Source organism: Ovis aries, chromosome 3 (assembly GCF_016772045.2).
Source record: "Ovis aries strain OAR_USU_Benz2616 breed Rambouillet chromosome 3, ARS-UI_Ramb_v3.0, whole genome shotgun sequence".
Taxonomy (NCBI): domain Eukaryota; kingdom Metazoa; phylum Chordata; class Mammalia; order Artiodactyla; family Bovidae; genus Ovis; species Ovis aries.
Window position 1 is genome coordinate 132,253,310 of NC_056056.1, and position 69,591 is coordinate 132,322,900.

A 69,591-nucleotide genomic window follows, 5' to 3' on the forward strand; every position below is an offset into this window, starting at 1 on the left:
ACTGGGATGCTAGACATCTGGTCCTTTTCTCCAGCTGCTCTCCCCCTTGCCAGGACTCAGTTTCCCTGACCTGAAGAGGGTCAAAGGGGCAAAGGGCAGGGGTTACAACTTGTATGAAGTTTAGAGGTCGCTCTGCCGCTTAGATCATCAGGTTGGAATTCATCATACGCATGGGAGAAACGCAGAGCTGGCTGGACTCCTGGGCTCACACGGAGGGCTGGGAGCCATGTGTGCCCCACGCTGGCCGGGAGCAAGCTGGGGGCGGGGTGTGGGCAGAAACCACACCGGGCTCAAGTTTCCTCTCTTGGCCAGAAGGGGCAGGAGGAGAGGAGGGCCACGGGGAAAGGGGAGGGTTGGAGGAAGGACGGAGAACTCAGGCCGAGGGCTTCAGAGAAGAGGCTGGTGCGCCGGCCCGGAGCTCCCCGCACTCCACACTGGGCGCTCAGCGATGGCCGGGGGGCGGGGCACGGCGCTCCGCGGCTCTCAGAGGTAGCAGGGATCCTCACCCAGGAGGTGTCAGCCCAGGCCGGCCTCATCTCTCTCATCGCTCTCCTCACCTCGCTGGGACCCTGCCACAGGTGCTTGCGGGGCGGGCGGGGAGGAGGACTGCAGTGGGTCTGGGGACAGCCTGGGGAGGTGGAGGAGGCAAAGGGAGAGAAGAAGCAACTCGCAGGGCGATCCTAGGAGGTCGCAGGGCGATCCTAGGAGGTCGCAGACCTTACCAGGCTGCCCCTGGTTGAGGAATGTGACAGATGCGGGAATTTCCCTGGGAGACCTACATGGCTTCTTGAGCCCTTTGGGATTCTTAGGGCAAAATGCTATGGATGGGGACCAGACAGTGGTCCCCCAAGGGACGCCTCAGGGGCTGGGGAGTGACCCTGAGTAACCCTTGGGCAGACTGGCTGTCGCTGGACTCAGGTATACAGTACCATCCTTTCCCCTACTCCATCCCATCACGCTGCCCTGTCCAGCCATCTGGGGAGGTCTAGGGGAAGTTGAGGAATCTGAGACAGTGGACACCTGGGTGGCTGAGAAGTGTTGCGCCAGGATGGGCTGCTAGAGCTTGGAGGTGCTGAGTTCTCTCCTCCCTGTGCGCCTTCTCTTCTCCGGGCCTCGGGCAGTAGGGATCAGCTGGAACTGGGAGGGAGAGGAAGGGATCCCACCGCAGCATAGTTGCTTCTGACTGGAAATCTTGGCAGCTGAGGAGACAGACGGCTGGGGACAGTGGCAGAGAGGTCACCTGCCACAGCTGCTGGAGCTGAGATTCTCTATCATTGGGCTTCCTAGGGACTGAAGTTGGGGTCTAGTGACTGGGTGACGGGACAGCAGAAACTCGTCCCTCTTTCTCTTGTTCCCGTGCACCTGTTTGAGTCATGTGTGACCCCACATATCTTACTGTGCTCATATCTCTCTCCACACCTTCAACCCCCTCTCCCTCGCCATGGCTCCCTCCACCCGCCCCCTTTCCCCTCCGTTCTGTTGCTTTCTCTCAATTCTGTGTGCCTCCCTCTCTTTGGAGATTCTTTCTCATCTTTCTAAGCTGCAGGCTGCTCATCCATCACTCCACACCCCAGGCTTTACTGATCCCTCCCCATCCTTTCCCTGCTTCTGTTGACACCTGGAGAGGGAAGGGAAGTCTAATAAGCCTCAGAACAGAGTCCCAGAGGCGAGCCCTCTCTCTGGCTCTCCCCCTTGTCAAGGTGTTAGAGACCTGGGGCAGCAGATGGGGCCGAATACCTTCCTCTCCACAGCATCCCTCCCCAGACTGTCCTCAGTCTGTATCCTGAAATATAAAGCTCCATATCATTCTGTGTGTACTCAGGGATTGTGATAAAATCTCTTTGGGTAAGCCAGAATGGTTTAGGATGAGAGTAAAGAGGGTGGATTAGAGTCCCTGGAGATGGTGTCCATCCTACTTGATATGCAGTGTTGGGGAGCAAGATGGGTGTGTGACCTCAAAGTGTGGACTAAACTGGAAAGTGAGGACCATTTGCTGTGAAAGAAAAGGGACACAGGGAGGCAGGCTGCACTTTCCCAGGACCTCTTCAGTTTCTGTACCCTCTGTGATGTTCTATTTGATCTGATTCCTTCTCCCTGAGCTTTATCACTGGCTGCCAGCTCCCTGGCCTGTCTTCAGGAAGGTAGGCTCCTAAGACCCAGAGGGGCCTACAGCTGGTGTATAGACCACCACCCATCTCTGAGTGTCTAGGGACACTCACACTGCTCCCTTTTGGCCTGGCACAGACTTGTACCAGAGAGCGGGTTGGAGTTGATCCTGAGGTTCTCCTTAACTGCCTCTTTCCTAACTTCCTGTCTCCCCTAGTGACCCTTCTGGATTCTCATTTCCCTGTCCTAGGGTAAGGGGAGGATTAAATTCCTGGTCTTTATGAGAAGGGGCTGATATCTAGTTTCAGAGACCAGGGCAGCCTAGAACCCAGCCTTGCCTGGATCAAGGTTGTGAAACGAGAAGTCTGGAGATTACTTGCCAGACTTTCTGGCTTTGTGTTCTTTCAAGTAAATCCATATGGTTGGACTGGTTAATAGTTTTCAAAGTACGGTGGGCCTCTGGCACAGAAACACCCACCAGGCCACTTGTTAAAGTGCTGATTGCCAGGTACCTGTACCTATGAACTCAATTTTGATGGATCTGGGGCAGCTTTCAGAATTCTGTGGTTTCACAAGCACCCCAGGTGAATGCAACCCACAATAAAGTCTGTGATTGCTTGAGCCAGATACAATCTACTGTAAGGAGGTTCTCCACGTCTGTCTCCATTTAATGGCAGAGAATGAATAGGAAGCAATTTGCCCCAGATCATGCATGTGGAATGCCAGAGAACCTGGTCTCCTGCCTCCTAGGGCAAGATCTTTGTATTGCACCTAAGAGTCAGATCCGGGAAATTATACGGAGGGACAAAACGGGATGTGTGTGTGTGTGTGAGAAGGACTATGAGGCAAGAGTCATCGTCCCTGCCCCCTAAACCCCTTCTCCATTCACTTTGCCTTTGGGCAATTTCCGCCAGAACCTGGGTGGAGAAGGTGGGGTTCCGGTGTTGAAATGGCATCCTGGACAGACATAAACACCCTACCCTCTGCCCACTGGCCAAGGGCCTGTGCCAACTCCCAGCTCTAGGGATGGCCATGTAACAAGGAGGGGCCAAGCAGGAACTTGGGGTGATCCTCCTTCGAAAGGACAGTTTGCAGCTCTCGTGAATTTTGTGGTGAGTCAGAGTGGATTCCACATTAAATACCTGTGATGGGCCATCCTTGTGGTGATCTAAGGTCCTCCAACCCTATGCTCTGCCTGTCCTTCTCTAAGTCTCCCCCACTCACCCAGTCTGCCTGCCTTTACTTCTGCAGCAGATATAGGGTACAGTGCGTGGCCCTAAGAGAGCAGGGGGCCCCTGCCAAATCTGCTTGGAGTGTCTTGCCAAAGGCAGGGAGAACAGATGAGGGTGAGATGGGTGTCAGGGAATAGGGAGGTGGAGTGAGGAGAAAGGGTGACAGAAAGGAGAAGATGAAGGCAGGGCTGAGGGATTGCTGAGAATGTTGAACTGTCCAAGCAGAGAGGGAGGGACCTCCAAATTCAACTTGTCTCACTCCCTGGTTTTACAAATGAGGAAACAGAAGCTCAGAGAAAGGCGACGGCTTGCCCGACATCTTGCTGCTGCGCAGGTCTGCAACTCCAGCCCAGATCCAAAGCAAAGGGGCTGAAGGGGAGTGAGTATTCAAGTCTCTAAAGAAATATTCCCTAGAAGAGAAAAGAGGCCGAGATTCCACAGAAGGAGCTGACTGATGCTGACTACCAGTAGAGTCTCGGCGTAGCAAGACGTGGGAGCAGGACTGGGAAGGCACCTGGAAGATGGGACGGCAGGAGAGTCAGCAACTCTAAGCACCAGACCTGACTCTGCTATTTAGCAGCTTGAGTCTCAGATTCAGAATGGACCTTATAGGATCTTTGTGAAAATCAATCTCATAAATGAGTGCCTATAGACCCCCAGGCTCAGTTCTCAACAAATGCCAAGCAAGTCTTTGCTGTGGTTATTATATGACCTGGTTTGTGGGGTAGGGTATAGCCAAGAGGACCCTGCAGGACACAGGGCAGAGGTCCAGTGTCTCCAGAGACCATTCCTCCTCTGCTGCCTGCTGCTGATAAACCTCTTATCTGGCCCAGGCAGGGGAGCCCAGGACCAGGATAGGAGGCGAGGGCAGGGCTGCTATCAGCCAGCAGGCCCAGGGCCTATCTTAGAGAAAGGGAGGGGCTGTCTGCTTGGCTCTTCCCACAACACGCTCCTTGGGGATCCCCAAGCACTCACTCTCAACTTGGAAGGAAAAGACTGAGATCCTAAAACTGAGGGCAGAGGAGGAGAGCAGGAGTGATCCCTGAGGCTGCTGCAGGAGACAGGAAAAACAGAACCACCACCCTAGATGATGTGGCTTCTGTCCTGGCCTGTGATGCAGTCCTGAGGAGTTCAGCAGTAGGGGAAAGAGAAGGCATCTTATCTGAAAAGTAGAGCTCCCAGAGGAACTGCCTACAGCCATAGCAGGTGAGGTAGAGATAACACAGCAGAAAGAGGCTTTCTAGCTTAAGGAGTTGTTGATGAGTGCAGCATGGATGGGGGGATGAAGCGTCTCCTTCCCTCAGGGGAAGCTGGAGGGAGCTGCTCTGTGCATGCGTGCGTGTTCAGTCGCTCAGTCATGTCAGACTCTTGGTGACCCCATGGACTGTAGCCCGCCAGGCTCCTCTGTCCATGGGATTTTCCAGGCAAGAATACTGGAGTGGGTTGCCATTTATTCCTCCAGGGGATCTTCCCCACCCAGGGATCAAACCCAAGTCTCCTGCATTGGCGGGTGGATTCCTTACCACTGCGCCACCTGGGAAGCCCAGCTGCTCAATGAAGAAGGATAAAACTGCTGACCCGTGGCAGGAGAGGTCCTAACCTTTGTTTCTCTTTGATATAGGTTGCTGGGACCATCTGGGCTCTCGGGACCTTGGACCAGGCCCTGGCCCAGTAGGATGTCCCCGTGTCCTCCACAGCAGAGCAGGAACAGGGTAACACAGCTACCCATTCCGGAGCCAGGTGAGATGGAACTGACTTGGCAGGAGATCATGTCCATCACTGAGCTGCAGGTAAGCCAGGCAGTGGGGAACAAGGTGGTGGGGGGAGGGAAAAGCAGCGAAACAGGGAGTCTGGCTGGGATCGAGGCCCTGGGTGTGTGTGGCAGGGGGTGGCACTGGAGCAAGCAGAGCCCAGGGTCTCAAGATGGGAGATTTTCTGGACACTGTAAAAAGAAGGGCTGGAGTCGAAGAGATCTGGAGGGAAGGCCAGAGCGTTGAGGGGGAGGGGTGCGGATGAGCAAGAGATAGCAGTGGTGGGAAGGAAGGATCTGATTGGGGGTGCAAGCTCTCTGAGCAGCCACTCTGCTCACGGCTCTCTACCTCACCTCCTGCCCCGCCTTCCCTTCTTCCCTTCTTCACCTTCCTCTGTTCTGCCCTCTTCCAGTCCTGCCCGTCTTCATCCCTCATTTCCTTCCCCTGTCCTCAGCAGCTGGGCCCCTTTCCCTCAGGTAGCAGAGCTGTAGTTCAGGGGCCTCAGGAAGGTGGGGGTGGGGGTGGGGGGTCGGGCTATGCCGGGGTCCTTTCCTCCTGCTACCTGGACAAAGGGGTGTCTGTTGGCCTAACAATGATGCCTTTGTCCCCAGCTGGGCTGGAGCAGGATGGCTCCCCGATGTGGGTTGGGGGCCCTGTTCTCCTCAGCATGTTCTCTCCTCCTCTCTGCACCTGGGCAGGGACAGAGGGACTGGAGGGGAAAGGGCAGAGCTCACGGTGGCTCCCCGAAGTAACTCTCTGCCCCAGACCTGGCACTGTGCCCATGCCAGCCTGGGTCCTCAGGATCTGCCCTAAGCTCTCTTCCCACACAGCAGCTCCCTCTGCTGGGCACCCAGGGCATGGCCAGGGTCTGAACTTGACCCTTTGACCCTAGATAATGGCAGCAGGAAAAGGGTTCCAAGGGTCATCGTGGAGTGACTCCTTGTCTTCCTGAAGGAAATAAAGGGACAAGAGACATCTCAAGCCAGTAAGAACTTCTCCTGAAGAGGAGGGGATTCCACAACTGTTGTGGCGTTAGTCCTTTCTGAAGTCTGACTTCAGCGAGTGCCCTTCCTGTTTAAGCCGCTTTCTTCATGAACTTGCTCTGTCACAACTTTGCCAGAAGCTTTTAATGATTATTAGCAACTTTCTGTTCCCTTGTGATTATCTCACTAGTTCTTTCAGTGGGACTTAGATTGGTTCTGAGAGAGAGATGGTTTCTTCTCTTCCTCAGCCCGTCTACAAACCTCTTGGTGTCTTTTCTTGCAGGGTCTGAATGCTCCAAGTGAGCCATCATTCGAGCCCCCAGCCCCTGTCCCATACCCAGGGCCCCCGCCGCCTCCAAGTTACTGCCCCTGCTCTATCCACTCGGAGCCTGGCTTTCCCCTTCCTACACCACCTTATGAGCTCCCGGCACCCACGTCTCATGTCCCAGACCCTCCGTACTCCTATGGTAGCAACATGACTGTACCAGTCTCCAAGCCACTGACCCTCTCGGGCCTGCTCAGTGACCCCCTCCCAGACCCCTTGGCCCTCCTGGACATTGGGTTGTCAGCGGGGCCATCCAAGCCCCAAGAAGACCCAGAATCTGACTCAGGATTATCCCTCAACTATAGTGACGCTGAATCTCTTGAGTTGGAGGGGACGGAGGCTGGCCGGCGTCGCAGCGAGTATGTAGAGATGTACCCAGTGGAGTACCCCTACTCACTAATGCCCAACTCCTTGACCCACCCCAACTATGCCTTGCCACCTGCCGAGACCCCCTTAGCCTTAGAACCCTCCTCGGGCCCTGTGCGGGCCAAGCCCACTGCACGGGGGGAGGCGGGGAGTCGGGATGAGCGGCGGGCCCTGGCCATGAAGATCCCCTTCCCTACGGACAAGATTGTCAACCTGCCAGTAGACGACTTCAACGAGCTGCTGGCGCGGTACCCGCTGACAGAGAGCCAGCTGGCCCTGGTCCGGGACATCCGAAGGCGGGGCAAGAACAAGGTGGCCGCCCAGAACTGTCGCAAGAGAAAGCTGGAGACCATCGTGCAGCTGGAGCGGGAACTGGAGCGGCTGGGCAGCGAGCGGGAGCGGCTTCTCCGGGCCCGAGGCGAGGCCGACCGGACCCTGGAGGTCATGCGCCAACAGCTGACGGACCTGTACCGTGACATTTTCCAGCACTTGCGGGATGAAGCAGGCAACAGCTACTCCCCTGAAGAGTATGCGCTACACCAGGCTGCTGATGGGGCCATCTTCCTGGTGCCCCGGGGGACCAAGATGGAGGCCACAGACTGACCTGGCCGGAGGGGGTGGGACTGGTGATGGGGGTTTCCTTCATTCTCTTCTGATAAAGGTCCTCCCCATCCATGAGGCCCAGGGGGAGCTGAGTTCTGTAGACCAGGAGGGGACCACAGTGGGAAACCTGGCATTTGGAAGGTCCGAGGTGTGTTCAGTGAGGCTTGCCTGGAGGCAAGGATGTTGAGGGGAGGGCTGGAATCTCTCTTCAGTGGTTCAGTTTTCTAGGTCTCCAGTCTGGGTTGAGCTTTGGTATATAAAGCACTCTACGGAAATAGCCTTGTGCTGTGTCTTCTCTCTTGAGGGAGGGTGATGAACTGGGGAGCTCCTCAGAGCTCACTGCCTGGTGGTGTTGGGGAGGGTGTTCTGCTGAGCTTGCTTCTCTCTCTCCCGACTGTAGGAAGACGGGACAGGCAACAGTTGGGCCTGAGCAGTGTCATCTACCACTTTCAACCCCCTTCTCAGAGCCAGAGGCCATGATTTGAGGAACCCCATCTTGGGTGACCCCCTATTTATAAAGCTAGGATTGCTGCTGGAGCTGGCTAGACCCTCTGTAACAGGTTCCTGAGTGTTAGCACTGAAAAGCCTGGAATGCCCACAGGACAGGCCTTTCTTGGTTGCAACAAAGAATTGGATTGGAACCCAACTTTCAACCTGACACTGGGAAAGAGTGTTAAGAGAAGGTGGCGACAGAGGATGAGGTGGTTAGATGGCATCACTGGCTCAAAGGACATGAGTTTGAACAAATTCCAGGGGTGGACAGGGAAGCCTGGGGTGCTACAGTTCATAGGGTCTGAGTTGAACACCACTGAGTGAACAAGTTTTAGAGGATTTCACACCCAGGACTGCTTCTGGGTAAAACTTGCTCCACAGCCACACACCATGTGCATTGTGGTTAAATCATCCATCTCCCTGGTTACGTTAGATGTTACCCAATTCCTGTTTTCGTGTGCTGCCCTTCCCCCACCCCCTACTTCCCCTTCTAGATCCTTGAAGATCTAGGGCCTTTTGCTAGTATGTTTTTTAGAACACAATGAAGTGGGGCAGTTCCCAATCTTCCTGATCACTAGATTATATAAATTACCTCTTTGGAGTATTTTGCTTCTATTTAACCCTTCTATTCCATTTCACTAGAGAAACCTCACTTCCAAGTTCTTGATACTCACTCCAGTTTTAAGACAAAAAATCAAAAGTGATTGAAATAAAAACTTAATGCCTACAGATTCAAAAAAAGGTTGGTCTCCAGGGAACGAAAACTTCCTGATAGATCTAAAGATAGTCCAACTTGTCAACTTTCTTAAAAACTTAAAATGTGGGGTAAGGTAGTTTGAGATAGCAGACTGTAGTTTTTTCATTCAAATCAAACCCACAAAAATGGTAATTCAGAGACTAATCTAGACATTTATTCAACAAAGTATTTAATAGGCACATAATAAGCTCAAGGTATTGTTCTAGGCACTGGAGGTACAGTCAACAGGACACACCTCTCGTGGAGGTACACTGTGGTGGGAAAGATTCTCAGACACATGTACTCATCAGTACTTCAGGTGAAAGATGGAAGGGTGGGTCACAAGAATTGGTTACTTCATGTAAGAGAATGGGAAATTTCCTTACTCATAATTTTGGTTAATAATGGACCCGATGGATTCACAAGCTTTCTTTTACCAAGGATGGAAACAGGCTAGAGAAAAATACAAACACTTGCTGAAAGAGTTAAACTACTGCTTTCAAACACATTTTTCGGCTTATTACCTTTGCAAAGGTGAGGTACCTCCTTGGCTTTTTTTGAAGCTGGAAATAATTGACCAGTAAAAGCTCGTTCACTCCTAGATGAGGCCCACTATGCTCAAGAACACAACAAGGAACGAGGGTACAATTCTGGTGTACCAGACACCTGGCTATCATTAACTCCTGTTTCCCATTCTCAAGCTTCATCTGGTAAAGAAAAACCAGCAGCATCAAGTTATTTACCATAAATATCATGAAGGGAGACAAAGAAAATAAGGCACAAAACCAAGTTAAATGCATTTTATTTTTTTAAAGTTCATTCACAAAACTGAATGATTGATTCAAGCTGCACAGCAGGTAGTAAATAACTGCATGGCAGTAACAAGCACCAAGAGGCTCGGATAAAGGTCCTCATAAGGATGTTTCTGCAAAAAGGAAAAAGAAAAGTACATTAAGCAGATCAGAGTCTACAATCCTAACCGTTCTCTTGACTGAGAATCCAATTTTTTAATAGTGCTTGCTGGCTAGCCTATTATGTAAGTAACAGATCAAGCTATGAGACCTCTCTAGTCTATGAGAGACAGCTTGTCATTTTTCTTTGGGAACACTAAGCATTGTTACTTTATAAAAGCTTACCTTTTTATCCATGAGCTTGGACTGAAGTTTCTGGATTTTTTTTAAGAGTTGATATGCCTGTGGTAGCAGAGTCCTCCCTAGAAAAGTAAACAGCCTTTAGAACTAGCTTTTTTTCAGAGACAAGTTCCATCTCAGGCTAACCCCCCACCTCCCACTAACGGCCCACCCAACCTCCCACAAGCATTTGGGGGAAGATTCTAATATTACTTTGAGCCATTGTTTTATGGAAATAGGTCAAAGGAAGGTAAGAAATATAGAAATTAAAGGGTAAGTACATATCACAGTAGAGGTAATTTACAAAAGTGCTCACTTCCTTCATTCGGGAGCCACCAAGAGTAGGGTGTCAATTTAAAGCAACTCAGTTCCAGAAAAACCAAGTTCAGCTTAACTGGACTAGTTTTGGCTCAATATATTAAGGAAAATGAGAAGGCTGGATTTTAGAGAGCTATATGGATGTAAGTAAAATCTGTTCTTACCTATCAGCATAGCAATAAAACCTTTTCTCCTGGTTCTGACTGCTAGTCCTAAGAGCCAGGTGTGCCTTACTCTTGTCTGCCTCCTTCCTTGCGATGGTCACTGAAACTTCACTCTCCTAGCTTTCATGGAGTGCCGTGGCCTGCCCCTGGCTTATCTGTACTCCACATACCACAAGTGTCTACTCTCAGCTGTAGAGTGTCTGGGCTCGGAGCCATTCGCGCTATGCTTGCTAGCAGTTCCTAGTAGCTGAACATCTCTCCTGGATCTTTAAAGGCATTGTCACGAATCCTGAGGTATCTGCAAACTCCCTCAATAGTTAAGGTTCCACCTGCCATTGCAAACTCAGCCAATATCAAGCCCATGGAACTATTACCCATGCTTTCCCACCCACCTCCACCTCCCACCCAACCCCACCCCAACCCTCCCCAAACTTCCAGTTAACACACCCATGGGATGGAGTACACAATCCTAGTGGTAAACAAATATCTATACTACTAGGTACAATGGCACTGAAATTGAGGGCTCAAAGGAAGCTACGTACAAATAACAATGATTGGATAATAACGTTATAAAGGTTTTAAGTCATTTTCTATACAAGCAACATTTTAGGATGGTTGTGTGATCTTGTGCTGTATTTAAAGGAAAGCTGCAGTTAGCACATATTTAAGTAAACAATAGTTTCTCACATGAAATTTTAATCTCCATATAATAAGTGGTCAATCCATAAACCTCTAAAGACCCACCCAACCAGGACAGAAACTGCAGTTTTCCTTTAATGTAAGCCTGTTTTTGTGTTGAATAAAATTCTTAATGGCACTAGTCAGTTTTAAAAAAGGTCTTCCCCCAAACTTCTGATTTGTGGATTTATGAGGTGGCCATTAGCCAGCAGCTGGTTTCTATTCTCTGGCAGAGTTTTGAACTTGAATTGATAGAAGCATTCAACATCAGGGGTAGAGGGTAGGGAAGGTCCAAAACTCTGCCAGTCCCGAATCCATACAGTTGTCATTCCATTCAAGAGGGTATTAAATCTTTTATTGATTACACATGATAATGGATGATACACAAGCTTCATTCCCATCTATAACTTTATCTGGTACCATAATTCAATTTAGATATATTGCATAGGATGTGCCAACAATCATTAATAACCAAAAAAAAATAAAAAAAACTCCATGACTTTGCATGGGTGACCCTTTTAATGGTGAACTCCAGGTCACAACACAGTAACTGTCAGTTCAACTACACCAAGGTTCTGAAGACAACAGCTTCTCCACCAAGCAGGTTTGTAAATAAATTTCAAATGAACCTGGCATCACCCTGAAGGAATTCTAACTTCACACTGTTGGGGTAGTTTACCAAAATGGCTTCAGAGTAGACTAACTTTACACAGCACATTAAAAAAAAAAAAAAGACATTTATTCAGCGTCATGATCAGACTATTACATTTAGCAATCAACAGCATGGGTGCAAAAAAAAAATCTACATTAAAACCCTTTGTTGGAATGCTTTACACTTTCCACAGAACAGAAACTAAAATAACCTGTTATACAATTAGTCACAAGTACAGTCCTCGAGTTTTTTGCCCATACACATGAGTATTGTCTAAAACATGTCTTCTTTGTAGCAGCTAGGCCCTGCCACCACTGTGCTTGGCTGAGTTCACAAATCTGTTGTAACCTGTAGCTTCCCTGTCACTTCTCTGGCTCTCCTCTCCTGCTAAGCTTTGTTTCCTGTTGAACAATATGGAATAAAGTTGTTAATCTAAACATATTAAGACTCAAGGCTACAATCCAATAGCAAGTTGTTTCCCACAAATTTTGCTGATCTGAATATTAACTTAATATCCACAATTTTACTGTAATTATAATGTTAACTATGTTGCACTGCTCAGCTATATTAGGGTTACTGGGTTCATTATAAATTACAATTAAGTGAGAACAACAAAAAAAGGTGTTCACTTACCTGGCAGTAATTAAAACCTTCTGCCACTGCCATAGCTACTGCTGCTGCTGGAGCCACCATAGCCACCTAGAAACAAAATTTATTCTCTTAAGCTTTAGAAGTACAAACAGTAACAATGTTTTTTATAGTTGGGGCTTAACCTATTTATATTGCATAAGTTGAAAATCACAGGTTGGGGCTCATGTGATTTTCCCAACTCAAACTATTTTAACTCAGTCATTTTCCTCAACGTTTTAATTTGTCAGCGTTTTGGTTTCTACATTTCCTAAACAGTATTAGTTTAGCCCTCCAATACCACATATATACCATACCTTGGTTTCGTGGTTTGGCAAAGTATTGGCCTCCACCACCATAGGGGCCAGAACTTCTTCCTCCAAAGTTTCCTCCTTTCATGGGTCCAAAATTTGAAGATTGATTGTTGTAATTGCCAAAATCATTGTAGCTTCCGCCACCTCCAAAATTGCTTCCTAAGAATGGAAAAGAGGACCTTTATATGTTACTCAGGGAAAATGAGAAATCCTAGTGTTCAGAGTAAAAAAGTTGCTTGATCTGCCTTGCTCCCAAACTTCTGTGGCTCCAATTTCAATTATCTTTGTATTTCATGTGCAAGGCATTCAGTTGAATAATCCAGTAATTAAAACTTCACCCAACTCACCATGGCAAAAGGTATACATTCTCTTGCCTTTTAAGGCCTTTACCCAGCCAGGGGCACAGCAAACACATGCTGGACACATCAACTAAGCACCTAAGATCCCAAGAGTTAACACTAAATCCGGCTAGAAGCTAATCTAATTCCAGTTGAAGACACCACTATCCACTTAACCACCTATCTATTTGGGAGTGAGGCGGCCCCAGCTTAAAGCTAGGAGGAGGTAGCATTGCAAGCCCATTAAAAAAAAGTACCATGCAGCACAACACACAATGCTTTAAGACCATCAAATCCTCCTAAGGATAAAGTCTAAAAGGCTAATCTAGCTATTGCACCAAGTACTTGGATCACTGGATACCTACCACTACCACCGCCAAAGCCGCCTCCGCCTCCACCGTTGTTATAGCTGTCATAGCTGCCACTCCCGCCATAGCCACTGCCCTGGTTTCCATAACCCTGTCCACCACTTCCATAGCCTCTGCTTCCTCCAGAGTAACCAGGGCCGCCTCCTCCATAACCACCTACAAGAATACAAGTCTTCTCAATAAGACAAAAGTATTCAGCAGTCAAATTCTGTGCAAGCATGGCTAAAGGCCTGCTCACAACATGCTATTAGATCATAGTTGAGCTTATCATGCACTAGGGTTTTAGTCTCTACTAACCTATTCTAAAGGTTGCCAAAATTTTTTACCTGTGGTTCTTTAACAAAACTTACCGTCATTACCAAATCCATTATATCCATCCCCACTGCCACCATATCCGCCACCACCGCGGCTGCCACCAAAGCCACCTAGAAGAAAGTGGAATTTAAAAACCAGGTCTAAAGTACGTGGATTGCATACAAGTTACCTTATATTAAGTATAAATTTAAGGAAGCATTCCATTAGAACTATTCCCATATCTAACAGTTACTGGTTAGAGAGAAGCCAGAACTACATTTGGGTTAAAATGTAACTTTGAAGAAGTCATCAGGGGGTCATTACAATTTTACCATTAACTCTATTAGTAAATTACAGCCAAACATACCTCGACCACTGAAGTTTCCTCCACGACCAAAGTTGTCATTCCCACCAAAACCACCTCCACGACCGCCACCAAAGTTTCCAGAACCACTTCGACCTGAAGAATCAAGATGAAGTGTTGGGCTGTCCAGACTATAATTATGCAAAACTATGTTTACGGTTTAGTTAAGTAGCAAACTTACCTCTCTGGCTGGATGAAGCACTAGCCATCTCTTGCTTAGACAGGGCTTTTCTCACTTCACAGTTGTGGCCATTCACAGTGTGGTATTTCTGAACTAAACGATTTTGAAAATAAACAGATCATCTCAGAATTCAGTATACAGCATAGATTTCAGAACCCTTAACAAATGCCAGCCACCTGATACTTACTGACAATCTTGTCTACGGAGTCATGGTCATCAAAGGTTACAAAAGCAAAGCCTCTCTTTTTGCCACTGCCTCGGTCAGTCATGATTTCAATTACTTCAATTTTCCCATACTGTTCAAAATAATCTCTCAGGTGATGTTCTTCAGTGTCTTCTTTAATGCCACCAACAAAAATCTTTTTCACAGTTAAGTGGGCACCAGGTCTTTGAGAATCCTAATGTAGGAAAAATTAACGTGTATTATCGAAACCTATTTAAGTGAGGAATATTAAATCTATTATACCCCCACATGTAAAGTCTCCCTAGTGGAAATCCTCCAAATGACTAATTCAAGGAGGAAAAAGGTACTTACTTCTCTTGAGACGGCCCTCTTTGGTTCCACAACTCTTCCGTCCACCTTGTGTGGCCTTGCATTCATGGCTGCATCCACCTCCTCCACCGTGGCGTATGTGACAAACCCGAAGCCTCTGGATCGCTTGGTGTTTGGATCCCTCATTACCTTAAAATGTTTAATACGTGTTAAGACCCCCGAAATGGGTGATTTTCTACCTTGACTAAGGTTAACAAGAAACTTTATTACCAACCTTTTATCTCAAGTCCTTCCATTTCCCACTAACCATCTGCAGTGAATTAGCTGGGTGCTTTTTTACTTAAAGGCACTCCATACTTAAAGCTACCATCCTATTAGCATTCAAACAATAACCGCAGCAACTTACGCCAAGGAAACCAACTAGTTCTACAGCCCTTTGTCTCTTTCGAGTCTTACCACACAGTCTGTGAGCGTTCCCCATTGCTCAAAATGGCTCCTCAGACTCTCATCGGTTGTTTCAAAGCTCAATCCTCCGATGAAGAGCTTCCGCAGCTGTTCGGGCTCTTTGGGAGACTAGGAGTGGAGGAGGGAAAAAAATAAGTAGGGCTATAACGCAAATCATCTTTCTGTTGCAAAAAAAAATAAGATAGCAACGTACGAAGCACTTATTGTTCCTTTGGGGCGCAACAAACCACGTGCTTCTCCCCTCTGGGGGAGGCAGTATGTTGGGGGCTGGGTGGGCTCGGAGGCCCTGAGCGCATGCGTCCCTTACTCTCCCTCCGACGCACGCGCAACAAAAGAACTAGGAAAGAGAACTACATGGCCCACATCCGTCTGTAGGTACTCTCTTAAATAGCAGCCCATTGGGACAAGGTAAAAAAACAGACTAAATGTGCCTAAGAGTTTTGCAAGGGGCACCGAGCAGGAGTAATTGCTAAGGGTCGCAAGACAGCAGCCTCATGGCGACGAGGACAAAATGGCGACCTCAACTCAGGGAGGGGGAGGCCCGGGCAGCGATCGAAGAACCGTCGACAGGACTGGGGCAAGCAGCCAAACAAACTGCACCCTACTAAACTCAGGAAAGGAAGAGGAAAGGCTATTCAGCTGGAGAGAGCGTCTTACCCACCTCTGATTTAGACATGACGGCAGTGGAGGCGGGGAAGACTTCAACGATGCTTTCTCGGCGGCGTCCACGGGCAGAAAGGAGTAACCTCACGAACGTATCTGCCAGCCTACCTTCGGCCTCCCTTTTTTATCCCGCCTCCGCGCTTTCGGCATTGGTAGACTCCGCCCCCGAATAGCTCTGATTGGATATTTGAAACAGCTTTCCCCTACCATTGGTCTCTGGTGCTGCATTGCTGCGTAACGTCATCCATTTGGGCGTTCTACGCAGTCTCCACCCCTCGGGGGTCTATTGGCTCTCGAGTAATATTATTCTTAACTAGAGTGATTGGCTAGTAATTCAGTCATTCATGTTTGAATGTACTTAAGTTATTTAAAGAAACTTTTTAATCCTCTACGGCCTTAATTTTATATTCAGTTTACCTGGCAAACCATGATTAATACTATGCCTCAGAAAAGCAGTTAGCAAGTTACAAATTTTCGTTTTTTGACAAGGACTGCCTGCTGAGCGCATGTGTAGGAAAATGGCGAGTTTACGCAGGCGCGTAAGAAGTTCCGTTTGGCGCTAGGAACACGTGAAATGGCGGGCAGAAGACGGCGGCTAACCTAAGGCGCCTGCGTAGTGGCGGGAGTTGGGCCTCTTTTGCGCAGGCGTAATGGGCGGGGAAAGGGTCCGGTCTCAGGATTGGTCGCGCAGGCGCAGGGAAGGATCCGTTTTGGCGGGCGGTTGGCGTTGCGCAGAAGGCGGCAGCGGCGGTGGCTTGTGGTCTCACCACAGAAGAACAGGGGAGACGTTAGCGTGAGTGATCGGTCTCGATCCCGGGTAAGTGGCGGACAGTCTTGCCTACGCATACGAGGTCTTGAACCGACTCCAATCGGTCCCGTTATTGTGTGTAATGAATGGACCGCGGGGTGGGGGATCGTGAAGGGGGAGCGGTGGGTCCACCCAACCAATGGAAGAACAGGGGCGGGATGTTTTATCCCCGTAGGTTCTGTGGAGCTTTGCAGCCGAAGAGTTTGACTGGCGAGTGTATAGGCCAATTGGGTCTGCCTTTAGCTGCCGACTGACCGGTCCTTGGGCCATCGGTATGTAGGAGGAGGGCTTGCTCCTCCTGAGCAGCGGCTCACTGAGCCAATGAGCACGAAGCGCGCGGTAGGTTGGGCTCCTCCGAGAGGCAGCGGTTTGACTCCAATGGGGGATGCGGGAGTCGAGCGCTTAAATGGATAGACCAAATCTGGAGCCAGTAGACACACAGCCTATTGAAAGCGCTCGGGCTGACTGCCCAATCAGCGCTCCAGCAGAGGGAGGCCTTAGATTTGGGGATGCGAGGATGAGGAGTCACTGCCTGCGATGGCGCGTGGGGGTGGGTATTTTATCCACAATGATTTGAACGAAGCCTTTGGGCTTCCAGGCCACACACTTACCTGGTAGGAAAGCTGTAAGTTTGGTCCTGAATGCCTGAATTTTGGCCCCACATCGCTACATCCCACAATCTCACACTTTTAGGTTGGGGGGTGGGGTGGGGACAAGAAATGTTTTTTGAGTTTGAGAACTTCTTTACGAAGACTGACTTGAAATATTAGAAAGTGTAGGATAAATCTCTTTGTACTGTTGCGGAAAGGTACCCAGGAAAAGTAAACATAATAGTAATAATGCATATTTCCACGGACAAAGAGATTTGTAAATCCATAGAAAAAGTTTTGGCAAGCTAACATAACAAAGGGTGTTAACCTCCAGGGTTACAGTGGGATGGAGACAGGTTGGCTCTCCAGTGTTTAAATCTTTGCAGGAGTAATAATTTGTGATTAAAGTTACATTTGAAAGCCAATTGTTTTTGTGTTTTTTAGTTACAAGCAAGTACTTCTCACCACCTCCTTACACCTCAAAAAAGTGCTGTTTTTCTGTTAAGAACTAAGGTGACCCTCGGTTTTAAAATGCAAATTTTGAAAAGGTGACTCTGAGTACTTGCTAGGCATCCTGCTAAATATTTTGCAAGCATTGCCCGTGTCCCCAGAGTCTTTTAAGTTCTTCTCTGAGAATCTTTTCTCTGCATCTGTATCTCCCTCTTTAAGCCATTACAGATCTCCTAAGCCCTTTCTGCTGTTCCTTTGAGGATATCTAGATTTAGATAAAAAAAAAACTAGTTACTTAAGGAGGTTAATACTTAGGATGTTGGAGATAGGACTCATTCATCACCTGGGTGGTTTTTTTTGCCTTTTGATTTTATTTCCTTCAAAGTATTTTATAAGTAGTCCATATCATGTTGGTAATGGCCATTCTACTCTCCCCAGTATATTTTAGTAAAACATTTTAATTACATATTGACTGTATCAGAGTCTATACTGCTCTATTATTTACTGATTTATTGTCAAAGAGAAAATCTTTAAATATTGTAATAAATTCAGATACACATGAGGTACTGCTATGAGTAGAGACTTTTGTGATATACAAAAGGAAGATGATTTTAACTGAGCTTATTGTGAACAGAGGAAAGATTTTCCTGTTTGGCACTTGCAAAAGGAAAACCTATTTTGTACTGGCTTGTAAGCTGTTTGTAGGTATTCTAATAATGTAACTACTTCATTTATAACATTTATAAGAACTAAAGTGATACAGATTAAGGGTGAAAAAAAAGTGAAAGCTTTGGTTGGTCAGTCCTATCTGACTCTTGCGACCCCATAGACTGTAGCCTGCCAGCCTCCTCTGTCCATGGAATTGTCCAGGCAAGAATACTGAGAGTGGGTAGCTATTCCTTTCTCCAGGGGATCTTCCCAAACCAGGGATCGAACTCGGGTCTCCTGCATTGCAGGCAGACTACCATCTGAGCCACCAGGGAAGCCCCGTCTGTCCCTGATTTAATACAGTCTTGATCTACAGAGTTTTTCAGTCGTAGCGATATTGACATTTTGAGCCTGATAAATACATCTCACTTCCCCCACACCTCTTCTTGTGACAATCAGAATGTCACCAAATGTCCTTTGAGGGAAGGGTGCAAAGTCTCCACTTGAAAACTATTGATCTTGAAATGACAGATGGTAGAATCGATCATCTTGTCAAAATCTTTTATTTGACCAGTTAGAATTTAGAAGATGGGTGAAGTGTTCACGAGGTGTTCTTTGGTGAATGGATCACTAAGTCCTTATGATCATCTCTTCACATGTAGAGTGATCACTGTTTGATTGGATAAAAGGAGAGCTACATTAACATTTTCACCGTTTGCATTTAAACACTGATTGCATCTTGTGTCTGGCTTCCTAAAATAATGGCAAGTAAGTGTTTGGAGAGGTAGACTTTGCTTCAGATGCTTCTTACATTCTCATCTGACTTAATCCTCTTTCCTTTAAAGTTTCACTATACAAATACATACGCAAAGCATTCTGACATTTTCTCATTTATAGTACTCTATTTCATTTTTTTTAAAAACACAGGTTGATTTCTGCTGAACTGATTTTTCAGCTGTTTAGAGACCCATACTTTGGGGGAAAAGAAATACTGACTTGAAGAACAGGTAATCCAAAACACGCCTCCCTAGGTTACTCTGAGTAGATTCCTTTCATCTTCAGCCCTGCCTACTTTGGTCTATAAACAAATTAATCAGTGATCCCTTATTTGATGTTTTTTTAATAGTATATTTTTATTTGAAAATTTTCAGGAATTGTACCTAGACTTTTTGGCTTCCTGTGATGTGTGAATAAAAGTTGCTTGTTCTATTGTAAGTTCTCTTACACTGTCATAGTTAATAGGTCTGATAAACATTTCTCTCTGGTGGGGAAATTTTGGTGAGTAGTTTTTAATTGAAATCTGAGACTGTCATATTGAAAATCCTAAGTTTAGACTTTTATTTCTTGCTTTTGGAGAACTTGGTTTGATTGTTAACTTGTACACTCTGTTAACAATACAAAATGCTGAGTCTATATTACAAAAATTTCAGACACTTGTGCTTAGAACTTAGAGGCATACCCTGTTGCATCCAAACATAAAATGACTGTTATCTAAAAGGAAAATGAAATCCAGTAGGTAGAAAGTTTCTCTCAGGATGATAACTGAAGAAAGACAAAGATAGAGCATACCTTTGAATTGACTGGATTTTTATATATCTAGGAAAGTTCTGGTGATTTTCAGAGCCCTTGACAATATTTCTGGAAAAGAGAGAACGGTATCCAGGATACAGAGGTTTCTGAGGAAGACTAGTATTTTTTGCTTTTACCATTTATTTAACCACATAGCATAAGTTTTATATCTTATTGAAATAGCTCATATCACATCTCCTGGTAAAGCATTTTTTTCTTGTCCTTTTACTTGGTCTGTTTTTATTTCCATTCACCTAACATGAAATTGGGCCTAAATGCTCTGGATGTTGACTTTAAAAGCAATAAATTAATAGTGTTAGATATCATTTATAACTGACTCAGTGTGGCTGATATTTACACATTGTTATTGATGACCTTAGACTCTGGGCAATTGTCTTTTTTTACTCTGACATAAATTGATTTCCCTTCCCTCCTTGTAGAGGATGGCTTTAACTGATCATTGTACTAATGGGAAGGAGTCCAGGTCATCCTGAAAAGAGTTGGCTTGTGCAGAGTCCAGGACGCAGATTTGTTGGATTTCTGTAAGCCACTCGAAGCCACATATTCATTTCTGATGACAACTTTGCACTTGTGTTGGCAGAACACCCACAGTGGCAACTGTTGCCTGTGTTTAGTCTGCCCGGGAGCTCTACCAGCTAGCATGTTTGGGGGAAAACCTGCACTGTTCTTGTTAGCAGCTATGTAAATATTAGACCTTTCTGAGTTTGTCTTCTCAGATCTGCCATCCTTTTAGGTAAATTGCATCCTCTGATTGCCTCAACTTACCTTTAAAATGAAAGATTAAAGGATTTAGGCATTCTTTGGGTCATTTAAAGCACAGTTCTTTTTGCATCAGTAATTAGTTTTATAAATGTTTGGTTTATTATTTTTAAAATTTTATTTCCCCTGTGTCTTAGTTTCTTGTGGCTGCAATTACCACAAACCTGGTGGCTTCAAACAACAAGAGTTTATTCTTTCACAATTCTGAAGGCCAGAAGTCTGCAATCAAGGTGTTGAGCCGGTTCTGGAGGCCCTAGGGGAGAATCCCTTCCTTGCCTTTCTAGCTTCTGGTGGTTGTCAGTTTTCCTTGCCGCCTCACTCCCTGCTCAGTCTTCACTTTGCTTTCTCTATATGTCTCTCTCAGAACTCCTGCCTCTCTTAAAATGTGTGATTGCATTTAAGGCTCACCTCATAATCTGGGATAAATTTCTCCTTTCGCTTCTTTAAAGCACATCTTTTGCCATAGAAAGTAATAGTCACAACTTTGAGGGGGGTGTATCATTCAGACTACTGTACCCTGGTTCTTTAATCCCTATCCAAATAAATATTACCTAATTCAAAAAAGAAAAGGTTATTTTTTAAAATGAGGAGCAAGTGGTGAGAGTAGGCAAAGGCTCAGGAAACTCAAAGTGAGCCATTTGTCTTCTTTGGTCCTTAGTTTCTTATGGAAGGAATTGGCTAGGTGATAACTAATAGTTCTCTAGCCCTAAAATTTTTTATGGAGTGACTCCTACATTGTCTTGGGAGTTTATTTTTGAAGTCAATTTTAAATGGAAATCAAGAAGTTGTTCTTATATTTGGGGCTAATATAGTCCAACTGGTTTTCTCTAGAACTTGAGGGACAGAAAACTGAGTTGTCGACTGGTTGTCAATTTCTTGGGGTATTAACACGTGATAACAAACCTGTACTTGTGTGTGATTTTCTAAAACGAGTGTAATAGACTAGCTGAACCACTTTTCAGTCATTCTAATGAGGCTGAGGACTGGTGTAGTCTGGATTTCCTATCCAGTAAGAATAGTTAATCAAACTTAAACACTTAGAATCAATTTTACCTCAGTTAAGATAATTTTTTTTTTAAAAGAGAGGGGAGTAAGCAGAATTTTAAGGAAAAAAAAAAAAAAGGACAGATTTTTCTACCTGAAACTAGGTCATGGACCTAGATTTAAAATTTTTCACTTGCAGTCTTTTTTTCTTTTGGCTGTGCGGCATGCTGGATCTTAGTTCCCTGCAGTGGAAGCTGTTAACCATTGGACCTTCAGGGAAATTCTGATGTGCAGTCTTACTCTTCAGACTTACCGAGTGCCTGTTCGATCATGTTTCACTGCTAGGAAGCACACCAGAAAGCATGGGATTGAGATGGTGTCATTGAAAGGACTGCTTCAAGATCAAGTTTTATAACACACTCATTATTTATTTCTTCCATGGAGTGGAGGAACCAAATTGAATTCAAGTGTTTCTCTGATTGTAATCTACAATTCTTAGAATAAAACAAGTTCATATCTGAGCCAACGGGCATAATTATGTCGGAATAAAATGCCCTCTACAAAGAGGTCAACCCAACAGGCTGGGAAATCTATCTTTGGTTTCTGAGGCACATCCTTGAACTCCATGTGCCTTGTTTCGCATCCCTAAATCAGTAAGACTCACTTACCTCACAGGGAGTTGTGGAGGGTAATATACTGCTAATTTGTTCAGTATTTCACAACAATAAATTATATCTAGTAATCTGATAAACATAGGCAAGCCTCATTTATACGTGTAGTTGGAGACAAGGATAGATAAAACTTACAGATAGTTCAGAAAATTCATTAAAGTTAATTTTAACTACTTCTGTTATCAAACATTTTATCCTCTGTTTACTGTGTACTTTCCAAAGTGTTTTCTTGTTCTTTTTCCATAACAGACATGAGGTAAGTAGGGCAAAGAGTTAACACTAATGTAGATGATGAAGGGATCAATTCATCAAGAGGATACAATAATTCTAAAATTTACACAACTAATAATAAGCATCAAAATACAAGAAAGAAAACAACAGAACTAAATAATACAGTCTTGCGATTGTATTGGCAACTTCAGCACCTTCTTTTAGTTGAAAAACAAAACTGAAATAATGTGTGCTCTGGGGTCAGTCATGTCTGGCTCTGCAACCCCATGGACTTAGCCTGCTAGGCTTCTCTGCCCATGGCATTTTCCAGGCAAGAATGCTGGAATGGGTTGCCATTTCTTACTCCAGGGGATCTTCCCAACCCAGGGATCAAACAGAGTCTCCTGCATTGGCAGGCAGTTTCTTTACCACTGTGCCACCTGAGAAGCCCATTAATAGAACAGGTAGCAAAGCAGTAAAGACGTGGACAGCACTGTCAATGAGCCTGATACATAGACATTTATAGGATATTCCATCCAACAGTAGCAGCATATACATTTTTTTCAAGTGCATAGCAATATTTAACAAGTCAGACCATCTGTCATAAATCTCAAAAGGATTTGGTTATACAAAGTGTGTTTTCTGGCTGTAATGGAATTAGAAATCAGTGACTGTAAGACACCTGGAAAACACCCCAAATAATTGAAACTAAACAATATACTTCTGAGTAACCCATGGATCAAAGACAAGATCACACACAAAACTGGAAAATATTTTGAACTGAATAAAAATGATGATATAACAAAATGTGTGGGATATAGCCAAGGCAGTGCTTAGAGGGAAATTTATAGTATTAAATGCTTTAATTAAAAAGAAAGTTTGAGAGCGACATGGACACACTGCTATGTTTAAAGTGGATAAACAAGGTCCTACCATATACCACAGGGAGTGCTGGTAGATGTTACCTGGCGGCCTAGGTGGGAGGGGGTTTGAGGGGAGAAGGGAAACATGTAGATGAAGGGCTGAGTCCCTTAGCTGTTTACCTGAAACTATCACAACATTGTTAATCTGCTATACCCCAATACAAATAAAAGGTGGAAAGATCTAGAGTCTTTCTATCTTAACCCAGAAAAAGGGATAAGAGTGATGATGTTTAAGGGTACAAAGTTGTAATAAGTAGTAAATCAACTCTGAAGACCTAATGCAGGACTTCCCTGGTGACACAGTGGATGAGAATCCGCCTGCCAATGCAGGGGACGTGAATTCGATCTCTGGTCTGGGAAGGTTCCACATGATGCACCACCGCCTCTGAGCCCATGCTCTAGAGCCTGCAAGCTGCACCTACTGAAGCAAGTGTACCTGAAGCCTGTGCTCTGCAAAAGGAGAAGCTTGTGCACCGCAGTGAAGAGCGGCCCCTGCTCGCCAAAACTCGAGAAAGCCCCCACACAGCAGTGAAGACCCAGTGCAGCCAAAAATAAAATTATTTTTAAAAATAAAAGAGACCTAATGCATGGTATCATGAATATGGATAATACTGTACTGTAATTATATAATTGATAAATATCACTACACTGTCTACCATGTTACAATATATAAGTATACCAAAGATACACATGCTGTATACCTTAAACTTAGAATATTACATGACAAATTCATTCAATTTTAAAAAATCAAGCCCACAGTGAGCAGAAGAAATAGTGAAAGTGAAAGCAGTGACTAGTTGATGAAGTATAAAACAACCAGTAGAGAAAAAAAATCAATGAAACTGAAAGTTGTTTTTTGGGGAGAAGATAATGTAGTGAGCAAGTTTGATCAGTGGAAAAAAGACACAAATTACATCAGGAATAAGGGAAGGGATATCACTACTAATCCTGTAAACACTGTAAGAGTTATAAGGGAGAATTATGAACAATTATGCCAGTGCATTTAATGTCTAGGATAAAATGAATGGCTTCCTTGAAAGATTACCAAAGCCCACTTCAGAAATTAACCTCACTATCCCTATGTGTATTAAGGAAATTGAATTTGTAGTTAAAAGTCCTCCCACAGAGAAAAACTCTTGGTCCAAATGGCTTCACAGGTGAATTTTCCCAACTTCTATGGAAGAAATAACATCAATTCTACACAAACTCTTCCAGAAGACAGAAGTGTATTTTTAATTTCATCTATTATCAGACATTTAACTTCTCTGGTTTATGTATTTAAAAGTGTTTTCTAATTTTTTTATTCCCCCACAGCAGACCTGTGAGATAAGCAGGGCAAAGTGCTAACACCTTAGGTTAAGTGACCTGTCTAGTTCAACTTTTCAGTGATCTAGTTGGGATTGGACTCCTATCTTATTCCTAGTTCTGATACGGCGGCTGTTAACTGGTTGCCCTTTTAGTAGCTTTTTTTTTTTTTCCACAACAGCGTTTGGGATGGTGCTAGCCATTGCTGACTGAACCAGGGAGAGACTTGGTGATACTTCAACTTAGTTCATAAGTTGAAGACGGGCTTAAACTCAGTGTTCATGCAACATTTGACACTTATTGGCTCTCAATAAATATATAACCAACCAGACAATTTTAGAGCAAGGGTCAGTATTACTGTATCATCCTTTTGGCATAGGCTCTGAGTTGGGATGATGGTTGGAAGCTGGACAAAAAGAAACATCTTATTTGGCTTAAGCAATGTGTCAGAATGCTCAGTGGAAGAGCTGGGTGGTCTGAGATTGGCCATCCCTTAAGCCATTTATCTGATGGTGGCCTTTCTTTGCATTTAACTATCAATATATCTAAAGTGTAGAGCACACTTTTATGATATTGTAGCGTAGTAACTCACACTTATATGTCAATAGAGACACTTGCAAAGATGTATAAGGTTCAATAATTTCTGGTGTGGGTTTGTTTCTCCTGTCATCACCCATTATGTATTTTTTTACAGCTTTTAAATTGCCACAGAGAAATTGGTCAGGATCTTAATAGATGGCCAAGGAGCTGCCAAGTATGAGATGGGAAAAAGTTCAATACTGGGTTGATTTTATTTATCTAAATTGTAGCCTGTGACTTCAATATAATTCATGTTGCTAATACACCAAGGTAATGGCAGAGCACAAAACTATGCCATATGTTGAAGGAATGCTCTCTTTTACTCCTGGAAGTTTTACAGTCTGAGATATCTTTCTTATTCCAATTATGTAAAAACTTTTTGTCAGGATGTGTTAATCAGATTTTAGCATACTGATTTAAAGTCTAATACCATCTCAATAGTTGCATTAGAGATTTTAGTTTATGGTTATGCAAATTAATTTTTATGACTCTTGAATGTCTTTGCTAAACTAAGACTGTGGTAGAATGTAAATTGTTAGGCATGGTAGAAGCTCTTCCTTCAAATAGAAGTGAAGTGAAGTGATTTGAAGTCCCTCAGTCGTGTCCGACTCTTTGCGACCCCACGGACTGTAGCCTACCAGGCTTCTCAGTCCATGGGATTTTCCAGGCAAGAGTACTGGAGTGGGTTGCCATTTCTTTCTCCAGACTTCAAATAGAGGATATGTTGAAATGACCTGAAGAAGCCATTGTAACTCTTAAGCTGCTGATAATCAAAATCTGTACAAGCTAGATAAGTGTGAATCTTAAGTTTATGACTATTTGAGAAATGCTTTATGACTGTAATTTAATTGGGGATGGGTACTTCAGTTCTCTTTTAACCCCTCCATATTTTGTGAACATGATTTGCCAAAGTGGTATGTAAAAATCTGAGGTTTGCAGTCATCTACTCAAATGGTACTCTTATCCATTTTTCTTAAAATTTATGGAGAAATTGCCAGGTTCCTCATGAAAGGTGACAAGCTCTACTAGTTCATGCTTCATCATATTTAATTAATAGAGAGGAGTGGGTGTGAGATTAACACTCGCCAGAAACTATGGTGCTTTGAGAAATTCAGTACATTCCAAGGATAGAGGTGTTCAGAGGCACCATCTGGAAGACATTTCCCCTTAGTGGTACCAAATTCTACTTTCTCTTGAATCGAGAAACAATTGAATAGCTAACCTCTTGCCCATGATGGCTTTAGGTGTGCCCTAACTAAATTTAGAGAAAGCAGACACTTGAGAGATGAAACACTGTAGATTTGAATATAGGAAAAAAAAAAATCCCATGTAAGATTATTTTGTGGGATTGTGATCTGGTAATGAGATATCAAGAATGTGTGTGTTACTGCTAAATATACCAATGAACCAAACATAAAACTGAGTTGTTCTGAGAACTGCTGTAGTACACATTCATTTATATTTTTTAATGGGGTCAGAGCTTAGAGGACAATACAATGAAATGTATAGGGTAGCCTTTATCTCTATTTATAATGTATATGTTTTAATCTAAAAGAAGAAAAGACTCTTTACTCCCTTGCTTGCTGGTACAGGAGGGTTAGATAATCAGCAAATAGGATACTTTGCCTCAGAATAATTCTGTGACTGGTGGAAGCAGCGCCTTGGCCTGATTTTTAAAGGATGGAGAACTGGAACTCCGCTGGTCCAGAGAGAAGCATTTCCTCTCTCCACACTCCTCTCTATTAATAAAGTTTGTGTTGCCTAGATGTGGCTTGTTAATGATAGGGGTGTTAACGACCACAGTTAATCTTCCTCCTCAACTCTTTCCTAATCCAGTCTCTTAAATAGACATTTAAAAAGCTTTTAACTCCTCTTGAATTGGGTGCTCATGGGCTTTTGGTGGAGGTGAAGTGATAGTTATCAGCCCATTTAACAAAACCTGAGACAGCCAGGACAGCTGTAATGTGCATCTCTATGCTGTGTTTTTGTTAAGATGCCACATGGCTAATACTTCGGAAATCATAAATCTAGTGGAAGAAAACATCTTTATAGAGGGTATTTTAGTTTTATGCTGTATGTGTGGCAAACCTAAAACCATTGGTACTTCTAGATCTATAAAGAGCAAAGAATACAGACCAGATTAAAATGGTTCTGTAAATTTGGTTTCTTTTCATCTGTTTTATTTGCTACCATAGGCTATAAAGAGGACGCCTTGAAGACAACGCTGTAGCTGACAGTTTAATCTTCACATAAGCCAACAGCTTTCCCCAAGGGCCTTAGGGGAGACTTGGGAGTTTCTCAAGCCTGGACCAACGGAAGTTGCCCATCAGTGGCATATTTAATTAATACATGTGAGAGGGACCTTTGCATATGCCCTCACCCTTTTCTGCTCTTTAGAATGACTTTTTTTTATAGAAGATTTGCGTTCCTAGTGTGCTTATAAAATTTATGTTAAAATTGTATAAAAGAGCTCATTGATTAATGCATTTTGACACTTGGTTTGACTACCACTGCCAGATAGTTCAGCAGGTAGTTCAGTGAGGCAACTTAGCAATTGCTTTTGTTACTTTTTAAACAATACAAAGAAAGCTTAGAGAAAGACTTAGAATTATTATATATGTGTATGTGTGTGTGTGTTGGCTGCCCTGGGTCTTCACTGCTGCACACAGGCTTTCTCTGGTTGTGGTCAGTGGGGGCTTCCCTTCTTTGTGGTGCGTGGCCTTCTCATTGCAGTGGTTTCTCTTGTGGAGGAGCACAGACTCTAGGTGCACAGGCTCAATAGTTGTTACTTGTGGCTTCCGGGCTTTAAAGTGTGGGCTCAGTGCTGTGGTGCGTGGGCGTAGTTGCTCTGCGGCCTGTGGAATCTTCCTGGACCAGGGATCCAACCTGTGTCCCCTACATTAGCAGGTGGATTCTTACCCACTGCACCACCAGGGATGTCCTATTTTTTATATATATACATATATACACACACACACACATAAATATATATACATATACACTGTGTATACATATATGTATATACACATATGTGTATGTGTGTGTATATATATGCTTTTGCTTGTCAGTTGTCGTGAAAATGCAAAAGCCATCAGGACAACTGACATTGAAAAGTAGTGAATGGAGGGATTGGGCAGAGTACACAAACCAACGATCTCATGTGAGTGGTTCTCTGCTTCCAGTATTGATCTGTTAATGCAAACAGTTAATCATGACATCTGTTGTTCTTCTGCGTTGCCCCAGCTTTCTGTGATGCCCTCTCTAATTTCTGGGGACTGGCAGTTTTTACTTTTTTTGAAATCTTCTTTTACCCTTACAATGTGTGGGATTTTTGGGTCCCGCTCTGCTTCACCTCCTCACCTCTTCCCGTTTTCTCTTTTTTTTTTTTTTTCTGGAAGATTTCATCTGTTAAAGAAGTTTCCTGTCATCGACTTGGAATGTGCATTCTGACTGCCTGACCGCAAAGGTCTTTGATGTTTGTCCAAGGCTGAATTCTCACCAGATTCCCTGGCTTAGGTGTTTTCCCCCAGCACACAGGGGCCTGCCTGCAAGGTGAATTTGCCTTGTGTCATTGATATGAAGGGTGGGTGGGGCCTGCTCTCTTTCGTGATCTGATGGGCAGTTAAATTGCTGGACTCTGTCAGTAGTTGTTGATGCCTTTACCAGAGAGTTCCTGTGTGTGTTCAAGAAAAGGCTGAGATCTGTTATGTCTGAAAGACGGGACTTGAGAAGCTCACCGCTTCCCATGGAGATTTCCATAAGGATAATAAGGTTGTGCTCAAGAGGCTCGGCGTCTCTTCCTCCGGCATGGTATTGGGATTCTACCTTAATCTCTCCATCATCCTGCCAGCCATGTCTCATTTCTCACGCTGGAACACTCCCTCCTCCCAAGCTCAGCGTGAACCACCAGTCTAGATGCTTTATCTGGTCCAGGCTCTAGCCCTTAAATTGTCCGTCTGGCTTTGTGTTTCATTTGACCCTAATACACTGGGTCGCACTGTCTAAAAGAGAATTATGTCCCCTCCGATGTCTGAGTGCATTTCTCATTTCTTACTGCTGCTCCTGAGCAGATCTGTAACTTCAAGGTTAAGATAAGACACATTCCATCAGAACTATGTCGTCATCCTTGCTAGCTTCTGATCTGTGACTGTCCAGGAGATTTACAAGACAATTGCATGCCATTCTTTACAGAATATTATGGTTGGACTCTGACTCCTGGCATCAGGCCCAATTTGATTTGTCAGCTGTTGCAAAACCCATTTCCCAAAGAGAAAAGGATCTTAGCCATGTGCCTTTTAAGCCAGTTCTTAAGAGTGGGACAGAGGGAATTGATCTGGTTCTTCATTTCCTGATGTTTTAAGGAGAAAGATGGAACACCAGAATGTTTTTGTCCCTTTCCTCGTTGGATTCCCTTATTTTCCCTGAAAGGTTTCACTAAAATCTTAGTATTGCTGTCATTCTTTCCTGTCCCTTATCCCTTCACAGAACCTGTTTTTTCATTCTGCAGTCTCCAATGTTTTCCTGAGTTTTAAGGAGTAAGAATTTTGCCCTTGAGAGAAAAGGTTACCTGCCTTTTCTCTGAAAGTGTATTGGTTTACTAGCAGCAGGTTAACAAAGACAAGGTTCCCCCTTTCTTGCTCTCTAACATGTGGAACTGCAGGAGTTACTGCATGTAATATGGCTTAATGGCTTAGGAATTTGGAAGGTCACGTATTTCCTGCTGCTGTTGTATTAGGCCCTGTAATATTTTATAAAAGCTTCTCTTGGGGGACTTAACAGCCTCTGGTTTCAACATAAACTCACCCTTTCCCTTGGAGGTAGGCAGTGGGGATTTATTTGGCCCCCTTTAGTGATTCTGAGGTTAGACCTAAAATTTCTTTACTCAGGATCACACATGGCAAGTTAATCACAGAATCACAACTCTGATCTAATTCCTTTGGCATTATTTTCATATCCCTTAACTACAAAAAGTTTTTAAAAGTTACGAAGAGTTGAGAAAGGCAGATTTTACTCAGATTTCCTGATGAGTCTATTCAAAGTTGAAGAAATTCTCGTAGTTGAAAACTGCCCATTGTGCTCTCATTCCCTACAGTTTCTTCTGTTTGATAGGCAGAATAATCACCATTCTTTTTTTTTTTTTTTTTTCCCCTCAGTCGGGTTCTTGGCTTTTGATTGTCCCTTATTCATACTCTCTTGTGGCAGCAGCCTTTGTCTCTAAAAGACTCATATCTGTAAAGAAGAGAGCAGAGTTGTGGAGCTCTCTAAAATGTTAAGGCCGGCAGAAAGGAACATTCACAGGACTGCAAGTCTCTTAAGTCTCTTTTCTTTATCTCAGTCCTCCTTTTCTCAAGTATTAGGAATTTTTAATACACGAGGTTTTAATTATTATATTATATAATTAATGTTCCAAGTGGGTAATTATTTTAAAAATTTTTTTTATAATATTACAAAAACAACTAATGAGAAGTGGTTTTCAATTAACAGTAATGGTTGTGAGTGGACTGTTCCTTCCCTTTTTTAAAACTACTGGAGAATTAAATTGTTTTCTATCTATAATTTCAGTTGAAAGAGTCTTCGGTAGTGCTTCAAGTCTCTAGATTCTGTTTCTGAATCTAGTAATCCCCCAAGAAGGAAAGTTGTATAGTATCTTTGAAATACTTCTCCCTTTCCTGTTACTCCCTGCACCTCCCCCGCCTCCCAATTTTAATTAACTGTTCAGTGACAGATGGTAGAAAAGACCTCGCCTAAAGTGTTCCTGGTGGGCTGGATTAGGGGGTCGGTAGTTTGTCCTGATCTTGTTGTAGAAGGATCTAGCCTTTCCCCGCCCCCGCTTCCAGTTGAGCGATAATCCTGTTATATCTTAAAATGCTATTGATTAAATTCCCAGTGCTCTTAGAGAAATAAGCACAAGTTCTGGATTTAAAAACCCAAGAGCCAATTCCCTGGAGCTCTGAATGCCTTAGACTTGAGGCCAAGGGAGGTACCTTCCAACTTCTCCACCCAGCCTTCTCTGAAAAGGAAAGTTAAGCCTTTTAACTTTTCCGTTTGCTTCTCTCCCCCCCTTAGTCTAGTAAGGCTGCCAGTTGCCATGGCAACGGACTGGGACAGCTGCGCAGTGGCGCCTAGGCAGCTGGGTGGGGGCGGGGGAGCTGCCAGCCCGCCAAGCCCCAGACCTGGGAGGGGAGGCCCCTCCTGTTAGCCCAGAGGGAAAGAAAGAACTGGGGCGATCCGGTAGGTAAAGGAGGGAACCCCCATTCATCTTCTGCCTTTGGGGCTCCTCTTCTGCATGAAGGTATAAAGGGAGATTGTCCTCTTTCCTCCCTGAAACTGAAGAACACATATGTAAATCCTTGTTTTTCCTCGTGAGGCAGGGGAGGCCATAGTCACAATGCTTAACTGCATGCATCTAACCCGGGGCTGGTTTTAACCCTGGCGCTCTGACCTAAACTGCTCAGCTCCCGGAAATTCCAAGGTGAGTGGGGGTGGGGTGGGGTATTCTCCCTGGAATAGGACATTTCCTGTCTCTGGTGAGGTTGGAGGCTGCTTTTATTTTAAATAAATCAGATTTTTTTTTTTCCTTGAAGCTAAAGGACTCCCGTCTGAATTCGTGGAAAAATTATTTTGAAACTCCTTACCTTACGTTCCCCACACTCCCACTCCCTCATCCAAATGAAGTATTTTGCTAAAAACATACAGACAGTTTTTTGGGTGGGCAGACCTATTGCTAGTAAGTTCTGGAGGTATGATTTACAACTATATATTCTTGGAATAATTCCCTAAATTTTGCTAGTTTGAAGTAAATTGATTAATGCAACTTTTTATGGTACTCAAAGACAAAATTCTGAGATTAGTAGTGACCTTTCCTGTTCCTGGGGTGGTCATCTGATCAGAAAGAAAATGTTTTTAGAATGCTGAAAAAAAGCTTTAAGGTTTACAGCAAAATAAAATGGAGTTCAGCTAAGAAAACAATCCCTGCTACTCTATAATCCAGACTCTAGGCACCATTTAACATGGTTAAGGAAGAATTCTTAAAAATGATTGTGCTGACAACAAGGAGGGAATTTAAAACACTAGAGTCTCTGCTGCATACCCCCTGGTTGTGCATGTTTCTGAGCTTAACTCAATTTCCATTTGTGTTGCCTTGCTTCAGCTTTCCTTGGGCCTATGAATGGTTCTTCTGTGTTTGGAGGCTTCATGTTGCTGTGAGTCTGGGACCAGACCTCTTGTTTTCCTCCTCCTCTTCCTTTGGCCCAAAGTCAGCTCCAGTTAAGAGGAGAGGTACCTCCTTAATATTTGGATTAGTTGAGCCTTAAGAATTACCGAACAGCCCAATGACTAGTTTTGATTTTTAGGACTAAAAAATATTTTTCTCCTCCATGCCTCCCTCCGATCCCCAAATGAAAGATGAGGCTTAATATATTTGAGGTGTCAGCCTTGCTTTTGTGAGCTGATGGGTGCTCTGAAGGGACAAGCTCAGTTTGTTGAAGGGAAATGTACCGAGTCACTGAAAATGTGGTGAAACATGCCCGAGCAGGCCTTTTTTGTCCTGTTAAGAGACTGTTCAGGATGCTCAGAGCAGAAGAAAGTTAGATTTTGCTGGCTTTTCTTTTTTTTCTCATTTTTATAGAAAATCTTATTTAAATGGAAGGTTTTCCATGTTTCTGTTCCAGTTTATGACTTGTAGACAGTCGTAGAGGTACCAGGAGTAAAATACCACCCTACTTGTTTTATAGACTCTGAAATTAGAGTTAGATAATTGTGCCCATCTAATAATTTTGATCTTGTGAGCTGAAGAGGAAGTTGTAATTAAGAAAGTGGGGACCTGCCCATTTTTGGTTACCTTCTTAGGACTCATCTGTAGAATGTTTCAAGACCCAAGAGAAAGGTACATGGCAGCTTTGTGTTATACCTGCTGCATCCCATTGAGAGACTGAACATTTTAACTGCTTGCATGGATTCTGACCATTTTTGTCCTTCCCATTTGCAGGAACCCGGTGGCCTTAGTCCTTCAGGTGAATCAGCGTGAGACATGGGAAAGAAAACCAAACGGACAGCTGACAGTTCTTCAGAAGATGAGGAGGAGTACGTTGTGGAGAAGGTGCTAGACAGGCGTGTGGTTAAGGGACAAGTGGAATATCTACTGAAGTGGAAAGGCTTTTCTGAGTAAGTACTTTCTCTCATGCTTTGGGACTCAGGGAAGTAGACAGCTTTGGTTCATTTCCCTGTGAACCATCACCATCTTTGTCATATTCTTTCCTCGCCTGCACTCCTTTCTAAGAGTCGCAAGACACAGCAGTGAACTAAGCAAAGTCTCCCCTTCTTGGAGCTGATGTTCTAATGAGACTGCTTTTGAGAGGCAGTGTAATGAACTGGTTAGAAGCATAGATTAGGGGCCAGATTGCCTGCGTCCAGATTCTTGCTCCCACCACTTACAGTATGAGCTGGGTGACCTTGCTGAAGTTCCTTAATCTTTCTTCCTCAATAAAATAGGGATAAGAAATAGTATATATCGTAGAGATGTTGGGGAGATGTATAGAGTCAGACACATAAGGTCAGTGTACGTGTAAACTGTTGTTGTTATTTTGGATGTAACGAAACTAAAATACATACATTTAAGTAGAAGTTGTAGTTGATCCCATAGCGCTCCATAACGACCCTTGGCCCTCAAAAGTGTCCTAGGATGAAACACTCATCTTTGTTATTTTTTTGTAACACTCATCCTAATAAGATAATAAGAGACTTAAATCTGAGACCCAATATTTATTTTTAAAAATGTAAAATATATATATATAACTGACGCAAAAGAAATTGAGTGAACACTCAAATACATACCACCTCATTTCTACAATAACATTTTAATATAATCTTTATTCCTCAATCTGTCTTTTTTACTATTAAAGACCTTAAAACCCCTCTTTTACGTCAGTGAGCTTTAAGAATGATACTGAAGTGTTGAGTATTCAGAGTTAGGCAGTAACTGGCTTTAAGTGCTGAAGTAAATATACACATACTGAAGCATAGAAGAGGTAGCTTGAAAAGTGAATTGCATGAAGCTGTGTAATCATTAGGCATTTTGCCTTAATTTCTCATTAATTCTCTTCCCAGGATGCCTGATAACAAAGAATGGATTTCTGTGAACACCAGTGAGCTGATAGGAACTGGTTTAGGCTCCTAGGAGTATTCAATAGGAATGGAATGCAAGCCAGATGTAATTTTAAATTTTATGGTGACTATATTAAGGAAAAGTGGAATTAATTTTAATAATATATTTTATTAGACACTCCCACCAAAATGCTATTTCAAAATTAATACAAAAATTATTAATGAAATTTTATATTTTCATGCTAAGAATTTAAAATCTGTTGTATATTTTTCATTTTGTAGCACATCTCAGTTCATGCTAGCCACATTTCAAATGTTCATTTACCATATGTGGCTAGTAGTTACCGTATTAAACATCGCAACTTAAAAGTGTGAGACTTTAATAAAAGATTGAATGCTTTGTCAGTCCCTTTGGACAAAGGTATGATCAGGAGCCTTTGGAGTATAGTTAAGGTTATTGTGGGAATCAAGTTTCTCATCTGGAGCATTGTTGGTGTTTTAGTTGGGACAGTTCATGCACTGCAGGATGCTTAGCATTTGTAGCACAGAGAGAACTAAATGTGGGTAGCACAGCAGTCAGAATGTGCCCTCCATGTTTCTAAAGAAGCATGGTATCGCAGCATCCTCTAGAGTTGAGCACTACGGATTTGAGAGGCCTAGAGCATCATGAGATAGGAATTAAAATACACCTTCAGGAAGGGGGCTTCCCTGGTGGTCCAGGGGTTGAGAATCTGCCTTGCAGTGGAGGGGGCACTGGTGTGATCCCTGGTCCAGAAAGATCCCACGTGCTTCGGAGCAACTAAGCCCTGGGTACCCCAGCTACTGAGCCAGCGGTTTAGAGCCTGTGCTCTGCAGCAGGAGAAGCCAACGCAATGAGAGACCTGCAGACCGCAACGAAGAGTAGCCCCTGCTTGCTGCTGCTAGAGAGAGCCTGAGTGTAACAGAGAAGATCCACCACAGCCAAAAATAAAATAAATCTTTAAAAAACAAAAGTACACCTGAAGACTTTAAGAATGTTTATTTGACCCATTGAATCATCACTGGAAATTGTTGGGTATTTTTGAAGAATTTGAAGACTGTGTAGTTGAGCTATTGATACCTTACATAGATAAAAGAGGTAAAGAAAAGATTTAGGGTAGATGGATTAACATTTGTCCTGAGTTTTTCAAAAGTATCCAGAGTTTCATTAAAGACTGAGACAGATTGTGCCCCTTCAACACTGTCCACAACTGAGTACCTACTGTTTGCTAGGCAGTGGTTATATCCTACCTCATGTGTTCTCTGTAATTCTCATAACAGCCTTTAGAGGTATTTACAGATGAGGAAATTGTTTACTAGAGATAACATACCTGATACATGCTAAAACAAGGATCCAGCATCACATTTCTTTGGTGCTAAAATGCAGATTCTTAAAAATAAATAAAACTAAATGCAGATTCTTTGTAAGTTATACCATGTTATCTTTTGGGTGAAAACTGATTGATGTAGAAACAATACTAACCTGGTGGGGAAAGGGATAATCCCCTTAGAAGATTGGCTTTCCTTGGTGGCAACAGAGATTCTTCTCCTACCTCTGCATCTTAGCTTGCTTACTGTACTACAGTGTTGGCATGCCTCTTGGTTTTTGTGCCTTAATTTCTCCTGGGATAGTAAACTATATATAATCTGTGAATTTGGGAGAAAGTTATTGTATGAGGATTTTTTTTTTTTTGGCTGAAAGAAGAGCTGTGAGGGAGAGGCTTTCCAGTTTTAGCTCAAATGATTTAGAAATAAACTTTGTTTCATTCTTAAGCTCTTTTTGCAGAAAGCTGAAGTCTAGAGTAAATAGCTCAGATTTTTCCATCATTATTAAGTTATAGCATGTGTTCAAACCATTCTTATTTAAAGATACTACATCGTTTTTGTTTTTTAATGAAGTATCTAAAATAAATAGTGCATAAATGTAAAAAATATTTCCTAAGTCAGTGAAGGGATTATAGAAACTGTGTCTGTGATATGTGTACAGATATATCTTAATGTAGCTAGTTCTTAATGAAAGAACCTCTGCCACTGGCTAGGAGTGAAGAGGATGCCTGGTCTGGTTTTTCCCAAAGAAGATAAATTTCTTGCTTTTATTACATAACCTGCTCTTGGTATTAGTGATTTGCACTTCTAAAATCCATGCTAGAAATACAGAGAACAAGTTTGTGAATGCAAACTTTATTTTCCTCATAGAAGGACTCCCCTTGATCCGAGTTTAATTAGACACAGTTATTTAACTTGAATTATTTTTGCTTATTAATATAGAAATGCATTTTGATTACCTAGTGACAGTAGACCTGAATCCAGAGCAATGAATGAATGGGCTCCAAATCCCAGTTTTGAGTCTTTTCCTTTTTATGGTTCGCTTATATTCTAATGATTTAACCCCTTACTGCCTTTTTTTCTAATTAACTACTGAAGTCTTCCATCAATTTGCTGGCATTTCTTGGAAATATAAGTAACATAATTAAGACAGTGTAAACTGGAATGCATTTAGAATTAGATTGTCCTCTCTCCAGGATTTGCAAAGATGATGTATGAAATCACATTTGCCACTTACAAAGCAGAACTTATATTTGAGTGTTTAACAGGTTTATTGAGCCATAGTTTACATACCATAAAATTCATTTACTGAAAGTACACAATTCAGTGATTTGTGGTAAATTTTTAGAGCTGTGCCGCCTTCAGCATAGTCCAGTTTCAGAACATTTCCGTAACCTCCCCAAATTCCCTTGGACATTTTTGTATTTAATTGCAAGCCCCAGCCACAAGGAACGACTGATCAGCACCTGTTTATTTTAGCTTAGCACAGTCTAGAAGTGCTTCCGTGTTGTAGCATATATTAGTATTACGTCCCTTTTTTGTTGCTGAATAGTATTTCATTGTATGGATATACCATGTTATGTTTATCTGTTCGCCTATTGGCAGGCATTTGAATTGTTTTCTGTCTTTGACTCCTAAAATGCTGCTATAGTTGTGTGCAAGTTTTTTTGTGTGTGTGTGTCTCAATATATTGGATAGATTCTAGAATCAAATTGATTATCTCCTTTAAGCATAGGAATTCTATTCCCTTTTTGCCTATTTGTCTTCTGTAAAGTAAGGTATTGGATTTCCTCCTACCCCAAAACTTCTTCATTTCTTTCCTTTTTTCTCCATTCTTGCCCAGGGAGCACAATACTTGGGAACCTGAGAAAAACTTGGATTGCCCTGAGCTAATTTCTGAGTTTATGAAAAAGTATAAGAAGATGAAGGAGGGTGAAAATAACAAACCCAGGGAGAAATCAGAAAGTAACAAGAGGAAATCCAATTTCTCAAACAGTGCTGATGATATTAAGTCCAAAAAAAAGAGAGAGGTAAGCTTCATTTCTCCTCTCCTTCCCCCCCACCCCCCACTCTTCTGCTTCCTGTGCTTCCTCCTCGCTTCACCCAAAAAAGAGGGGCACTGTTTTGGTTGTTTTTATTCTAGGGATGGCCTATACGGTAAATTGTTGAACACAGGAGCTCCCCGGGGAGTTTTGTTGATCCACTACAGCGCCCCCTCCTGGCTGAGTAAGAAATGTACTATGTGTCCACTGAATTGTGTCAAGGTGGCAAAATTAAATCCCTGTAAAACATTCAGCCACTCAGTGCCTTTTTTGTGAATAGGTGGCTGAGTTGTCTTATGGAGAGTCTTCAGTGAATTTTTTAGGGATAGAAAGAAGCTTTAAAATATCTACTACTTCACTTTTTTCTTTTATTCCAAAGAGAGCACTTAACTTTAACCCTTTATATTCTTTCTTTTTTAACCAGGTGAAAACACATAACATACAACTAACCATTTTATTTTTTTTTTTAATTATTTATTTATGGCCACACCAACACATGTAGGATCTTAATTCCCTGACCAGACTCAAACCCATGCCCCTGCATGGGAAGTGCGTAGTCTTCACCACTGGACTGTCAGGGAAGTCCCCAGTTAACCATCTTAAAGTGAACAGCTCAGTGGCATGTGTAGTCTCTCTTGATCCTATTGTATTTTTGCATTCTTCAAATAAATTACTTTTCATCTTCCTTATGAATATTTTTATTGTTCAGTTTTTGAAAATGTGTTTATGAAACTTTGGTTTGATTCAGTTATTTTAATCCTTCTGATATATAGCTGTTAAGTAACTAGCCATAAGCACTGTTCCTGTCTTTTTTTTTTCTTGTCTATATCTTTTCCATGTGTGCACATGTGTCTCCATCACCCCCCACAGCTTCCATTCCTTTCATTAATTTCAAGGTTGTGAAGTCTTTTGTGGTGAAGGATATATCATACCCTTAAAGTTTAATAAAATAAAAGTGTAAGTCTGCTTCTGAATCTTCTAGCATCCCTGCCATAAGCATCCATATTTATCTTCATTCTCCTTGGATACCCGTCTTGCTAGAGCATTAGTTCTCAGCCCTGGCTGCATATTAGACTCATGGCAAGGGGGGCAGGCGGGTGTTTCAAAAGCCTCCAGTATTGCTGTGGAAAAAGAAGCCTCCGGTGCCCAAGATGCACTCCAGACCAATAAAATTCAAATTTCTGTGGGTTGGACCTATGCGTTAGTATTTTCTAGAGACTTACACAGGTGATTCCTGGTCTCCAGAGGAGAGAAAATGGGAGAACAACTTTCCAAAAAGAATTGAAATAAGAATGAAAGATTGGAGGCTGTCAGTGAAAGTGGACGCTAGTATTTTGTTTGTTTCCCTGATTAATTTTATTTTTTGCAATCTTATTTTTTAAAACTCCCCTGTTCTGGTGAGGTGTGTATATCATTATGATATAGCATACTAGTAGATAATTTGAAAATGCCTTCCCTTCTCTAAGGAGCTAAGACTTGGGTCTGTCTTTCTGTTTTACTTTTTTATTAGTCCTTTGTATTCTGGTTCTTGTCATTTGATGCATTTTCCAGCTAAGTAAAGAGACCAAGAAACAACACAGCATGACTTCTGTAGCCGTTTTTGACATTCAGTGTGTATTTCCTCAACCTAACGTTTATGTCCTTTTAAAAAGGAGCAGTCTGGGGGTGGGGGGGGGGGAGGAGCAATCTGACTTTGAGACACTGGCCAGTGCAGAGTTTGGTTCCTAGGCCAGGATGCTGGCCTTTTGATGCTGCTGACCTTGAAAACCACCCCCACACACACATGTCCCTTACATTGTAATGTTCATCTGGGGCCCCTGGCAGCATTCTCAGCAGTGCTGATGGCTGTCATGTAGGCAGCTGGTAAGATAGGTGATTGTATATTTTAAAGGTGCAGGGGGGGATTTCGTTTCTTTCTTTAGACCACTGCAGAGGAAATTTGTTAGTCGGCATTATGCCTGATTTAAGATTACTGCCTGTGTGATGATTTTAGCATTTTCCTCGCCTCGGCTCCTTTTCAGCTGCTTGAACATTTTTCTTCTCTTCCCTCCCTATGTGGCAAACTGTTTTCAGCCGCCAGCTATGATTTACGACTTGGTTGCTGTGCCAGCATTCCAGCTGTGAGCAGCTGTGTGCACATCTGGGACCCTCCTCCCTTTAAGCGCCCCCAAAAGAGGCTATGCTTTTGAGCCTGTATGTCCCCTGATTCATGCATGGGGTTTCCTGCTCCGTGCGGGTCCTGGTATCTTTGGGACCACCTGGATGCTGAAGGCTTTGTATCTCTCAGAAGAAAGCAAGGTGAAAGGCAGATCAGAGATTTTAGCATGAAAATCAGACATTGGCGATTTAGTTCATTTGGACAGTCTAAGTCTTTTTTGTGTTACCATTAGATAAGCTGGCATTATCTTCCATAGTAAGGTTGTTTAAATTACCTGGTTTGTATAAAATTTCACCATTTTGCTCTCACCAGTGCCATCGAAACGGAATCAAATCCTATGCTCCTTATCTAGATTGCATGATTGCAATTTGACCAAGTTTGAATAATCCCCTACAGAATTTTTTTTTTTTTAATCCCTCTCCAGTTTACTCTATAAAGCTAATGACCTATCTCCATCAGGAGGGGACAGGCACAGATCAGGACCTCTTCCCCAGTTCATGGGGATTATAGTATGTGATCTCTGAAAGAAATTTGCTATCTTATGGTAGTTCTTTGAATCCCTTCTTAATCTTAATCATTGTTCATTTGTAAGTACAGATGGCTATGTGTAAAGAAGTATTAAAAATACTGGTCAAAAAAAAAATAAAAATAAAAATAAAAATAAAATAAAAATACTGGTCAGTATTAGGTGAACTGAAAGTCCAGAGAATAAACTCCAGATTGAGAGGTGGTATAGTTGAAGTTTATAAAATGAAAAAGGATTTAGTTCACCTGGACTTGTTTAGCATCTGAGAAGCAAGTTTAAGGATATTAGATTAGGGGATGAGAGGAGTTCCTAGATGATGACTCCAGAATATTTAAGGGATATTAGCAGTTTTAGGGGCTACTCCCAGGCCTTTGATGAAATACTAAAAGGACAGCTGCATCTTCCTGCAAAGTAGCTCTTAGCATCTCTGTTACTGGCTGACCCAGTATTGTATTTCTGCAGTTCTAAGAACTTTATGAATTGAGTGACAAATATGATATCCAGTAATATTAACTTAGGTTGTGTTTTGTTGAGCTGAGAAACAGGAAGGTTTTCTACTCTTACCTCCAAGCCATAACCTTTCTTCATCTTCTGTTTATAGCAGAGCAATGATATCGCTCGGGGCTTTGAGAGAGGACTGGAACCAGAAAAGATCATTGGGGCAACAGATTCCTGTGGTGACTTAATGTTCCTAATGAAATGGTGAGAGAGATTGGGCCTCCCTCTGCAATTGTGTTTCTTTGCAGTGACTTGAATTCATATGGAAGATAGGGAGGGAAGACTGAGTACTCCCCAGCTAAGAATTTTGATTGTCAGGGATCTAAATTTTTAACTGATACCAGCTGTCAGTATTAAATGGGAATTACGGTTCAGAGTGGATTTAAGATTGTAAAACTTTGGTATTAAGCCAAATTACATTAGCCCACATACCAGAAAATGGTAGAATTGAGGTAGGAAACATATAAACATGACCTAACCATTTATTTACACAGTTCTGAATCGTTTACCGTTACACCATGAGCCTGTGGCCATGGGCTAGAAATTGAGTGAGGCTTTCTGCCACCACTGAAGACCAAGACCGCTGAATAATGTATAAAAGAGAAAAGTAATCTTAACAAAAAGCATTAAGGATAATACTAGCCAAAGCACAAGTTATTTCATCCGGTAGAGGGAATAGCTTTAGAGGAAAGTGTAGTTGCTTCCCCTCAGCTTGGTTTCTTAAAGTCAGAGTGATTTATGGTGCAGCCCCCCTGCCTTTCTGTTTCCAAGTGTTCTGACTTGTGATTTAAGTTGGATCTCTAAATAGAGGGTTCCTGCTACAGTGCCACTAAGGAAGCTAATTACCTTGAAAGTTGGATAGTCAGGAGGTTTAACATTTTATTTGATCGAAATTTTGCTGGTAAATTACCCAGAAGCCTATATTTGAAGAATCACTATAATCTGTCCAAAGTCAGGAGCTGTATTGCCTGCTCTTCCCACTTAGCCATATGTGGAACTTAACGATTTACATTCACATATTAACTAGCTTTTTCCACCACAGTCCAAATTTGGGTAGCTGCTCTAAGCTGTGTGTTTCCCCCCTCCTCTTCCTATCCATAATGCTTACCTCCATGAGTTCAGCATCTCCATTTTCTAGAAAAGGAGTTAGGTGGAGGGGAAAAAAAAGAAGTTAGTTGTCTTTTCCCACATCTCAGTGGAATGTTAATTTAAAAAAAATTTTTTTTCTTGATTTGGAATCTTGATTAAGGAACTTGCTAGATTTTTGTTGTTTTTGTTACACTGGATAGTAAAAAGTGTAACTTGAGTAATTGAAATTTGCAGCTAATTCCTGCATTTCATTTTAGTGACTAGGTTTTACATTCTTTGCTGACTTAGGTTTCTATTTTCTTATTGTTCCAACCTACAGTTCTGACCAAAGGGATGAGTGTTTAAAAGGCCAGAAGATGAGGAGGGTTAGGACCCTTTCATGATCCAGATGATCCAGAAATTGGATTGAGCAATTTATGCGTAATCAATAGGGCTGAATGTAGCTTTGATTGTGTGTTCACTCACATGCTCATACACACAAATAAAACTTCTGAAAGCAGAATTTATAGAGTAGTTTAATTTTCAGCCTTTTAATTAAACCCGATATGTGTTCCATCTATTCTAGCTGAAGACTTCTATTTTCTTCCTGATGTAGTCATTAAATGATGTTTACTAACAATTTGATTCATTGGAGCCGTTAGGATCCTTTTCCTTTTGATGGAGAGGAAATCAAGTCAGCTAATTCATAATTCAGTAACACAAACCAGTGTTTGGACAGACTCTCATTCTTCCTCCCTTCTAAGTCTCATATTCTTTCTCTCCAGGAAAGACACAGATGAAGCAGACCTGGTTCTTGCAAAAGAAGCTAATGTTAAATGTCCACAAATTGTGATAGCATTTTATGAAGAGAGACTGACGTGGCATGCATATCCTGAGGATGCGGAAAACAAAGAGAAAGAAACAGCAAAGAGCTAAAGGAGGGGGTGGTCTCTGTCATTTCTCTTTGTACATAATACATTCAGCTCCCTGCCTCCTCTCCTTTCTACCCACCCCCTTCTATCCTAAACACATCCATAAAAAATGTGCTTATCACTGTGCTCCACAGGAGAAATGTTGGTATTGGTTCTCTTGTAACATAACTGATGGTCTGATTCATGATAAGTGTCTCTCTGTGAAGACCAGGCATTTACATACTGTGTGTAATTCCCACCATTTTTTCCTTTGCCCTGCTCTCTCCCTTCTGCTCCCCTGTGACCTCAAGATGAATTTTAACTTTTTAGTCACCTTAGAGTCTTGATCTTTTCGGGGTTGGTTGCTTTTTAGGTGGGGGATTTTGGTATAATGATGTTGAATTTTGGTTTCTTGCTTTGGCTCTTAGAACATGTTGATGACCAGCTAGCCTTTGTTTTGAGATGTTGGGATGGAAGAGATGTTGCCCGTCTTTTAAAAAAGCCAATAGCAACTGCCTACCTGTTGGGGCTTTCCCAACCTCATTCAGCTCTACCCAGGAGAATACAGGGTTCCTGATGTGGTCTTCTGGGCCACCCTCTGTTGTTCATCCTCACCATCCTCCCAGAAGAGCGGCATCCTTAGGAGGGCTTGAAATTTTACGTTCAGATTTGTCAAGGCACTCCTCCTAGCCCCAGGACTTTTGGCCTTATTTCTTAGCAGTCCCTGATTCGGCTTCTGCAAGTTGGTGAAGTCTGTTATAAAATGACAAGATTATTAACTGTGGAAATTTGTAGCTATTAGTACATGAGGATGATGGGGTAGGATACAATTGTCTTTATTATCACATTTGGTATGTATGTATTATTTCCTTCCATCTCTCTCATTTGGATTATATATTTATGTAGGTGTGAGTGACTGCCTGGTGCTTGTGCCAAGGTGCTAGGCACCCTCCAACCCTGCCAACTTTTGTGGCCTCCCAAAGCAGTCGTGTTACCAAAGAGGCTTCAGACTTCTCAGTGGACCCCACTTTACCCTCCATGCCATTATTTTCAGTGGGGAATTCTTGGAGGGGAGCCACTGGCCACAGTATCAATTTTAAATATTCATAGCATTTATAATCATAAATTCCTTGCTTTGTTGACTTACGGATTTGCCACCAAGAGTCCCCAAAGTGTTAATGCTCTTGCCTTTTTCCACCGTCAAACTCTTCAGTTGTTGGATCTTATTTTTCCTTTTTAATTAATTTCTATGGAAGACTATCAACCTTCAAGAATGACATGCCCCCGGCGTCAGCATGTTGATACAGCCTCTCCCCAACTCAGCAAAATATTTCCTTTTTGGCTTCTTCCTGCTTTGCCAGTATGTTGAGAGGTTATTTTTCTGATTATAGCCTTCAGCCTTTGTTCCCCAAGAAACACCCTACTTCTCTTTTCCCTTTTTTTCTTGTAGTTAAAGGGGGCTAGAGAATCAAGACTAAAAGTAAGGAAATAGCAGGGTTTTGAGCATCCTTGTCCCAGCCTGAAGCTGAGGAAATAAGAATAAATGCTTGAAATAGCCTTAACTCTAGAGTTCACCAGCCATTGAGGTTGTTTTTGTGGTTGCTTTTTATTTTTAAAACATAGCTGTCTGGCCAGGAGCATTCAACCATCTCTAGATTTTTCAGAGTAATGAGGGGAATGGAGAGATTGCTCCAGTTCACAGATGAGCCAAATAATATGCAAATCATATACCCATTCATAGCATTTGTTAACATTGCTTCCCTGCTCAGCTGCTGATTGAATTCTGTGTGCTTGTATAAATTATGTCAAAGATTATACTGCACAGTTGAGAAGACAGCTGTTGCAGTGACATGACAGACTGGAACAATGAAGCTTTTGGTTTTAGCCATCCAGGAAAATCCTTCTGAATATGTGATTGGGTGAGAACTCATCAACCATACCTCAGATGGGTCGGAGTTTAATCTCCATCTTCCTTAACTAAAGGAATTAAAGGCCTTGATCAAGTGCTGGATAATTGACAGTTGTTAGTAGTTAATCTGATGGGCATGTGAAAGAAAGGATGGTCAGAAAAGAGGTCTTTCCTGCGAGTAACTAAGGATATCAATTAGGATGTGCTAGAACAGAACAAGAGTAGGCCAGAGCTGCTGAGGAGACCATCTGGGTCTCTCCATTTGCAGGTGGAAAAAATGACAGCTCATCCATGTAGCTAGTGTGTGTCTCCCAGGAGGAGTGGGCATGTAAACAGAGTACAGTGGCCGTGTTTTTAGAGCGCAGATCTAGGCCATGGATGAAAACCAGCCGGATTACTTGGTACTGAGATTGGTCTTGAGGAACCTGGGACACATGGTTGCCAGGGTTATGGGTAATGTTTAAGACATTCATCAAAATCTGATTTCTTTCAGCAAAAAAACCCCAGTATTGTCTACTATTCATCACTGCTTTAATACTTTAGTTTTCACTCCATTCATCTTTTTCTGTCCACGGTTATTGAAATCAAGGTCTTATACTGTGTGCTGCCCAGCTTGTTCTCTCCCTGCCTAAACAGAGCCAGTTCTGTAGGAATAGAGGGAGCCAGCCGCCAGCCTGTGCCTCCCGCATTTGATGGTGTCAAGTAGCTGTCCAGGCCCTTGGAGAATTGCAGCCTCGAACAGGAACCTGCTTTCATGGGGCTTTCTCCTCTCAGAAAAGTTAGTAGCCCTGGGCTAAGCACTCTTAAATACCTAGGTCTCAAGTGCTCAAAGTGTGTTTTTCATGTGTTAGTCCTCTTTCAAAACATCTTCCTAATGCTGAGTTTCTTCTTGCAATCAGCATTCAAGGATTTCTCCTTCCACAGAATGTAGCAGAGCTGTGAGCAGCAGAGTCTACCAAGTCAGCATAGCTGCTTCTCTGAGCCCTGGGCTGGACAGAAGCCCTCACGTTAAGATCAGCTGTTAGAGAATGTCAGCCCTGATGGAAGCACCCGTTCTTAACCTGGAGAGGGCCATATCGTTTTTCCTTCTGCAGTCCAGTTTTCCTCTGCTCAGGAGAACATTTGGACCTGTGGTGGTCTAACACTCGAAAGTCTAGATGGTTCTTGGCAGTCCCTCAGCCATATATCTGTACTACTTTTTGTTGTTGAAGAAAAGCTGGTCTTGTTCTTGGGTGGTTTTCAGTTATTCCTAACTCTTTGTTCCTGTGCTATAGCCTCCCTACAGTTCAATTTCCTTATCTTTAGGCCAAATCCTGGGGCCTGGGGGAAAGTGCTTGTGATTTTCATCTTGTGATTTGGTTGGATCTGTGTTTAGCCCAGCTTACCTAAAGGTGCAGAGGGGTCAGAGGGATCCAGCAAGTGATTGTCTTTGCCCTTAGGGTTTGGATTCTGGGGCCTAAAATAAATTCACGGTGACACAAGAACCTCAGGAAGGGTTATGTCATTAGACTGGAGATGTGGAAATGGTTTCTCACAAACGAGGTCAAAGGAAAAGCTCGTTTGGCACCCATAAGTCCATCCTTTTGGTTTAGTTTTTTAGAGTGAAGGTTAAGTGCTGAGATGTGTACTATTGTAATCAGACCACCAAGCAAGCATACCTGTCAGGGCAGAGAGAGGAAAGGTCTGAACCCAGTGTATTTATTTTTTTCCATTTTGGCTCTACCACTAATCATAAAAGTTAGGTTTTTCAAAAATTGAGGTGTTACCTGGCTTGCCCCTAAGAGCATATGCTCAGAATTGGGGCCCCCGCCCGCCCAGTTAGTCACAGTGCATTTGTATTGAGCTGTCCAGTTCCTGTCACATTCGTGTACATCAGCATTTACTTCATTCATTGGACATTTTTTGGCCCTGGGGATACAAAGTTCAAAAAGATGCAGTCCTTGACCTCAGAGAAGCTTCATACTGGTGCATAGTGTAATAAATGTTACAGATGGGCACATATTTTATATTTGGGGGCAGAGACCACTGGTTGGTGTAGTTTGTGGTTCTAGAGTAGTAGGGTGATGGTTAGGTTCGTGTGGAGAAAAGATCAGTGACCTTGGATGAACCAAGGTAACTGGCCATAGATGAACTGCAAGGGCTTTTTAGCCCAGAAAGTAATGAGAACAGGTTTAGTTAGAAATGCTGCTCCTGAGAGAGAATAACAGGTTACGTGGGGGTTGAGAACCCCTGGCTTTGGTCCCAAGGTTCTTTGCTGAAGTATTTAATAGTGTAGTTAATCCTTGCTTGTGGAAAGCATCAGCTGTGATGCACAGCCAGTTTTGTGTTGTTACTTCATCGTAGATTCTGTAAAATGTATTCCTTGCAGATCGAGAGTTGCTCACACCCTTTTCACTTTCTCACGCTTTTTGAAGGAATTAACATGAGGCTGACTTGGAGCCTAAAACAGGGACATACTTTCCAATGTGCTGAAAAGAAGGCTTGGGCCCATCTGGTGACACTCTGTTCCGGACAGTGTAGTTTTATTTCACGCCGCAAAATGGTGATTTCTAAGCAGATATTGTGTCAATTATGCGGAAACCTCCCAGAAACACATGTGACCTGGAGTTTTGGACTTAATCCTTCTGGGGAGTTCCAGGGTGAGGCCGATCCATGCTAAGAGAGCCGTGCTAAGAAACAGTCTGACCTTAAGAAATGTCCTAGTTCTGACCATGTGACCACAGGGAAAATGATACTTTTCTCTGCCTGCATAATTGAGAGTTGGATAATTGAAAGTTGACTTAAAGGTGAAGGTTCTTTGGATAGCTTCATAAAAATTCTAGTTTCTTTTTGCTTGTGCTGAGTTTCTTGAATTTTAAACTACCTCATCTTGTCTCTTTAGAGTTTCTTCAGCTTGTCGTTTGCCGCTTTGACATCGTGCTTTACTCTGACTGTTTTCTCAGATGGAGTATTTCCTCTTTGTTGAGAGCATGTTTTCTAGCCTTTCGTTCTGATCCTCATTTCACCCAGCATCTCATGTTGCTCCTCTGTCAGAGAAATGTTTTAAGATAGTTTAAAATCTTGGTTCATTGGAATAAAGTGATCCTCCTGTTTGTCTCTGAGGTCAGTAGGAGAAGGAGTTAAAACAAGGTGGTGGGAGGGGACAGACCCTGCGCTGGAGGCAGCCAACAAGGGAAGAGCCATTAATTAAGACAATTTCAAAGTCAACTGATTGTGATCATTAATGTCACAATAGATCAAAACCTAATTATCACAGCCTAGGTAAGAGCCATCAGTATTAATCAGAAAATCTAATAGGAAACTATTATCAAGAAATTAGGCCAAATTGAACGCAATGAACTTTTTATCTTGTCATTCTCTCCTCTCCTTTTTCTCTTTTTCTTTTTCAATTTGGTGATGTCCCCTGGCATTGGTGAGTGTGACCCTCACAGCTGACCCAGGCCCCAGTGGCCAGCTTGTCATGCTTTTTGAGGAATTCTAATGCAGACTGACCCTGAACTGTCACTGCTGCTTTAATCAGTCTTGAATTTGCGCATCACCTGGACTTACCCAGTGTGATCAGCAATCAGTGAGAAAAGGTTATATTTGGGTCTTACAGTGGTTGGTCCTTCCTGGAACTAGAGTGTCCCTGGTGAACGTGATGCTGTGTGTGTTAACTCACTGTTTGAGCTTCTGATGGGCGTAGGATCCTGTTGCTCTGGCAACTGCAAGTGGGTATGGAGGAAGAGTCTCTGACTAGTTAATAGAGATCCCTTCATACCACTTCATACCCCCTCCCTAGATGGAAAAATGAGTGTCACCATCTCTCTCCTTCGTCTTGAACTGATGTGAAGATACCACAACTCCTGAGGTTGAGCTGAGGCAGAAAGGGTGGACAGCTGCCACCCCTGGGGGTCATGGGGGAAGGGCGAGTGGCAGCAGCGGGTTGGTGCCAGGGTTCCCAGGGGAGCCTGTAGAGAAGGTTGCCACTGCTGTTGCTGGCTTTCCCCGCCAGCATGGAGCTCAGAGCACTCCCCACCGCCACTGAGGAAGTGGTTCTTAGCTTTCTGCTTGAGCGTGGTCTTGCTTCTTTCTGAATTTCAGGGTTTGGGTTACTCAGTATAGAACTTTGAGAAATCGGTGTGACTTGGTCCTTCACGTCTTAATGGTAAACTGAGTATTTCTTTATAAAAGAATTCATGCCCTTAATGTTTAAAATGTAACTTTATTTTCAAAACACCCATTAACGCATGAGTTTCAGAAGTAGTTTGTTTCTTCTCCAAGACTCCTTGGGTTACGCTGGATGAATAATAGGCCATCAGTTAATACTTGTGGGTTGGTTGGGTTCATCTGGTTGCAGAGTGAGTTCTACCTACCGACTTCTGCTCTCAGTGCTCCAGGGTGTGGAACAAGAATTGAGTGGATGCTGACTGTGTGTGCCAAGCTCCTCCACTGACTCATAATGGCTGACCTTGGGCAAGTCACTCCTTTCAATGCCTCAGTTCCCCATCTGTCAAATGGGGGTAATAATACTGACCTACCTCACAGGGGTGTTGTGAGGCATTGTAAATCATAGTTGACAGAATCCTTTAGGGTCCTCGATGGAGGATGCCTTGAGCCGAAGTCTAGGTTTTTGTCCTCACTGAGTTGTCCCAAGGTTGGAACTACTTAGTGACCTCGGCAAGTTCTCTGGCCCCCACCCCTCATCAAAGCTGCTAGTTCAGATGTTGACAGTGTTTTCATGAATGTTGGAGTCTTAATAGTCCAGACTTACTTAGGATGTTACGGGAGAACGGCACTCAGTATTTTCTGTCTTGCATCCACAAAAAGAGGCTGTTTTGAGACTGAGAGCATTGGATTAAGGAGTCAGGGGTGCTACTGCTTGTTTCCCTGCAGGTTGGGAGTTAAGGTTTGGAACTTACAGGAGCTGTCTCAGGAGCAAAGTACACACCATGGGCGTGATTCATGTTTCTCACTCCCTGAACTGATCCCAGGACAGCTGGGTCACTTCACTTCTTCTAGGTATCTGTCCTTGAGCCTCCGCCTCCCCATAGGAACCAACTGGTTGAATAAACATAACTGCTTCCTCCATCCCCCACCAAAAAAAGAGCCACGGTGGAAAATTTTTTTTTCTAGGGACATGATTAACACTCAGAATTGGGCCTTGATACTCCTGAGAGCTTCATCCAGTTCACCCTTTTCAGCATCTGTCCTCTCTTTCTCAGTGTCCACAGTCTGAACCTGACTTTGACCTTTTTTCCCTCTGGTTTGGGAAAACTTTCGGACACTAGTTGCCCAGGTGTGGGCTCAAGAGCCTTACTCTCCATCTCAGTTTAGGGGCTCAGCCGGCTCCTTTTCTTCCCAATAGGGCTCTTTCTCTCTCTCTCCTTGGCCCTAGATGTGTAACCCACAAAAAAGCACAAGGTCCTGGCCCCTTGCTGCAGTCACATTCCAGTTCTTGGTCTTTTGTGGACTCCTGTTCTCAGCACCGGCAGCACCAGGCGGTTCTGGGGAGGCATGGAGGGTGGAGAGAGCATGTCTGCCATCCTGCCAAGTAGTCAGGAGCTGGTTTGCCCGCAGCCCACAGGCCTCCCCACCCCTTCCCACAGGGTGGGCTCAGAGACTCCAGGAGCTGGGTTTCTTTCAGCACTCAGTACCATCGTGAGCAGCAAAACAAATCACACTTTGTAGCCAGATTTCTGAATGGAAAAATGGGAAATTGAATTCTCTACGGACCTTTTTGATTTGTGGGGGAGTTTTGGTTGTGTTTCTTGGTTATATTTCAGCCAAACATGTCTGCTTTTGATTTTTTTTTTTTAGGATAAGTGATATATATATATGTTCTCCTTTTAAATGTAAATGTTTCAAAGTAGGCAATTTACGTGTTTCCATACCTGACATCTGATGCAGACCTCATTCTCTCCCCCCTTCCACCCACCCCCTTTCCCTCTTTTCATACTCTTGTATTGGTTCTAATAAATGGTTGCTTTTCAAGTACGGATCCTGAGTGGTGATTTGAAGATGTGGGTCTTACCCTCCTTCCTTAATTTGGACTCAAGCTTCGGCCAGTAGCAGCACATGGGTTTCTGAAAGAGCTGGGAGAACAAGGGCTTTTTTCTAAGCACTCTTGGTCTCTGACTTTCTCCAAACAGCCACGGGGTGGCGCAAGCCTGAGGGAATAAGAGCAACTGCACCCTATTTCCTGCTCCTTCCCTTAACCCCTTCAAATTCTGCGCCTGCCTGATCCCCAAGTAGAGCTCCTGTCTGCTCCAAATGGCTGGAAGAATAAACATTAACCTTTGGGGACCCCTGGAAACGTCAGCTCATAGTTACTGAATTTGTGGAAAACCACGTAGACAAACATTTAAAAATCCCAATACATGTAAGTTTATAAATAATGACTATGATCTTTTTGATTTGCTTCACAAACACCAAAGGAATTGAACATCTAATGATTGTGGGGCACGGTGGGGGCAGGGGACAATTGGAAGTTGGATTAGAAAAAAAAGTAGATAATTAAGCATTTGCTGGGTAACGTAAGCCTGTCGCAGTTCTGAATTTCATAGGAACGTGGGCAGAACCTCAGGGAGTGAGCAGTGAAGATGAAGGGATGCCAGTGAGCAGAACCTCAGGGAGTGAGCAGTGAAGACGGAGGGATGCCAGAACCCAGACCCGCTGAGAGGCGCCTCCTCTCCTTTTCCTCCATCTCTCATCTGCAACTCCCCCTCCTGTTTTCCCTTCTTGGCTGCTGAGTTATAGGGTCTCCCCAGTCTAATCTCGTAAAGTCTCATGAAGACATCTGTAGGTTGGCTGGTTTAATGGTCCATGACCTCATAAACATGGGACAGGAGAGCCATTTGGTCCACTTCAGAGCCAGACCCTTCTGGACATTATTTATTTCCTACCTCTGAAGCTGGGGACTGCTTGCTTGCTCCCTTCCCTTTCCATCTCTTTCTAGTTCTCTCACCATCACGCACTTTATCTCTGCCTTAGGCCCATCAGAAAGCAAGACTCTGGAGTTTTGACACTCCCACGCCTAAACAGCCGTGTCTCGGTTTTGTTTCCCTCCGGTGTGTCAGGGTATGCTTGCCCAGCACTCAGCTAAGCTCTTCGCCGCTCATCACTCCTCCCGGGAACCCTGGCCCTCAGCATGCCAGCAAACGAGGCCGGCCAGTCGTGCCTGCCCCTTTGTCTCCACTGATGGGCTGCGGAGCTTGCAAAATCAATGCAGCCCCAACAGGCTGGGGAAGATGGAGGGCCGCCACGTGGGAGTCTGTGCTCAGCTGGATGACTGAGTGCATAGCTTGAAATCGCCCTGTTAAGAGGAAGCAGCCCCCCAGGCAGCCTCCTGCTTTTGGAAGGAAGTGGGAGAGGAGCCCCAGAGCCCCCGTGCTGGGAGCTGCTGCTGCACCAGAGTGTGTGCGGAACGCAGCCCATTACAGCCTGTGGATAGGCCAAGAGGCTCTCCAGGCCCGGGCTGTGACCTGTGGTGGTGGGTGGGGGACAGATAAGGCAAAGCCTGGCCAACTGGTGTGTGGCACGCCACATGCACACAGTGTGGAGAGTAAAGGGGGAGGGAGAACCCACACAGACTCGCCTGCATAAAGTTGTGAGCCTGGTGAAGACATGAATGCAAGGGTCTGGTTGTTTCCTCCTCCCAGGGTTCTCCTCCCCCAACCCCCTCTGCAGCTGTAACATCTTGCTTTCCAGGTGCCAGCTCCCTCCTCTCGCAGCTTCTGTCTTTATTTGGGCTTCAGCGTGTGTCGGCGTCGGTATTGTTTTGGTTTCTCCCTTTTGTCTACTCCCATCGTGTGTGTTTTTCTTGTCGGGAGCTGCGTTAGGCATTACTGACAAAATGGAGGCACGGTCCCCAGCCCCCTCTCCTCATTCTGCAGGCACGGATCCCGGGATAAAGGAGTTAGGCCTTGTAATTCTGACTTGTCTTTTCCTCTCCTCGGCTGAGTTGACTGAAAAGGAATATTAAGGTGTTTATTGTTCTTGAGCATGAGAAGGCACAAAACCTTCTGCAGCATTGCGCAGAATATAATTCATAAAGTTAATCATTGAGATTTGTTTAAGGACTTTTACAAAAAAGTGTTCCAGGATGAGCACATAGGCCGCAGCTTGAGGCCATGGGAGGGATTGCTATCTGAAGCCTATTTGTGAGGAGAATGTTTATGGCAAAGGAGTTTACTGAATTTAGGGCTCAGAAATAATTAAAACAGTTAGAAGTTAAAGATTTAAGGAGTGTTGTAAAGTTAGCATATTGTACTATAGCTTATAGAAGTTGGGAATTTTTAGAGACACACTATAGCTAGAAGCCTTTTTAAGAGATAGTGAGCTCAGGATGTTAGGGGCAAACAGGACTTAGGAAGATTCGTAAACTGAGGAATGTAGCATGAGTTACAATGTAATCACAAGTTAACTATAGGACACATTAGAAGAGGTAGCTAATAGATGATAAGGCTGATTCCCAGAGAAATCACTGAAGCAGGAACTCTGTTTGAAGAGCAACAATGATTTATGGAGATAATAAATCTGGGAGAGGGGGAACTGAAAATGTCAAACCTCTGGCCTAATGTTTTTGTAAAAGTATAAAAGAGAATCTTAAACTTGGAATAAATAGGCAGTCCATAGAAAAATGAGAGGCTGTCTCATTCGCTGACACCGTTCACCTCTTCAGGTTGAATCCCTGGATGCTGGAGCTGGACTCCAGCATTCTCTCTTTCTTTTTATTCTCATTCTGGTCTCTGCCCTCCATGTTCTCTCCACCCTCTTCAAAATCCATAAGCAGCCTCAGTTTGGACATTTAATTTCAACCCCATCAAATTATTATCTTTCTTGCAACAACCTGGGACTCTTTATGAGTTCTTTCTACGGCACACCACTGCTGGAAACAGGTGCATCTCTTTCTCCGTATAATGTGGTGCCCCCCACTCCCTCCCACCCCCCAGACTGGGAGAGGCGATGCCGGCTCAGAGGCCTCATGCTTCCTCTCAGCAAAGCCTTGTGCGATCATTTGGTTATGAGCCAAGGAGAGAGAAAGAGCTGCTGAGAATTGAGCTTGCTGATAAATATGGAGGCTGCTGAGATGAAAAGGTTTGGGGTTATTATTGCACCCTTTCCTCTTTCCCCATCCACCCCTTCCTCCTGCTGCTGCTCTGTTCTGGGGAGGGAAGCTGGTGAGGAGTGGAGGCGCTGGCCACAGCTGCTGCAGCTTATGAAATTCTGCTCCTACATCTGCAGCAAGGGCGGGAGCGGGGCAGGTGAGCTCTGCTGGGAGAGGGAGGGGGTAGGGATGCTGAACCCCCTGCCTGGGCTGTGCAGGAATGTGATGGACCACTCCTGCTACTTCCAAGACCATGCTGCGCCTCTCCATGCAGCCTGTTTCCGCCTTACTTCTCAGCCCCGACTGTAACCTGCTGCTGCTTTCCATTTCAACTCTCCTGGCAAGAACCGGGAGAGTCAGCTCCCAGAGACCGACCGGAGCTGACCGGGCTCTGGCCTCTGCCATAGCCCCCCTGCCTCTAATCCCTTTCTCACTTCTCCACTCCAGTCTGCACCTGGAGCTGGGAGGTCGAGGGCATGGAATTGCCGCTTTGATCCTGGGCGAGAGCAGGGGCTGTCTGTTCCTCAAAGGTGTTGTTGGGGAGAATGCAGCACCTCCGCTCCCAGACTAGGACACCAGATCTCTCCACGTGTTCTCCACCCTTCCTGCCTCTCCTCCACCACCTGCCCCTCTGACTTTTTCACCCTGTCAGTTTCTGTTTTTCCCTTTTAAAATCATTTAAAAATATTTTTTCCCTTTTTTTCTCTCCCTGTTCTTTTATTTTCATGTTACTAAGAGTAGACAGTTAGTAAGAGGGCTTGAGGGAAGAGATTGAGAGGAAATGAAAAGTACATTTTTCCCCCCATTTCTCCTTTAGAGGAATGGGAAAGAGTGTCACCCGTTTTCCTTTTTCTGGGATTGGAGCATCTCTACCCGCAGCCCTTCTGATTTTCTCAGCAATGATGTCTAAAACAGGGATTTTCTTAACCTTGAAAACCCATTTCTATTTTTATTGGTTTCTTTATGATTTTGTAGGGGAGAGAAAACCTTGCCATCCCTACAAAGTCAGTTCACTGTGTGATATTTTTCCGTGAGAATTTTTAAGATAATCACTTTTGAGAATTTCATAACCCTCCTTGAGATGACTGGAGTCTTGGGTGTTGTAACAAGGCTGGAAAACACTGATCTTTAGTGTCCATCTAAGCCAATTGGATACTTATTTCTGTATGAATTTGTTGCAGCCTTTCATCATGGGAGTAAAAACCTTCTTCATGGGGAACTCCTGTTGCCCCATTCGTCAGCTTACGGGATCAAGGGCAAGTCAAAATAGTTCTCAGACTCCCGCCCTCACCCCATAAGGCCAGCGAGCCTGCCTTGTAGAGGGAGGTGAGGGACAGCGATCTGATCTCTCATCTCCTTTTATTTCACCCCACGCTTGCTTTTTTCACTCATTGCGGATTTGAGGGTTTGGTTTCTGGTTTGGATTAAGGAGCTGGGTTAGGCAGGACTGGGGAAGAATTTGCAAGCTCCTATTGGAGGAGGTGGAGCAGGGGAGGGAGAGAAAAGGGGGTACAAGGATGTCCCTGCGAAAGACTGGGAGACCAGAATTAAACGAGGAAGGATGGGAGAGAGGAGGCTTGGAAAACCATGATGTGCTGGGAGCCTGTGCGCATGCGCGTGCGCTACCGCAGATAGGACCGAGGACGCTCACCGCGGAGCCCTCAAGGCCCTTCAAGACTGCCTCCTTTGCGTCCAGGCATAATATATTCTCCTTCACCCGACGCAGCGGGCTGGAGCTTCACTTCTGAAGAGCTCTGGGCGGTGACTCAACGTAGTGTTTACCCTCATGTGTCCTGAGTTAGAATCATCTTTGCTGTGGAATGGATGACCACCCAGAAAATCTAGAAACTGTGTTAAATTTGGAACGCCCTTCTGCATCCTGAATGACTTCAATTTCCACCCTGGTGTAGGAGGTGGAGTGCCTGGAATCCTGATATTTCTTCCTTCAATCCCCAATTTTGCTTCCAGCATCCCAGGAAGGGTCTGAGAGGAGAGGGTGTTGCGCGCGGTGGAGTGGCTGTACAGGGGTCCCATTGACTGAAGGCAAGGGTCTGCTAATGTGCATTAGAGATTTCTCAAAACAAAATAGTTGTTGCTCTCCCCCCAAAATGGATGAGGCAAACAGCTCCCCTTTTGCCACCAAGGAAATGGCAGGTTTGTGTGTGTATCAGAGTTGAAGGGGTGTGTTAATTTGAGTATAATCAATCCTGAATATTCATTGGAAGGACTGATGTTGAAGCTGAAGCCCCAATACTTTGGTCACCTGATGCGAAGAACTGACTCATTGGAAGAGACCCTGATGCTGGGAAAGATTGAAGGCAGGAGGAGAAGGGGACGACAGAGGATGAGATGGCTGGATGGCATCACGGACTCAATGGACATGAGTCTGAGCAGACTCCGGGAGGTGGTGATGGATAGGGAAGCCTGGTGTGCTGCCGTCCATGGGATCACAAAGAGCCAGACACGACTGAGCGACAGAACAATTCTGAATATATGTTTTTGCTCATTTGAATATGTTAAATTCCATAGAGTCCAAGTCGAATCACTCTAATGGAGGGAATGCAATAGCCTGGGTAATTCAGGGAGAAGATCATCCCCAAAGCCTTTATGAATATGGTTGAGAGGTGCTTCGAACTGTGCTCGGGACAGGCTCTGGAAGATGCCTTATGGGCCAAGGGGAGGAAGTCACTGATGATGGCAAAGGAAAGCTGCTCATAGCTCTGTACCAGGACAGCCATACAGATCAGAAGCAGAAAATTGCAGGCGCTGTGTCTATTCAGGTGGAAAGGCAGAGAGGCCAGAAAGGGCCTCAGGGGCAGCCTGCTAGTGCAAGGCTAGCAAGCATGTGGGAAGGTCAAGGGCGCAAAGAGTGGCAGGATAAACTGTGGTTTGAGAGAAATTAGGAAAGAATAGACACTCACAACTGACCTTGCTCCAGAATTAGCCAAAGCACCAGCCCAGAACAGCCCAGGAAACTGGGAAAAAAAATCATCAGATGAGAATTCAAGTCAGGTCTTGTCATTCATAGGCTGTATGATATTGGTTAAATTAATTTCCCGTGCTAGCTGTCGGTTTCCTGAGGGGAGTCAGCTCAAATGTTGAATAATTATTTCATTTTTCACAAAATATTTTATCTTTTATTAGAATCATAACAAAAAAGTTGATAAAAGGAAAAAGTGGAAAACCCATAATCCTATCATATTAATATATAATACATATTTTTATATTTATGTGCTTGATCAGATTTTTGCCCATGGGAGACAAATTCATATTTTTACACTGTGTGCCGTTGGTGCAGTGGTAAAGAATCTTCCTGCAGATGCAGGAGACACAAGAGATGTGGGTTCGATCCCTGGGTCAGGAAAAGCCCCTGGAGGAGGAAATGGCAATCCACTCCAGTATTCTTGCCTGGGAAATCCCATGGACAGAAGAGCCTGGTGGGCTACAGTCCATGGGGTCTTAAAAATAGGACATGACTGAGCGAGCACTCAGCACTCACCATTTTGTATGTTTTTGCTTATAAAATAGTTCCATAGCACTATATATCCTTTTTTTTTTAACCCCAGGTGAAACACAAATAGCAGTATATATTCTTAACAATTATTGCTTAAAATTAATATGAATGTACTACATATGGATTCTACCAGGACCTGGGGTCTGGAAGGCCCTCTTCTACCTCTCTGGCTGTTTCAGCTCAGCCTCGTACCTTTGAACTAGTGATGGTTCCAGTGTTCCACTCTCAGCTCTGGTTCTTATCCTTGGGTTCCCTCCTCCTGAGATAGCTCAACCACTCTCATCATTTCAGCCACCACGTATGATAAAGCTCATGAGTCCCAGACCTGTAACTCTGGGCCTCAACTGTTTGTCTCCTCTGTGTCCACGTGCCTTCTGCTGCCCCCTCCCGAGCATCCTGGAGGCTTCTCCAAGCAAAGAGCTTTATAGATGGAGTTATATCTTGTTTCTTCCTTCTGAGCTCACAGTCTAGAACATAGTTTGTGCTGGGGGATGGTCATTACAGACTTTCTGAGAGATGGACAGTGAACATAAGGATGTGAACATAATTTAAAGAATGACATCCACTGCTGTGGTCCGGGTTCAGTCCCTGGTTGGGGAAATAAGATCCCATAAACCATGCTTCATGGCCTAAAAAAAAAAAAAATGACATCCAGGGAGGTTGGATTTGTCTCTCTCATTACCTTCCCCAGAGGATCTCTGCACTGCAGGCAGATTCTTTACCACCTGAGCTATCAGGGAAGCCCTCCCTTGTTACCAGCAAGTGTGAAACTCACCAAGAACACTACCATGGTTGGCAAGACCTTCCCTGCCCAAACACTGGCCTCAGCTCCAGGCCTCCCTCCTGCCCTCCTCCTTTCTGTATGACACTGTCTGGGTCTCAACACCCTTATCAGTGAGGCTGGCCCTTGAAGCACCAGAAGATGTTCGATGGGTATTGAAAGGAGATGCTGGAGAGCTCTCCTAGGAGAGCAGGGCAGACATCTACGATGGAGAGAGAATAGGGTTTCTAGAGGATGAGAGGATGGGAAGAAACCAAGGCTCAGAAGAAAGAGGAGAGAGGAAACAGAAACGGTGGATGCATAAAAGGAAAGAAAAAGAAAAGAGAGTCAAAAGAAAGGTGAGAAGGATGAGGTATGGTGGAGAGTGAAGGAAGACGCATCACGGCAGGGAAGGGCAGCTGCGTTGTGTCCAGGCAACTCCTGGTCACCATCTCCATGAAAGAAAGGTGAGGAGAGTCTTTACAGGGACAGTTTTATCCAGCCTCCTGCCTGTGAGATGGGGCAACAGAGGGCTGTGTATCCAGGAATGTCTCAGCGGGTGGATAGGTCTTGTCACCAGCTCAGTGAGGTGGAGACCAGACCGGAAATAGGGCTGGTGTGAGGGAGGTTCTGGCCGAGCAGGGGTGGGGTGAACCTTGGTTGGAGGCAGAGGGATCAACACCGAGCCAGATGCGCAGGGCAAAGCAGAGCTGGCTGTGTGGCGAACGCACCGACGCCTCACAACTCTGAGAGGGACCAAGCCCTTGGGGGTCAGCCTGAGATGCCACGGTTGCTTGGTGATAGAGTTGGGGCTGGAACCAGGTCTGTCCTCCCCAGAACTTTTGCTGTGTGCTGCTCCCAGAGTCTTTAACTGTACCCTCCTCAATCCCAGGGTGCCTGCTTAGAGCAAGACTGGTCATGACCGAGGGGAGGCTGGGCATTGAGGAGGCCAAGGGAACACAAAACCAGCAGAAAAAGCAGGAGGCATTGGGCGAGGGGTTGGGGGTGGGGGAGTCACCAAGACCTGCCTGGGAGGGGATGGTAGAAATAGACTAGGGAGTCAGGGACCAGGACTGTCCTGAGAAGGGCCCAGAAGGTACCTGCCACTAGTGGTCAGGCAGCCTGAGGTGATTTGGGGGTTTGCTGCCCCCTGGTGGCCGTTAGGGGAACAGCAGCGAGGACCGTCCGCGGACAGGCAGGTGTGACCTCCTCCACCCTGGGTAAATGTCTTGCTATCCCATGCGTTCCTGTAGAATGCAGACTGCTGAAACTGGAGGCCCTGGAAACCTCAGGCCCTTAAGTGTCTTGGCTTGGGCTGTTAGTGGAGATGCTCTCTTGCCCAGGAGGTGGGGGGCAAGATGGATCCTCACGTCATCTGCCTGGAATCTCAAGAAATCCAACACTTTTTGATATGGAGCAGGCATACACGAGGGCTTCCCCCGTGACTCAGTGGTAAAGAAGCTGCCTGCAGCGCATTAGATGCAGGAGACACTGGTTCGATCCCTGGGTCGGGAAGATCCCCTGGAGGAAGGCATGGCAACCCACTGCAGTATTCTTGCTTGGAGAATCCCATGGACAGAGGACCCTGGCGGGCTACAGTCCATAGGGTTGCAAAGAATTAGACACGACTGAAGTGACTGAGCAGGCACTCAGGCACTTCATGAATTATTTCATTCAATCATTAGGAAGTCCCTATTAAGTGGTCAATACTCTTCCCATTATTCCCAGTTGAGGAAACAGCCTCAGTGGGAGGAAGTAACTTTTCTGAGGTGATGGAGCCCTAGGCCTCATGACTCTAAGTCTCTCTACTCATAATTCCGGTTTCTCACTCCTCACATCTTTCCAGTGAAGAGGTGCTTGGACCAAAAGGGAATGGGGTCAGGGTAGGAACTCTCCTGTGGCCTCACAAATGTCTTGTAAAGCATGCTTGGAGCCAGAATAATGTCTCAGATGTGTGTTCTACTCTGGATGCCTAGGGGAACTGCAACTCCATTCATTCAGTATTTCTGAACATCTCCTGGTGGGAGAGCCAGGACACAGCAACAAACAGTCCCTGTCTTAACAATTTGGTGGGTGCAACTGACCAAACGTTTATACTGTGAGTTAACAGATGTCATTACAGATTGCCAGGGGTAAGAGAAATTAGGGTGGGAACAAATTTCTCCCAGAGGAGGAAACGTTTTAGCATGGATTTAAGGATGTGTTGGGCCGGCAGACAAAAGGGAGGGGCAGTCTAGGTGGAAACATGGAGCAGATAAAGGTCAGGCAGAGGGAGAGGGCTCAGGGAGTTAAATACCCTCCCGCAGTTTTGTGTTACTGAAGCACAAGCTGTTTTGTGCCTGGGTCTGGCTGTGATGCAAGAACAAGGCTAAAGATAAAGAAGAGAGATGCTGGTGAAATGTGAGGGGCTTTCCTTGGTGAGAGTGAACAACACACGGTTTATTCTGCAAGCCTGGCGAGACCATGGAATTTCAAACGCTGACCATGATTAGTCCTGTATTTTGGCAAGGGGCTTCCAGAGGCAGGGCTACCACCTAGAAGGCTACGCATTAGTCCTGGCAGGAAAATCTGCCCTGAAATCCCTGGCCTGAAGCGTCAGAGCAAGACGAATACGTCGCTTGACCCAGAGAGACGAAGAACGGGAATCTGGGCTTTTAGGCCTGGCCTGGGGCTGGCCCAGGCAGACAGACGCTCGGAAGGTGGCGCGAACTGGGGGAGGCGGCTCGGGGAGGCGTGAGACCCCGCTAGCGCCGGAGGCGTGAACAGACCCGGCAGAGGCGCGCGGAGAGATGGCTCCCGCCGCGCCGGGCCCGCTGGCCAGGAGCCACCCGCCACGAATTTATGGTCCAAAACCGGATGCAGCTGTGCGCAGCTGGCGATGCAAATGTATGCAAATTCACACTGCCCGGACAGGGCTCGGTCGCCGGCAGCGTCAAAGGGGGATGGGGCGGGGAGTGGCGCAGCCTAGTGAGTACTCTTCCGCTCAGAGTTCCGGCAGGGTGTGTGGGGTGCATGATCCCTGCCCTGACGGTCCCCTCTCAGGCCTGTGACAGTCTACTGTGACGAACATGGAGTCCCCTTCCTGTTCCCGACGACCCTGTGCACCCCACCCCTCAACCCTCACCCCCAGGATGCGGGCTGAGGGACGGCCCCGGCTCCTGCGCTCTCTGAACATCCCGGCTGGTGAGAGCTTCCTTCTCCGAGCGGAGGCAGCCGCACCGCAGGGGCTGATAATCCCACACTCGCCTCAGCCTCAGGAACGGATCTCTCCTCACCGCCTGGGGAGGGTCGGAAGGCCCGTTTCTTTCCATCCTTTCATTGCGATGAGTTGAGTCCTCCCCAAACCGCTTCTAGAAAAGTCCTTCCAGATGTCTAACCACAGTCACACGTGCCACTGCTTCAGACATTTTCCCTGTGATTTGGTAAGAACACTATTCGCGAAGTGCCGGTGGTTGCGTTTTGAGGGTGTGGAAGTGGGATGAAGGATTGCCGGGCACGGCTAGCCTCTGAGCACCCCCTCGCCTCCCCCACCCACACCCCGTCAGGCAAGACCTAGAAGGGAGTCTGGCTTGTCCTCTCCCGGCTGTTGCCCTCTTTTCTTGCCTGCTCTTCCTACAACGGCCACAAGGGGTCTTCCTTGCGCTAAGAATGGGAAATCCTTGCCCCAGGTCAGAGCGCCGGGAGGCTCCGGCGCCTGGCGCAGTGTCCTCTCTGCGGTCCCCAAGCATTCAGACCCGCAGGCGTCCGGCTAGCCCCGCCCTACCTTCGTGGCTTCACCCGGTTGCAGATGACCTTCAGCTCTCTTGACTCGAGCTCCGGATTGGAGATCGGCACTCTTGGATCTCTTGCTCCTTCCTCCAAGCTTTGGAAGCAGCAGAAGGCTAAGAGTGAGTCGAGGGGAGGAACTCAGGCCGGACACATAGTAGGCGCTCAGTAAATATTTTTGAGATGAATGAAAGAACGTGGCGGTGTCCTGTTCAGAAGCTGGGGGAGGGGACCTCAAAAAACCAGAGGACACCATAGAGGCAGCACACTCAACGCCCTACTGGGGAAACTGAGGCCGTCTGTGGATCATGGCGAGTGGGACTTGGACATCAGCACAGGCGGGGAGGTCCGGTACAGAGAAGGGATATTGGAAGGGAGAGGACAACCAATCAGAAAACACTTTGGGTTATTTTGACCAGGAAAGGCAAGAGAAACGAAGATCACGAGGATCCCTAAAAAGAGGCCTTGTCAGAATGGGGAAATAGGATGTGGAAAAGGGGCTGGAGGCTTGGATTCTTTAGCTAAAAGGAGGAAAGTTGAAGCACCCACTTTCTCCGATGAGGACAGAACTTGTTAAGTTTAGCTGCAGCAGGCAGAATGGTGGTCAGACAGCAGGAAGGACTTCCCCATTTGGCGTCAGACCTGCGGTGTAAGGGGGTAATGATTCCTTGTACTCAGGAGCTGGAGGCGAGTTACCCGAAACCACGGAAGTCCGTCAAGGGTGGTTGGGGGTGGGAAAGGTAATATAGTTTCAGAGTTAGACACAGTTGGCAGAAGCCTAGGTGGAGGCGGCAACCCTTCCCCCACGGAAGCGGCTGCAGGACCCAAGGGGTTGGCGGCATCTGACCAGGTGCTCTCACTCTGACCGCCCACCGGCAGAGACGCTGGGTGGCCCTGCGATGCGCCCCCGCTGGGGCTCGCTGGGAGCCCTTCCCCAGCCGGGAGGGGCGAGCTGTCTCTGGATGAGAGCAGGCTTCGAGACTCGGACCTCACGCTGGCGGCACAGATCTCCACGAAGGTCTGCACACTGGCTCTTGCTGCACCTCGGTCCCCCGCGCCCCGCCCTTTAGTGCGCTCAGAGCACTTCCTTCAGTGGCCTCTCTGTACCCCTGGGAAAGGGGAGCTTGCCCTGCGCGAGCCAGCCGGACTAATTTTCCTCTTGGCCGTCTAGTTTGTTTCCCTGGGTGATCCTTCATCTGTGAACAGTGACCACACGTTGACTAGCACATAGTAGGGACATGAATGGAAAAGGAAATGGCAACCCACTCCAGTATTCTTGCCTGGAAAATCCTATGGACAGCGGAGCCTGGCGGGCTACAGCCCGTGGAGTCGCAAGTCAGACACTGCTTAGCGACTAAACCACCGCCACCACCAGGAACATCAAATATAGCCTTGGGGTGGAGGCCTGGATTTAAGATGGCTGGATGGCATCACTGACTTGATGGACGAGAGTGTGAGTGAACTCCGGGAGTTGGTGATGGACAGGGAGGCCTGGCGTGCTGCGATTCGCGGGGTCGCAAAGAGTCGAACACGACTGAGCGACTGAACTGAACTGAACTGAATTTACTAACCATGTGACTTCGGTTTGAAGCCTCCATCTCCCCATCTGTGAAATGGGGATGTACCCCTGTCTGGAAAGACGGCTGGAAAGAAGAATGGATGAGAAAGTATTATTTTACGTAAATTGTGAGCTATGGAGGTTCAACCCAGAACTGGCCGTCTCAGACCTAGGATCCATTATTCCAGGGCGAGACCCCAGGTTCCTGTGGAATTCTGGGTGTAGCCCAGCGGGAGAGATGGAAGACGACCCCACTGTTGGAGCCGTGGGTCCGGGTCTCCAGGATCGGCCCCCAGCAGAGGGCGCCCGGGCCCGCGAGGCCAATTCAGTACGGCTAACTCCAGATCGGGCCTGCCTCCTGCGCGCCCTCTGCTGGCGACAGGGAAAACCGCCGCGCGGCCCCTCCCCTGTGCCCACCCAATGGGCGGGTTTCTGCTTGTCTCCGGTCTCCTGTCCACGCCCCCTGCTGAAGCCTTGCTGAACCCAGACATCTGACCCTCCAGCCAGGCCTGGCTCAAAATTCCCCTGTTCCTCAGCTCTGTGGAGGAGGGTCTGGCTCTTCCTCACCCTTCAAAATTGTGGGAGGATCAAAGTCCCAGTCCCAGGTTTCCTGCCCTTCTCTATACCCTCACTGGTGGGATAGCTGTGTGTGGTGAGGAAAATCATTGCAGCCTGAGGCTTAGAGTCTCTATTCTCAGACTCATGGAGGCTTGAAATCTAAACTGCCTGCTCCCAGCTTCCAGACCACTGCCTGGTCCTGACTTGTCAGACCTTCAGGATCTCAGCGGGGACATGCTTCATTCACCCTTCTAACTGGACCTTCTGCTATCGTCTCTCTTCCGCGCCTTCCATATTCTCTTTCCAAAGGGCAGGTCACTATCCTACTTAAACCTCTCCTAGCTCGTCACTGCCTGCAAGAAAAGGTTTGGACTCCTGTTCAGGCCACTTCCGTCCTTAATAACTCTCCAAGCACCTCTCGCTCTTCCATGTCTCCACACTACTTTCCATCCACACTTGGGGAGAGTAGGAACTCTCCCCTCAAGGCCGAGTTCAGATGTCCCCTCTATGGATTGTTTTTCTCTGACACCCCCAGGCAGGATGGTTCTGTGCTCCTGTGGATTTTATATACTTTTTTTTTTTAATGGCACTAAGGCAGAGGGAATTACCTATTTACAAGTCTGTTTTCCCCCATAGGAACTTGAGGGCCTCTAGGGCAAGGTTTAGTTATTTGTCCTTGCACATACTGGCAGCCTACCACAGGTCTAAACTTACAAGTGGATGGCTGGCTGACAGCTCAGCCGCAGACATCAGAGAATCGGTGTCTTGTGTATGCCCCTCTGCCTGGAATGTGGCAGATAGCTCTGCCTGTTTAAAGACTGGCTGGATATGCCAATCATCACCTTCCCTGGGGCCAGATTCTGCCTCCCTTCCCAGCCCCCAGGAGGTCAGCTGTCCCTATTTTCTCCCTATTCTTTGCTCCCATCCCTATTGGGAGGGGGGTGGTCCAGACTGTAGGTTCTAGAAACTCAATTCTAAGTCCTGTGCAGAGCTTTGTTTCTCAAGAGCCCAGAAATAGATGATAGAGGGAGACTTCTCCCTCTGCAGAGTCCTGGAGACACCCCGCAGATTCTTGGACCTCACCCCAAGTCAGCCCCCTCCCTATCCCAGGACTCACCAGATCCTTGCTTGTCTAGCCTGCGGCTTGGGGGCAACATCATAAATTTGGGAGACAAGAGGCGAGATAAAGATCATTTGTTGAAAATGGTGTCATCCATCATGTGCTGGAAAGAATACATCCAAGAATTCCCCAAACCTGGGTGTTTGGCTCCCCACCCCCAACTCCCTGTTATGGTCTCCTCTCCTCCCCCCCAAAAAGTGTCCTCCCCCTCCCCCACAGCCCCGACCTCCCTAGTCAGCTCCTTCCAGGGCTTGAGGTTGCCTGGTTTGGTGCAGCCCTTCCCATCTGCACTCAGGCTGTCTCTTCTCCTACCTTGGGAGGATCTCAGGATGAAGAGGTCCCATCCCCCCATCCTTCCTTACTCGCCTTAATGATCACATTTCTGAAAGAGCCTGGAGGGGAGATTCCCAAACTCCTAGTTGCAGAGTTTCAGGTTGAGGATGAACAGATAAATAATGACTTGCCAAATTAATTAATTATTTTATTAGCCTGAGTAATTATTAATCAGGTCATTAATCACCCAGCTGTGCACTGTGAATAGTAATTGTGTGGTGGGGGGGTGGGGGCGCAAGCAGCGGTGGAGCAGGTTATGGCTTTAAGGGCTGATGATGTCTGGACCTTCTCCTGGTCCTTGGAAGATTTGGGGAGGTTTATAGCCCCCATCATTCCTCACCCCGGCCCCCATTCATGCTTACAGATTAGGAGTTGAACGGGATCTACCTGGATTCCTTTTTTGGCAAGGGCAGGTGCCAACTTCATCCTTCTCTTCCTGATTTCCGGAGTTCAGATGGATGCAGGGCATGGCAGCCCAGGACGTGCACACAGAGATGAAAGGAAAACGAAGAGAACTTGCACTTATGAGGGTGTGTGAGTATGAGGGTGTGTGAGTGTGTGTGGACAGGGTGAAAATGCCGAGAGACCTGGTAGGGAGATGGAGAGACAGCAAGACAGACAAGTCCTGAATGTGCTGGGGGTCCCTGCAGTCTCAGCCTGCCGTGTCCGCTGATACAGAAGGGTGATGCTGGGGTTGACTCCGAGTTTTGGAATGATGCTTTGGAACGGGGTGGATGCTGCCCGAGAGGAGGGGAAATAGAGGTGGTAGAGACCAGAGGAGGGAGAAAGGGAAGGTGAGACAGTAAGGAGAATGGGGGAGGAAGGAAGGGAGGATGCAAAGGGCTAGCTCTTTACCTTTGAATTTGGAGCCCGGCTGACTCCAGTATCTCATATTTTTTTCTTGCTGAGGTATCTGAGGATTTTTTCTGTGCCGTCTTTTCCATACCACCTACCCTACTCAGGTGCTTCGTCTCCTGAGGTTTGGAGTGGGCCTCAGCTTCTGGATCTTCCCCCTTGGCTATTTCCTGGGATTCTGCCCACTGCCCTGTGGGGCTGGAGGGAGGGGAGATGTGAGGATCAACAAAAAAGGCAAAGTGGTGGTAGAGGACACTTGCCCTTGACACCAGAAAGTCATTCTGTGAGTTTCACATCCGTCTTTCTTGCTCCATCGACTCACATCCATGCTGGTGCCCATCAGTTAGCAGTCAGCTCTTGTCCCTCGTGCTGTCCCTTTCCCAGGCCTCCTTCTCCCTGGCCCAGGCGCTCCCAGGGCCCCTTCCCTTCATGGCTCACTTGGGAAGGGGTCAGTGATCATGTTTCTAACTACCCCAGGTCCCTCTGTCATAGTCCATTTCACTTTCTGTTTATGGTGGATTTCACTCTTTATTTACTGTAGGCCAGCTTTGTTTATGACCTGCTTAGGGTCAGTTTCAGCTCTGTAGCTCCAGTTTCTCTCCCATGCCCTGTGTTTATTCCTGCCCTTGACATCCTCTTTGCAGGCCCTTCCTCAAGAAGCTACTCTGAAAGGGGTAGGGAGGGGGCCCTCACAGGCTCAGCTCCACCTGTCTGGGGCTCAGGCTGCTCTGAGGATATGGAACCCGCACTCCCAAGGCCCTGGCCTGTGGGCATCCCTGCTCAGTATATCCTCCCAGCAGAGCTCTGGGGGTGGGCAGGGGGTCAGGCACAGGGGCGGCTTCTGACAAGACAGAGCCTGTCATGAGATAAACACAAACACGGGGCCTGGAACCCAGCCTCTTGTTTGGAATTCTTGACAGTTGGGTTGGTGGTGGGATAGGGAGGGGGTAGTTGGTGGGAAAGGAATTGAAAGAGGGGAGAGCAGAACTGGAGTGTATGGAGACTCAGAAAAAGGGGACTGTGGCCCCACAGCCCTTGACATTGCTCAAGGACTCCTTGCTGATGACTTTGAGGAAAGGTCTAGCATCCAGAGTCCCTGGAGGTTGAGTTCCCTTCTTAGGAAATTGCCCAGTGGTGGGCATGGGCCAGTGAGCCAGAGGAAGGGGGACCCATAAATGCTCAGTGCCTGGGGGCCAGGAAGGGTAATGCTGTGCAGTCTTAGCTGTGGTTGCAAGTTCTTCCTCTGGCCCGACTTCTGTAAGGGACTGGGGGAGTGGACAGGATGGAGGGAGAGTGGAGGAGGCCAGGTTCCTGGGTCTCCCCTCCCGATCTCCCTGGGAGTTGTTCATCTTCAGCCAGGTTCTGAGAGTTATCTGGAAGACGCTCCAGGGAACCAGCTCCAGCTCTGCCGGAGTCTTTATCTCGCCTGCAGACAGACTCGATTAACCTCTTCCCATCCTCGGAGTGTGCGAGAGGGCGTCCTTCTCCCATCCCTAGTGCCCCCTTTCCATGTGTCTGTGGAGGTATGCGGTCCCCTGGCCCTCCCTGTCTTTGTCGGGTGGGCACGGCTCTGGAAAGGAGCTGTCTTACACTTCCCCTTGCTCCCTTCCCCTCGACTCTCCCTGCATCACTGGGAAGCCCTTCTAGAAAGACTTCCTTCATCCCTCCTCGTCCATTCAGTTTCATCCACCCAAACTTTTCCCTAGAATACACACGTTCTAGTCCTTGACTCCTGCTCCGAGCCCTCTCTGGGTTCTATCGCCCTTGGTCTTTTTCTGGGTTCCATAGAGGTTGTCCCTGTACTTGCTGCCCGGGGAACAGCCTCTCCACCTTCCTTCCTGGTGGCTCTTTCCTCCCAAAGCCTCTGGTTTCTAGGCCCCAGGTTGGGGGAGGAGACTGCAGTTCTGCCCACTGCCAGCAGAGGGCGTCACACCCCAGCCCAGGCAGAGGGTGTGGAGGCTGAAGGGCCTGGGATGGGGCCCAACCTGCTGAGCGGTGGGAGCTAGGAGCAGAGGGACTGGCTTGAGAGCACTGAATGGGGTGGGACTCTCTAGTTCTTGGCCTCGTTTACAAATTCTGTGATAGCTAATAATATCGGCTACCATTTGGAGCAGATGCTTTATTTATAATATGTCAAGTTCTCAAAATAACCGTGAGGTACTATTATTTTCACTTTACATAATGGTGAACTGAGGCTGGGGAAGGTTAAATCATGGGAAATCATGTGTCCAAGGAATTGGCAGAGCTGGGCCTTGGTCCTAGTGGGGTGGCCCAGGCCCGGGAGGCTGCTTCCTCCCCGCAGACATGCAGTAAGGAGCCTGGAAGGGGCCCTTGTGGCGCCCACCCAGCCCCCTCCTTCCGGCGCCCAGCAGGGTTCAAAGGAGGGGTTGGGAGGCTGGGCGGGGGACCCCCGCCCTCACAAGCCTCCCTCAGCCTGGCCAGATGCCTTTGGGGCCTGGAGACAAGGGCTGGAGAATGGGGCTGCCATAAACAGTGTCCAGCAGCCGAGAGGCTGTAAAACCAGCCCAGCAGAGGCTGGAATGTGGAGGGATCCAGGAAGGATTTTCCGGCAGGTCTGGCCTGATAGCATCTTTGGGGCCCTGGGGTCAAAGGGGAGCCCGCCCTCCACCCCTCCCTCTCCCGGCCATCCCGCTGCTCTTTCCTCTCCCCCTCCCCACCCCCTCCTCGCCCACGTTTCTGTAGCTGCGTCCACGAGTCTGAGTCTCTCCCTCTACTTGGTCCTTCTCAGCTCCTTCCCTGAGGGGTGGGTCAGCCTCTATGTGAGCCCGTTGGCTGTGTAATGAGGTGACTCTGCCTTGTTCCCCAGCTGTGATGTGGGGGGTCATGCTAGATGGGGTAATATGTGTAAAGCGCTTAAGACCCTGCCAGGCTCATATGAAGTGTCATCTATCTGTCTGCTAATATAATAAATATTAGTGCCTCTGGTATTTATTTCTGTTTCCTGTCTCTATTCCTCACCTAGGGGTCCGAATTAGCCAATGGGTTTTCTTGTCATTTGTTTCTCAAGCTTTCATCTGGATCCTGGAAGGGAAGCAACTGAAGGGGAGTTGACTCTAAGGACAGGGTGCCTGCTGGACCTCCACCTCCCACCCCTGCAGGGCCTGTCTGGCTTTGCAGGCCAGGCAGCCATCCCTTCTTTGGCCAGGAGGGGGCAGCAGACACTTGACTGTGCTGCCTGGGAAGGGGTGTGCCCCATCTCACCTGGCCCTGTGGAGGGAAGGGGCAGGAGGGCCCCTGAGAAGAGCCCAGCGTCTGTGGCAAGGGAAGGCTGATTCCAGAGTGCCTCCATCTGGCCTCTGGT

The 69,591-nt window shown here is 45.7% G+C and overlaps 3 protein-coding genes across 24 annotated transcripts; 2 read left to right on the top strand and 1 right to left on the bottom strand.

Annotated features, from left to right (window-relative positions):
• Positions 1 to 369: 369 nt before the first annotated feature.
• On the top strand, positions 370 to 11,632 carry NFE2 (nuclear factor, erythroid 2). Of its 3 annotated transcripts, none has more exons than XM_004006275.6 (3): positions 370 to 578; positions 4,960 to 5,128; positions 6,356 to 11,632. In XM_004006275.6, exons 2-3 carry the CDS (start codon positions 5,015 to 5,017, stop codon positions 7,364 to 7,366), a joined length of 1,125 nt encoding a protein of 374 aa, XP_004006324.1. In that variant the 5' UTR covers positions 370 to 578; positions 4,960 to 5,014; the 3' UTR covers positions 7,367 to 11,632. The 3 variants fall into 3 exon arrangements, with proteins under 3 accessions (XP_004006324.1, XP_042102574.1, XP_042102573.1); XM_042246640.2 differs by lacking the exon at positions 370 to 578 and adding an exon at positions 4,312 to 4,544; XM_042246639.2 differs by lacking the exon at positions 370 to 578 and adding an exon at positions 4,594 to 4,762.
• On the bottom strand, positions 9,380 to 15,719 carry HNRNPA1 (heterogeneous nuclear ribonucleoprotein A1). Of its 8 annotated transcripts, none has more exons than XR_003588778.3 (12): positions 15,642 to 15,719; positions 14,972 to 15,088; positions 14,558 to 14,704; positions 14,210 to 14,420; positions 14,023 to 14,115; positions 13,845 to 13,937; positions 13,534 to 13,608; positions 13,181 to 13,339; positions 12,481 to 12,636; positions 12,170 to 12,235; positions 9,731 to 9,807; positions 9,380 to 9,519 (listed from the first exon to the last, which is right to left on the bottom strand). XR_003588778.3 is itself a non-coding variant. In XM_042246641.2 (11 exons), the coding sequence occupies exons 1-10, from the start codon at positions 15,654 to 15,656 to the stop codon at positions 12,180 to 12,182; spliced, it is 1,122 nt and encodes a 373-aa protein (XP_042102575.1). In that variant the 5' UTR covers positions 15,657 to 15,719; the 3' UTR covers positions 9,380 to 11,937; positions 12,170 to 12,179. The 8 variants fall into 8 exon arrangements, 4 of the variants coding, with proteins under 4 accessions (XP_042102575.1, XP_042102576.1, XP_060268514.1 ...); XR_009599890.1 differs by having other exon boundaries at positions 9,731 to 11,937; XR_003588780.3 differs by lacking the exon at positions 13,181 to 13,339.
• Positions 15,720 to 16,332: 613 nt separating this feature from the next.
• On the top strand, positions 16,333 to 50,691 carry CBX5 (chromobox 5). 13 transcript variants are annotated; one of them, XM_042245161.1, is made up of 7 exons: positions 16,333 to 16,460; positions 16,627 to 16,790; positions 19,067 to 19,146; positions 33,148 to 33,323; positions 37,450 to 37,636; positions 40,934 to 41,034; positions 42,684 to 50,691. In XM_042245161.1, exons 4-7 carry the CDS (start codon positions 33,190 to 33,192, stop codon positions 42,832 to 42,834), a joined length of 573 nt encoding a protein of 190 aa, XP_042101095.1. In that variant the 5' UTR covers positions 16,333 to 16,460; positions 16,627 to 16,790; positions 19,067 to 19,146; positions 33,148 to 33,189; the 3' UTR covers positions 42,835 to 50,691. The 13 variants fall into 13 exon arrangements, with proteins under 13 accessions (XP_042101095.1, XP_042101093.1, XP_042101091.1 ...); XM_042245159.1 differs by having other exon boundaries at positions 16,627 to 16,723; XM_042245157.1 differs by lacking the exon at positions 19,067 to 19,146 and adding an exon at positions 28,559 to 28,712 and having other exon boundaries at positions 16,627 to 16,723.
• Positions 50,692 to 69,591: the final 18,900 nt, after the last annotated feature.

What these genes read in the sequence shown, in the direction of transcription:
- HNRNPA1 (XM_060412531.1), bottom strand. An exon ending in GAACGCTCACAGACTGTGTG is followed by an intron (nt 14,705 to 14,971) that starts GTAAGACTCGAA and finishes AAACATTTTAAG; the next exon opens with GTAATGAGGGATCCAAACAC. An exon ending in CTCCGTAGACAAGATTGTCA is followed by an intron (nt 14,116 to 14,209) that starts GTAAGTATCAGG and finishes AAAATCGTTTAG; the next exon opens with TTCAGAAATACCACACTGTG.
- NFE2 (XM_042246639.2), top strand. An exon ending in TGTCCATCACTGAGCTGCAG is followed by an intron (nt 5,129 to 6,355) that starts GTAAGCCAGGCA and finishes CTTTTCTTGCAG; the next exon opens with GGTCTGAATGCTCCAAGTGA.
- CBX5 (XM_042245161.1), top strand. Translation starts at nt 33,190, where the DNA reads ATGGGAAAGAAAACCAAACGGACAGCTGACAGTTCTTCAGAAGATGAG. An exon ending in AAGTGGAAAGGCTTTTCTGA is followed by an intron (nt 33,324 to 37,449) that starts GTAAGTACTTTC and finishes ATTCTTGCCCAG; the next exon opens with GGAGCACAATACTTGGGAAC. An exon ending in AGTCCAAAAAAAAGAGAGAG is followed by an intron (nt 37,637 to 40,933) that starts GTAAGCTTCATT and finishes TTCTGTTTATAG; the next exon opens with CAGAGCAATGATATCGCTCG.